This window comes from Microchirus variegatus (genome assembly GCF_963457635.1).
Source record: "Microchirus variegatus genome assembly, chromosome: 14".
Classification (NCBI taxonomy): Eukaryota; Metazoa; Chordata; class Actinopteri; order Pleuronectiformes; family Soleidae; genus Microchirus; species Microchirus variegatus.
The window spans coordinates 23388783-23449730 of record NC_139815.1 but is presented as its reverse complement, the minus strand read 5'-3'; the positions used below and the strand labels follow the sequence as shown (position 1 = coordinate 23449730).

The 60948-nt window shown below is 41.9% G+C and overlaps 2 protein-coding genes across 7 annotated transcripts in view; both read left to right on the top strand.

Moving 5' to 3' along the window:
- Positions 1-3684: 3684 nt before the first annotated feature.
- On the top strand, positions 3685-28736 carry syt9a (synaptotagmin IXa; the record flags this gene model as incomplete). Its single annotated transcript, XM_083900650.1, has 7 exons — positions 3685-3841; positions 12066-12561; positions 14444-14999; positions 23879-23999; positions 24110-24281; positions 25500-25629; positions 28668-28736. The coding sequence occupies exons 1-7, from the start codon at positions 3694-3696 to the stop codon at positions 28734-28736; spliced, it is 1692 nt and encodes a 563-aa protein (XP_083756776.1). The 5' UTR covers positions 3685-3693.
- An 11494-nt stretch (positions 28737-40230) lies between these two features.
- The window catches only part of ppfibp2a (PPFIA binding protein 2a), a 21467-nt gene continuing 749 nt past the window's right edge, over positions 40231-60948 (top strand). The window contains exons 1-21 of one of the 6 annotated variants that reach the window (XM_083900719.1): positions 40231-40337; positions 43245-43331; positions 45172-45285; positions 47047-47178; positions 49131-49406; positions 50590-50682; positions 52645-52756; positions 54096-54157; positions 54842-54920; positions 55079-55203; positions 55284-55351; positions 55438-55498; positions 55897-56071; positions 57695-57836; positions 58139-58267; positions 58529-58679; positions 58875-58986; positions 59170-59258; positions 60027-60149; positions 60508-60630; positions 60710-60898. In XM_083900719.1, the coding sequence (XP_083756845.1) occupies positions 40290-40337; positions 43245-43331; positions 45172-45285; positions 47047-47178; positions 49131-49406; positions 50590-50682; positions 52645-52756; positions 54096-54157; positions 54842-54920; positions 55079-55203; positions 55284-55351; positions 55438-55498; positions 55897-56071; positions 57695-57836; positions 58139-58267; positions 58529-58679; positions 58875-58986; positions 59170-59258; positions 60027-60149; positions 60508-60630; positions 60710-60898 (2490 nt within the window). In that variant the 5' untranslated portion in view covers positions 40231-40289. Of the gene's footprint in view, positions 40338-43244; positions 43332-45171; positions 45286-45810; positions 46125-46794; positions 46951-47046; positions 47179-49130; positions 49407-50589; positions 50683-52644; positions 52757-54095; positions 54158-54841; positions 54921-55078; positions 55204-55283; positions 55352-55437; positions 55499-55896; positions 56072-57694; positions 57837-58138; positions 58268-58528; positions 58680-58874; positions 58987-59169; positions 59259-60026; positions 60150-60504; positions 60631-60709; positions 60899-60948 lie in introns of those variants that run through there. The other 5 variants (XM_083900718.1, XM_083900721.1, XM_083900722.1 and 2 more) reach the window with 5 other exon arrangements.

Sequence of the window (60948 nt, the reverse complement as noted above, 5' to 3'; positions counted from 1 at the left end):
CAAATGTTTACTGTAAGTTTCACCTCTTCAATCTCTCTTCGTTTTCTCTCTGTGCATGCAGTAAATAAAAAACTTGCCAGACTCAAGGGTCTAATCAACAAATCATATTTTTTCAGACAGCATCTCACAGATATGACCAGCCCCGCAGTCCCCTGGCTGCTTCTCTCTCCAAGAACAGTTGGCTGTTGGCCACTGTTCTCCATTTCAGTCAGCCTTTGACACACTTCTTCTGTCTGTGCTGGCAGAACCCGGTCCTACCACGGCAAAGACCTCAATCCTCCATAATTTATTTTGGCTCATTTCAAGTAAAGTGAAAAGACACAAAGAAAAGACACAGGGCAACCTCTTCAGTGGTGTCCCACAGGGCTTCGTGCTGGGCTCCTTCCTTTTTTTTGCTTGCTTGTGTTCCAGGTCACTTGGAGATGTAATCCTGCAACATGGAACTCGGGAGACTGGCTCAGTGATTACTGGATGATTGCAACTCCAAACCAAGCAATAAGATGAATCTCGTGCCAAGACCGAGGCCGTTCTTTCATTAATCACTTCAGTCTTGTATCAGTCAGACTTTGTTCTCTAAAGCCGCTTTAGAGGGAACTGACAGATTAACTGTGACTTGTTCTCACAGTAAGAGGAAGCTCTTTCAACTCTCTGCAAATGAGTGTTTGATGGCATTTCGCGAGACACAACTTCCGATTTATCTTCACCTCATTTAGATCATCATCTCAATGGCTTAAAGTGAGTTAAGAGTATTAGGGCATTCAGCACATTGGCCTTTTAAGAGAGGTGGCGACACAGAGCAGCTGACACACTGAGAAAATAACTGTGAAAAATGTTTTCTTAAAAGGGAATGAAGAACATTGCTCAGGCATTTACAGCACAAAAAAGTGGCTGAAAGAATGAGAGCTGAAGAGAAGAAATGGGTGATGAAGAGTCTTTGTAGTTGCCATGGACACCAAGAAAGCTGAGTGACTATGTGAACATTTTTTTTTTTTTTTTGAATGGGTAACACACGCACGCACGCACACACACACACACACCTGATGGGCTCTTCTTATTACAAGGTGGGGAAGTAGCTTCGACGCAGCATTTGTCGGACAGTGGTGCAACAAGATAAATGCACACGCGACACAGCTCATTAGACACTTTGTTCATCCGTACGGAGCGGGGACTACAGGTTTCTTTGTTCTTCGTGCAATAACACTGCAAAACCCATTTATCTGCCATTTTTTCCATCACATTACTGTCTTTCGCTTGGTACCCATTGTTCAGTTTGTCCCCTTTAAAAAAATTGCCAGTGAATTACCTTGAAGCTGTTGTATATTCTTAAAAAAAGTATTTCCCAGAGGACATTCTGGAAACCTGTTTCCTCCTTTGACACCCACTTTGGACTAATTAGCCTCGTAAATGCTATGTAGGCCTACGTACCCCCCATTACATCGCTGGTATTTAGTTTTCAGATTTAGTTTGTCTGCAGTGTCACAAAATAGCTGGTTTCAAATGTGGTTGTGATACATACATAATTACTTTTCCCAGGCAGCAAGGGATGCTCAGCTTCCTCTAAAATGTTGTCAAATATGTATTGTGTCGTATTTACATTTGGATACCGAACAGGCGCTAGAAGGCGATTAGACCGCGTCACTAGTTTGTTCAGAATCAGCCGTTTATCCCAGATGACGGATCGTCTTGTGCGATTTTCATATTCCTGTAGCAGCCTCTGCATCAAAACCACTTGAAGCTTAGCTTCAACTATAGAATATATATTTTTTTTTTTTTGCGTCGAGCTCAATGGTGATTGGACAAATGCCGCTAAAACATCACTTCCACAGAAGCTCAGCTTCTCAGGGAGTCAATGGAGCAGTGGGCGGGTGCAGACGCAGGGCTTCTGCGTGATGATTGGAGGAACCGTCTGAAAGGCGGAACCAGTTTTTGATTGTGTGCATTTCGCGAGGGATGTCGGTAGACAAATAGCTGCTCATTGTATGTTATTTGCTCAGCGATATAGCCCGGTTTAGCTCGTTTGTACACATACATTGTTAATATCATAGCATTTCAGTGTATTATCTTGTTCTAGCTGTTCATTTCCAGAATTTATGTATAAATAACTGATAACCTGAATTGCGATTCTTCTGTTAAACAAAGACCAGCCGCCGCCACTGAATTACAAAGCTTGTCAATCACGGAAATGAATGGTAATCTCGGGTGAAATTGACTGCTCCTTTCTGAAAGACTTAATGAAGAGAATGACAGCAAAACAACCCGCACTCTTAGATCTATTAACACTGATCGTCCCGGGAGAAATTTGTGGGGCTGTTCATTATAATGATGTGTTCTCATGAGTTCTCAAGAAAAGAGTATAGATGCTAAATAAAATAGAAAAATAGAACAGGATGATACATATACATGCTTTGCTGTCCTGGCAGGACCACAGAGATCACAAACAGATAGATAAATAAATAAATGTTAAAAATTCAGCTGCAGGGTGACACTGGCCTCCTTTTTTTTATTCGCACTGCTCCCACGAGTTAAAACTACACATGAATGTGGAGTGAGTGATATCTTACGGAAGCATATTGCATTCACTTGAAAAAAAACATGTTTTTCTCAGTAATTAATTTTCAGTTTGATTTTTTGAATAATTTTTTTTCTGTTTTTCTGTCTAATTTTTGTTCTGTTTTTTGGAGTAATTTTTTTTCTGTTTTTCTGAGTTTTTCTGAGTAAAAAAATTTACTCAGAAAAACAGGGGAAACAAATATTTGCACGAAAAACTGAAAAAAATGACTCTGAAAAACAAAAGAAAAATTACTCAGAAAAACAGAAAAAAAAATTAGACAGAAAAACAGAAAAAAATGTATTCAAAAAATCAAACCGAAAATTAATTACTGAGAAAAACATGAGTTTTTTTGTTTTTTTTAAGTGAATGCAATACGCTTCCGTAATATCTAGCCTGTTCTATGTTATCAACTAATTCCACACAGCAGGGTAGGGAAAAAAAGGGAAAAAGAAAAAGCATGCCATGCTTTGCTCTGATTGGTCACGTGTGGGCACGTAAAAATCCGCACTATACAGTCTTACAGCATGGAGGAGTGATCGGTGTTCGCTACAGGTTGTGTTCATGTCCGTCCTGTCCTTTATTCTTATACAAAAAAATAAAAATATACACGTAAGTATATCAAATGTTGGTTCAACTTCTTGTCTCACGTGGAGATTTAACGTTCACTGGAAGACAACGGAGCGCCAGCTGGATGATCTGACGCGCGGGCACATTTCAGCACATTGGACAGCGCACGGACGCACGCACGCACGGCGCCGCAGTGGCGAAGCGTGGATTCAACCGGTGGCTTTTAACGGCGGCAGCAGCAGCAGCAGCAGCAGCAGCTGCGAGTGGACCCTCTTTTTTCCCCACAAGCGAGGAAGACTGCGTGATTTGTGGAGAACTTGAGCGAGTATTGCTTCTTTTTTTTTTTAGATGTTCCTTCTCTCCACCTCCGTTTTTCCCAACACTGAGAGGAGCGTCTCCAGCGTGAGTGTAGGCGTGTCCGTGGATGTGGATGAGTGGTTAACTCTGAAGATCGTGTGCTGAGCCGCGTGGAGTATATACAGTATATGCATATATATATATATATAGGTGAGAATCGAGCGGGTGCGGTGGTGCCTCTATAAGAGACCCTCCATTTCCAAGGATGCTGGTGGGAAATGCCTGGAGACAGAGATGACGAGATTTGTCAAAAGGCACTTGAACTGCTGTCAGATCTGTGCACGAGGGGGGAAGTGCAGAACGAGAACTGCGAGGATTTTAGCTACTATTTCCGAGACCTCGCCCGGCCACGCTACACGGACTCAGGTGAGGCAATCGTTTTTTCATCATCTGCGTGTTTGATTTGGTCTGAGGTGACTTGAGACACATGTGACACTTTCCACATACTGACAACTTGATGATTATTCTGGTATTTGGAATGCACTAACTGTAGGGGGGCTGTTCATTCTATACGATCCAATTTTTACGCGTGTAAGTGGATAAATGTGTGATATTAGTGGAAATCATTCTTTAAAAAACTTGAGCACAGTCTGTTCACAGTCACACAGTGAAAAATTATTGAAGAAGAAGAAAAAAACTGATTGCACATGGACTGACACACTTACATTATCCTACTTCTTTTCATGTTGACCCCAAATTCAATTCCCCACGTTACTATTAACTCTGTCCTTCATACTTAAAACATGACATCACTGTTCTAGACTTTTTTTTTTTTTTTAGATCTGTCTACAGGCAAAAAAAAAAAAAAATCCAGTGTGTGAACAGAGGGAGATCATGTGATGGATCGACATTTCTCAATTCACTCCACTTCCATTCGTTAGTTTCATTATTAATAATCAGTATTCACCACATGAAAGAGCATTTTTTTGACTTCCCACTCTTCTCATCCTCACCCCCTTCTATGCTTAATCTGGCAGCTCTCGTGTTCCTCCCTCATTCATCATACACACTGTTCCTGTCTTTGTCTTTTTCATTACACTTTGTCAATATCAGCAGTGGAATTGCAGGTAGTGAGGTTAAGGTGTTATTATTATTATTACTTTTTACTTTTGTAGGCTCCTGCTCATACAGGCTATATAATGGGTAATGACAAAGGAATAGTATAAAACTGAGCGAGTGGGTCCAACACTATGTAACCAATGATTCCAGATGCGCCCAGTGGGATTCAGTGTCTCTCTGTAATGTGTTAGGACTTTCTTAAAAAGGAAATTTGCGTCTGGTTGTTATTTGTTGAAGTCTCTTTCCACATTGGAATAGTCAGAGATAAATAAAGTTTTCTGTGGGAAAAATAAATGGTGTATGAAAAAGGTTGCAATAGCAGAACACACTCAAAACACACAGAACACACACTGCTTGAAGCTGAGAGGAGTTGAGAGTGCTTTTTCTTCTTATTTTTTTTTTTAGTGATTACTATATGGGCGCATAGCTGTCAGGATTAAGTATCTACAGATTTATTTTTAGACATTCCTCCTAGACACATGACATTAAGTTGACTAACACTGTTAGTCCATAAATAAACTAGTATTGTAACCATTTGTTATCACATCTTACCAAATATCATATCATCACACAAAAGATAATTGCTCCGTTTATGTTACGTAATAGGAACGCAGTGTAATTATGATGAACCCTAAGAATGCAGTGTATCCTTCAAAAAAGGAACAGACGGATATTGTGGGAACTATGTATTAGTGCTATTAATAAGCACTGGATGAGCGAAAGATCGATACTATTCCCATGTCACGTCTGTGCATTAGGTATAAATGTACAGCCACGCAGCAGCCACTTAGTTTAGCTTAATCTCGGTCAGACTTTTCTTGACTCTGCACTTGACCTGGAAACCACACAAAGACAAACAAGACCCCAGGAAGTCGCTGTTCCTCGTCTGGTGCCGATGTCTTTACGACACATTGGCACCAATTTCCGAGTTCTAAAACTTGACTGGAGTGGCAGTCAAGTCATATTTTTCAGTAAAACTCCAGTCATCTCAACCTGATGTTTGATGATAGTCATGGATGAATGGAACAATGGGTTACAAAACCCCTCCAACATACCAAATAAATGTTATTTTGTGGCAATTTAAAGGGACAATATGTAGTATTTATGGGTTTATATTACCCAAAATCCACTTTTTTAATACATATTATGTGCTCCTGCATTGTCTAGTCGCTGTATAATATTCTTTGTGTCATTTTCGTAGTGTTTCAAAAAGTAATTTGAAATAACATGGTCGCGGACCGCGGTTGCATAGCCACCGTTAGCAGCGAGACGCCATGTTTCTACCGGAGCCTGTAAGGACAAACGCGAGAGAACAAAACAAGCGTCTCTTTACTTGTAGCGGAAGTCCCGCCTCCTCTCTCTCCGCTTCGTCTGCTACGGCCGCGGTAGCTCCGCCCTCTCCCTCGCCTCACGAACCTCATCTGCTGACACGGAGAAAGACGACGAGGACGACATTTGACCAGCTGCGGATACCGTAGCGCTCAGGGAAGGGAGGGGGTGAGCAGAGCAGCAGGTCTTTGTTGTAAATTTCAGCCTCTCCTCTAGATGGCACTATAAACTACTTATTTCCCCTTTAAATCAACTGCGATCATACATGCATAATGGGCTTTAGAGATCTTGGTATGCAAACTGTCGTTATTCAAGAAAAGCTGGTCGTCTGTTGGAAGTCCCTGTCCCTGCGGTGTAGTGTATATCTCTCGACACTTTTTAATTAGATAACTTTATTTATTGAGGGTCATGATGGTAATAACTGATGTCTTATTTAAGATGTGAATATTATGCATTTCCAATCTAACGTGCACATGGATTTAATCACGTTTCTGAAAATTGCATAAAAAAACATTCTGTGAAGATAGAGATGAACAGGGGAAAAAGCTCTCAGGGAAAAAAAAAATGCAAATGCTGTGTTGATTTAAGGGTATAGTAAGTCTATATTAAAAAAAAAAAAAAAAAAAAAAGTCCAATTGTTGCATAAATTCAGTTTCCACTCACTGGGTTAGGACGAATAACAACATCCCAGTAGGTAGATGTTCCATATTATTGCCTGCTCAGCATTTCCATGCCTCCTACACTATAGCACCTCAGAAGGTCCTGCGCTCTAAATTTGCTCCAGCCTCCCTGCAGTGACGGCACTCTCAGAATCCTTCCAGATGTCTATAGATTCCTCTCCTCCAGGCTGCACTCGGGCCTCCTGCCAAGTTCGGTGTGAGCTTAGTGTCCTCAGATGGCGAGTCCCTCAATTTCTCCACATAATTTTCTCCCGAAATCACACATACTGTGGTATTCGCAAAGAATCTCAGAGCACAGAAAGGACAGTTTGTCTGAGTTACTGGGCACACGCTCTCATGGCAGCACCCACGCACAACGCACCAGCTTAGTATCAGGCAGAACTGTCGGATTTTTGGAGGATAGGTTACCTTACCTCGAAAAAAAATGTTTAAATTATTTGCTGTTAATTTAAATGTGCTTGAGTATTCATTTGCGGAAGGTGTGCTATGATAAAGTGACGAGTGGAGTTTGTCAGACGTGATTCAGTTCTTGGTGATTCATGGTTTCATAAGATACTCTGTCATGTTTGAATTCATTTTTTTCTTCTTCTCTTGGTGAGTAATCTTTGTAAGTCTGTCACATCGACTGAATGAAGATTCACAACAAAACACAACTCGTATCCCTACGGCCCTGGAGCATTTAAACTTCAATTGTATCATTGAAAACAAGAAACAACCACAAAATCCAGGATCAAATTCTACGATTTTCTATTAATACTGTAACAGGATGACATACTTAATACTGAGTGGCAATAACCGATGAAACCAACAACTACAGCATTGATACTATTAAAATATAATTCATATATTAAAGGTCACATAGAGTGGTCCTGTTGCACATATATGTTAGTTATGGAGGTCTACTTACATATATTAACTTGTTTTTATGGTCAAAAACCTCCTAGTTGCTGTAAACTAGCTGATAGAAATCCTCTTTTCTGACGGTGTTATTCAGCCGCAATGTTTCAGAGTGAACTTTCACCCTCAGAAGACAGAGTCTTGTGATTGGCCAGTACTATCCGGCACATCCGTTCTCAGAAGCGCAGCGCCCCCCTCTGGAACGGCGGATGCACTGCTCCTCATTATCAAAACATTGTTTTAACAGTGTTTAAAAATAGCTTCTTCATGACTCCCCGCCGCAGTCCCTTTTATGACTTTGAATCGCAGTTAGACCCAGAGTCAGAAGACACTGTTGCTCGTGAAACACCTCCACAACGGACGTTATACTTCTTCTGCGGTTCAATGTACGTAACCGGATGTGCCCGGACTACCGCCCGGAGCAGGACGATCAGTTGTTCAGGAGAACCGCTGTTTACGTAACTATTACGGGATTTTCAGTGATCTCGTTCAGCCCCGAGATTACAATAAAACACAACGTTCTCAGCAATGGCTGAACTGTTTGTTTCGAACCGTCAGGTTTCATAAACAAGGTAATGACGCAGATACACACCAAAAAAAACAGCGATAATAGGAACTTCCGGTCTAGTTCCGCTTTAAGCCCACCAGGCTACAAAATTGACTGTAATAATGAAACATATATGAAAGAAAAGGATTGAATGTAATTATGGGGAATTAATTGTCATCAATTCAGCACTTAATGCAAAAATATTCTTCATAAACTGTTCAATACTTAAATACATACAAATACTGCATAAGACATTTCACATAATACGTTTGAAGTAAACAACAATGTATTATTGCTCACAATTACTTTCCAGTTACAAAAATAATGGCTACTGCTACTGAACCTGGTCAAAGCACTGGTCGTGTCACTGTGCCTTGCAGTCATCTTAGTCACTGAGAAGATCGATGATAAAGCTATTATCCATGATGGTGATTATGATAAATTGTGGTGAATCGCGACTGTATTTCTTATGAAATCCTAAAATTGAGTGGCTCACAAAACAACATGCAAAACGACGACAGTAAAGCCAGGAAAATCAACCAGTCGCTATAACCATTAAATTGTACAATTTTGCCAATTATTATGATCAAAGTCATGTTGCTCATTTATTTTTTTCTTGATCTGACTTTATTTAATTTCACAGGCAGCTAACAGCCTGATGCATTGTTGAGGGTAAAAGCCTTGCACACAAAGAGGCAAAGCCACAAATCTTGTCACTTTATTTTTCAATCATCAGCTCTAAACTCAACAGCACAGCAGCTGGGGGGGAAGTTAATTAGCTTGTAGTGCAACAAACATGAATTAGTTTCAGTCACTGCTGGTCATGTTTTCCTACAAATAAAAGGGGATAATCTTCACCTCCAATGTTCTACACCTGGCCAAACCATATGCAAATGCCTAAAACTAGTTTTTTATTTGGCACCGTAAAAAATAATTCCAATTTCTCAAGTACTCGAGAACATTTTCATCAAAAGAACAATAACGTGATCACAGCTCTGCTGCTTTCTTTCTCCATAAAGACGGCAATGTGCTCTTTAGACGAGGCTAATGTGATTCGCCGATGATTTTGCAAATCATGGGGCTGTGTAACAAAAACTGCAGTTTAAGTGGAGTGAAATTATCCGTGTTTCCAGATTTGATTTGACTATAATCATCTGCAATGCAAATGCAAGGGTTGTCAACATTTCACAGCAACTTAAAGGTACAATGTGTAGTATTTATGGGTTTATATTACCCAAAATCCACTTTTTTATACATATTATGTGCTCCTGCATTGTCTAGTCGCTGTATAATAGTTTTTGTTTCATTTTCGTAGTGTTTCAAAAAGTCATTTAAAATAACATGACCGCCGACCGCGGTTGCATAGCCACTGTTAGCAGCGAGACTCCATGTTTCTACCGGAGCCTGTAAGGACAAACGCGAGAGAACAAATCAAGCGTCTCTTTATTTGTAGCGGAAGTCCCGCCTCCTCTCTCTCCGCTTCGTCTGCTACGGCCGCGGTAGCTCGCCCTCTCCCTCACCTCACGAACCTCATCTGCTGACACGGAGAAAGACGACGAGGACGACATTTGACCAGCTGAGGATACCGTAGCGCTCAGGGAAGGGAGGGGGTGAGCAGAGCAGCAGGTCTTTGTTGTAAATTTCAGCCTCTCCTCTAGATGGCACTATAAACTACTTATTTCCCCTTTAAGACAGGACCAGTTATTCTCACTATATATGTCATCCTTTATCCATTATTATAATAGGCTAATTATTATTATTATAGTTTGAGGTAGGGCTGGGCGATATTATAAAATGTATCGCTATCGAAATTTACGATGATAATCGACATCGTTTTGCCGTTATCGATACATTCGATAATAAAAAAAAAGAAAGAAAACAAAACAAAACAAAATAAAATAAAAGTGGCTGTGTGTGTAGGTAGGCAGGCTACCTGTATGTTCATGTCCCTTTAAGGCACACGTACACTTATATCAGGCAAATTGTCAATTATGCAAATTAGGCGACGCATCATTTAGCAACTTCAAACTTATCGTTCATTTATCGTTATCGAGGTGAGCTGCTCAATATATCGTGATATTGATTTTAGGCTATATCACCCAGCCCCTAGTTTGAGGTGTACAGCAAGAAACCTGGACCTGACCTTGTAAAAGTTTACAAAGCTAATATCGCATTTGAGTCATAGATCGAACCTCGGCATGTTTCTCTGATTTATCTTTGGAAAAACACCCGCCTACTGAGGTGATTCACAGAGCTCCTGACGACTGTTGCACCACACCCCTCCTCGTTCTCTCCATGGAGACGCCGTTGTAAACAAAAGTGCACCGCGGGCGTAATATTCAGCGCTGTGTTTTGAAACCATAAACTCCGTCCTCGAACAGTCTCAGGTCCCGTGCTGCTCTTGTAAAACTTTTATACTCCCGGTGCCGCTGCTTCTAGCTCTTTCCCCAGGAGTGCGATAACATAAATTCAAGTTATGCATTAAAGTCATATTGCAATGTCTGGTTGGAAGGGTTTAACCGTGCGGAAGGTTGTGAAGTTAGAATTAAATTATGACACCTTCTGGTATATGAGTTGTATCACGACTAGTTAAACAGAAGACATGGAGCAAAAGGTGTAGAAATAGAGTTTAAATCACCGAAAAATACACAGTTTCCCATCAAAGCTGACGACTTTAAAAGGTCACGTTATTTCTGTCCCTTGTCTGATGTGTGCTTATGGCTACGATAGCATTGTCTGCTGGTTTCTGACTTTCATTGTGGATGCTTATTATAGCTTATAATTTACATTATGCTTATTAAAGCACCACCATGCAATTTGTGCTGGATGTGTGGTTGTTGTTGTGAAAAACACAACAACTTGCACAACCTGCCCATATTTCATGACCACAGAGAGACAAACACCACGGAACCAGAGACCTCAGCCAAGAGTTAGAGACGGAGTCATGCAAAAAAAATGGCAGAGAAAGTGCTGTTAAAACTCCCCAGGTCCACCACAAACGACTTTGACTCTTGTACAGATTTACCAAAAACCAGCATTAAAGGTGCATTATGTAATAAATCTAAAGCAACTGGCCATAAAATCCTCCTAATATGTCACAGAGACTCAGGAATAATGTTCATATAACAAACTGAACTCACCAACAACAACAACAGTGCAGCCAAAATATTTGCATTAAAAAAAAAATATTTTGCAGACTGCAAATCATGTTTTGGCATGTGGCGCCACCTACCGCCGTCTACCAATCATTGCAGTCAGTAAGAGTCTCAGCTGCCGAGCGACCACGGGTTGCCAGTTAAGTCAGAAAACGAAACCTAAAAGACCTCGGTATTTTTGAATTTGAATGTAGTAACCGTTTTTTGGCCACAGTCTTACATATGGCACCTTTAAGTTAGACACTCATTGCAGTCTTTCTGCTCACTTATCATATTAAAAGTCCACAGTGCCAGAAGTGAGATTCAGACGCAGAGTGGGAATAATATTGGCACTGTCAAAATATAGTATATAGTATAAAAAAGTGCATAGTTTTTGGATTTAATACAGTTACAATCACTGTGTATTTACACTTACTCTGTCCAAAATCATTTGAAATGATCCCGTGTCATACGTTGCACTGCGTATGTGAACCAGAATGTAATGCTGCATGTCTTTAAACAAACTGTGCTGCTGCTGTTCACAGCAAAGCCAAAATGTGCAGCATGTGGCACACTCCACTTGGGGGATGATTATAAAGGCACCACAGGATAACTGAACGAATGTAGTTAATATTAATTAAACTTGCCGGGGACTCTTTGAACAACAGAAGAAGAGAAGATCACACGGAAAGCTAGATTATGTTTATTATATCGACGTGACGCACTGATGCATTGTTTGTCTGGACACATTTTGTGATGATTAAAAAACATTAAAGCACATCACATACTCCTGTGTGAATAATTATATATAGAGGTTTCTTTTTAAATGTCCTAATGATGGTACGGTTCAATCATAAAATAATATAAGCTTACAAATTGTATGTTGCTGAACGCTGATTTCACTCACACACTCATTTGCTATCTCTGCTTTATCGCCTCCGCAGATATATCTGTGAGTCTGCTGTCACTGGTCGTGACCGCCTGTGGCTTAGCCTTGTTTGGCGTCTCCCTCTTTGTCTCCTGGAAGCTGTGCTGGATTCCATGGAGGGAACGTGGGCTCTCACCGACCACCAAGGAGGCCCACGCACACCTCAACCCCACCATGAGCCCCCTATCTGCACAGTCCATACCCAGAAAGCCAGTGTACACGGCTTTGGACCCCCCGACGCACGACCGCCGTGAATCCTTACAATGCTCCATCGCCAGAGAGCCCACTCCTGTGGCGTCGGTCGTGTCGGTGGAGGCTCCCGTGACTCCTGTGTCGCCGCCGCCCGTGGTCATGGCCACACCCGAGGCAGCTATGAAGATCAGTCACACGTCTCCAGACATCCCACTGGACGCCCAGTGTAAAAGTCAGGAGAACGGGGTTCACACTAACCCTCGTATGCAGCGCCAGACCACAGAACCCCCGCCATCTGGTTGCTCGATGTCTGAAATTAGGTCAGTCACAGATTTTCTTTAGGCTGAAATATTGCAAACTCATAACATGCCTTTCCTAACTTGCTCCAACCAAAGTGCAATATTAGTAACTGTGTGAAATTAGTACTCGTTTGCTGCGAGACCAAAATAACTAGTGATGCACCGATCCACCTTTTTTCACTTCCGATCCGATCCCGATATCTGATTTTAGATAGCTGCCGATACTCCGATACTATTCCGATATGGATGCTCTGTTTGCTTTAATATTATTATCATTGTTTTTGTCATCATTTTGATTATAAGGCTTTAACACACACACACAGTGAGCGCATAGCAGCGCACACACGAACAGAGTCACAGACACACACACACATAAACGGAGTCACAGACGAGCCGTTAATGTTCAATCTCCAAACACAACACGATGCCGGCGTTTTACATAAATAAATAGCGTCTCCGTGTTAATCATTGATTTCACCGGACATTTTGGCCGGCGATATTTTTTTTCGCCAGCTAAATTCACGTGACAACAGCCAAAAACCGGCATATATACCGGCTAACGTGAACCCTGGCTTGGAGGAGTGTGATTTTCATTGTTTTTATGCCGCTGTCAGAACTGTTCTCCTCAGCGAGCAGGCGTTTGAAACGGTGACGGCTGGGATTACGTCGGCTCGGCTGCAGGTTGCGGAGCTGAACTTCCTGGTTCAATCATGCTCGCCTGCTAGCTGGCTGTAAACTGTGGAATGGATTTCCTGAACGGAGTCGTGCATCATTACTCCGCGTCTCATCGAGACACGCCTCAATTCAGGAAACCCATTCCACTTTTCACAGCCAGCTAACAGAGCAGTCAGGGAATCACTTGTGGAGACATTTCAGCAGACACACACAGACGGATCGGAAATTTCCGATCCAACTGTACAGATTTCCGATCCGTCAATTACGTCTGTATCGGAACCCGATACTGATACTGGATCGGATCGGCCCCATCCCTAAAAATAACAATATGGTTTTTTATCAACTTACTATGCAAAAATGATTAAAATTTACTTTTTTTCCCTCCATACTCGACAACATGTTTGCAGTTTTAGGGAAAGTTGTATAGTACGGGTCATAGCATGTTTAGACGTAGACGTACAGTACATTCTTTTGGTCCGGAGATTGAAGCCAACATAGAAGTTTCCGGAACACTGTTCAAAAAGAAATCTGCTGGTTTGCATATCTAGCAGAAAATGAGCCTACTTTTCACTTGATGTACACTCACTCACTCACCTATCTACTGCTGTATCCTCCACATGAGGCCTGCGGATTGGCCCTGGTGCCAAACTCAGCTGACATAGAGTGAAAGACGGGGGACACCCTGGACAGGTCAACGGTCCATCACAGGGCCACATATATACAAACAACCATTAACTCCATAGTTTTAGGTCTTCTTAGAGTAAAATAGATGTTAAAACACAACATGGATGCTGTGTGATTGACAGCTTGTGCCTGATGGCAGGTGTAGATGGACATAGAGTGGATGAGCTCTCAGTCAAGCCCATCCTCTCTTTTGCAAATATGGATTCTTCTTCAAGATGGCACTGGCCAAAATAATAAACCTGAGCCTTCAAAGTGGGAGTTCTCAAACTAATTGGTGATGTCCTGTGGGTTAAAGCAAACAAATGTGTTTGCATATCTGTGAATGAACTTTACTTTCCTGCAGAGCCAAACATTATACCAACCCAATTAATCATCCAACCTCCAAACTTAACTTTTCCTGTCTCCATACATAAAAATAGCACACAACTCCCTGCAGTGGCATGAAATCTTGGGGGAACAATGTTTGTCCAATGCGAACAAAAATGTCTTCATACCCTGTTGATGTTTCATGACGATGTGTCTTGATGATTTCTTCTGCCCGCAGACGAGGGTCGATCCGTAGACACATGAACCTGTCCAACCCGGACTTCAATGTGGCCCAGTTCCAAAGGCAGGACTCCCTCACCGGAATGGGCCTGGGCCTCGGCCGTCTCAAGCCTGAGCTCTACAAACAGCGCTCCCTCGAGGGAGACGAAGTAAACCGCAGGGGTGGAGGCTGTGGACGCCTCTGCCTCATCCTCAAATATGACTGCGATCTGGAGCAGCTAATAGTTAAGATCCACAAAGCGGAGGACCTTCCAGCTAAGGACTTCTCAGGTTCCTCTGACCCTTATGTCAAGATCTATCTGCTGCCGGATCGAATGACCAAGCACCAGACCAAGGTGCACCGCAAGACACTGAACCCCGTGTTCGATGAGGTCTTCCTGTTTCCCGTGTCGTATTCTGAGCTTCCGACGCGCAAGCTGCACTTCAGCGTCTATGACTTTGACCGTTTTTCACGCCATGACATTATCGGCCAAGTAGTTGTGGACAACTTCTTCGATCTGGCAGATTTCCCCAGGGAGACAAAACTCTGCAGGGAAATCCAGTATGTCTCCTCGGTGAGTTATCGCTTCTGTTCAAATTTGTAAATGCACATGTACAAGCTGGGCTCATGCCTTTGTTTGAGACAAAAAAAAATCAGATAATGAGCCGACATATTAATGTAGATAAGGGTTGATAGTTTAAATGCATAACAAGACTTGAAACCATGTTTTTTGGAAGCTATGGTCTATGGCACTCATGACATGTCAGTCCAGAAAATCTTCTACAAAGTCAAACTGCTTGTAGTGCTATAATTTTCAACCTACAAAGCACAGAGCAATGTGACCTCTTTCATACAGATTTGCTCCCATTTGTCAGATGACTCAATTTTTTTGTAAATCATGTCGAAGGACAGAGAGTTCTGATGGAAACTCCCGTTAACTGCCACGTGAAAGTCGGCTTTTACCGTCAATATCTGGTCAAAAATAGAGATGATGGCAGTTTTAAATGAGACAGATCCGTCACTGTAAAGCATATACACCTATAATAAATCGCTGTCTTTACTGAAGCCTTGTGAAGAAGAAAATTTGTCAACAGGCCTTGTAAATTTAAACTCTAATGGGCTTTACTTTATAAGACGTGGTCTATCTGGGGATTAGAAAGCGTTGTGGGTGTATTTGCCCCTTCTCCTGGGGGTTGGTTTCCATGGCAACAAATTACTCAGCAGGTGGGAGTGATACTGCACAATAATTATTCAATTGCACCAAATTTGACTCAAGAACAGAGTTGCTGTTGATCCCAAATAGAATCTTCTTCGACAATCGTTAGTTTAGCGGTAAATACAATCTGACAGATGACATTTCTAGACATTTTCTAGCTTTGGGTTATAATGACAGAGGTATTTTATTACATCTGACAGATTTGCTGCAGCCGATGCCAGATCTACATTTGCGTTCCTTCATTTCAGCAAAAAAAAAAAGCACAAAAGTATATTTAACGGTTAAACACACCGAGCCGCCAGCGCTGAGCAAACACCAGAAATGTAAGTTGGGTGGATAAGGTTAACAGTTCTCTTGATGATTTGTGATCTTTTTGATCTCTTTCTGCTTTGAGATTGTGAGTGTAGCAGCAGCAGCAGCAGCGTGTGGAATATTCTCTCATTACCGTCCTACAAACCCATACTTATCGTGCATCTGTACTACTTAAAATATGATTTAATACATTTGTTGGATTGTGCCGTGTAGCCGGTACATGGTGTAAGAAAACAACAACAACAAAAAAGCATGTTTTAGACCTTGGGATGACTGTTTTTGTGGCAAACATAGTTGCTCTACACATTTCAGTTCACTTGCCTTAGTTCAAGGACAGGGTGACATTTTTCGCTAAAGTTTCTAAAGTCAACCTTTGTTCATTTACATATGTAAATGAAATCTGTCACTCTCAGATCCTATATGTCAACAGAATGTAAAGCCCAGGATGCCTTATTATTGACTCTTTCTATGTGTGTGTGTGTGCGTGCGTGTGTGTGTGTGTGTGAGAGAGAATGTGTGACTTGAATATGAAGGTGATACTTAAGCATGAACTCATCATTGCCAACCCATCTTCTCTTATGCCAACCCAGCTTCTTATTTTGTGTCCAAATGGGTTAGCACTCATCGGGGTCGTACCTATGTTCCCCGGGTCCTATGTTCCGCGTTTTTCCAAAAAAGGTCCTATGTTCCCCACTTTGTATGTGACAGGGGAACATAGGACCCTTTTTTGAAAATGGGTAGGGTTAGGTTTAGGTTTAGAGAAAGGGTCCTATGTTCCCCGGTCACATACAAATCGGGGAACATAGGACCCGGGGAACATAGGTACGGTCCCCACTCATCTTACTTAAGTTTTGTTTTGCTTTGTTAGCTGAAAGGCTAATCTGGCAAATATGCATGCGGGAAAACGCTCATCATTTATTTGCACATGCGTGCAGTGAAGTGTTTTCTTTGACAGCAGCATGTCTCACAGAGATGCGAGAGCTTGACCGGGTGTAACGTGCAGCTGATCCGGGTCCTCGTGGCAAAGCTTAAGTGGTATTAATAAGACTCCTTTTGCTATTGATTACTGACAATTTATCTCATCACGGCGAGGTCAGTGAAGCTAGAGCAATGAGGCAAAGACACTTAAAGCAAAATATGCTTTCTTAAACAACATGGGTGCATGTCTATTGCTCTTGTAATATGATAACATTTTACTCACCAGAGTCCTGGTGCAGAAACGCTACAGCTAAAAATTCATGGTGGAGCATCAAAACTCTCATTTGTAAATTTGCAAATGCAAATGACTTGTCTGTACTGTAGCCATTTCAGTGCGATGATCTTTGTAAGTAAGTGATCTGACATCGTTTGCTTTGCTGATCCACCCGTCAATCCAGGATATAAACAAAACCACCACAGTAATGCGATGCACCTGTTCCAGCTTGAAATTGAAACCTTGAAAATCGCACAACACAGCTGCGTAATTCAATCTCCATATTCATTGTCGAGCTTTCATCGACGATAACTGCTCATTTGTGCATTACATTGATGCATAAAGCTTGTTCTACCGCCAGTCTTGCTTTATGAGAGCACATAAGGCATCTCCTGAACAATACAATATTTATTATTTGTGAGGGTGGATAGTTCGCCTGAGGTCAAACTCAAGCGTCTCTGCGTAATTCTGAGGGGAACGCTCCTAATGAATGTGGAAAAAAAATATATATTTGTGGAAGCCAAGCAGAAAGGAGGCAGCTGCAGCCACAGGTAACAAACAGTGGTAGATGCATGACAAGAATCAAAGGGATAAATGAGTGGTTTGTCAGGCCTCCAGTAATATAGAAGCAGGAAGCCAAAACAAAAGAATCAGTCTATCATTTGGGACACTTAGCAATGCCAGAAATCTATCAGGAAGAGCAGCGTCTGCCAGCATTGGTATTGTTGTTTTTGAGATGATTCAGTGCACGTTAATGAATTCCATGTCTTTTCCTTTAACTCTAACAATTAGCATAATCTGACTTAAACCACCTGGTTGGTGTACTGGTTAGCACTCTTGCCATTGCAGCAAGGATATCTGGATTTGTGACCTGGTAAAAAGAAACTATTTTTTTAATTAATTAAAGGACCTTTCTGCATGGAGTTTGCATGTTCTCCCCGGGCGTGCGTGGGTTTTCTTACACAGTCCAAAAACTGGGGATATTTGTGACGGCCTGGTGACCTGTCCAGTGTGGATCCTGCCTTTCGCCCTATCTCAGCTGCGATTGGCGAAGTGACCCTCAAGTAGGAGATAAAGCGGTAAAATGAATGAATAATCTGACTAACGTAACCCCGGAATTCCACTGGACTCGGAACGGCCACGGAACGGCAGCGGCGCGGTTCTGCTTCGTCCTCTGCCCGGCGGCAATCCCCACCGGGCGTGTTACGGCAGCGGCGCGGAGCCTTGGGAGCCGGCGGTATTCACGGAAGATCGCGCGATAATCTTGAACGGACACGAGTTCGCGAGATCCAGCGATAGACTGTGTGTATAAAGTAAACAACAACAACACAGCTTCTTTTCATTCTCTGACGTGGAAGAACTGTTGATCTGGTGTCATAAACTATTTTATGTTTCTCCACTTCAACAATCAGTCTCTCGTCGTACATTATGACTCTCCGAGACGCTCTGATTAATTGACTGTTGACCTGGCAGCAGCGGTCACGACGTAATGTTGATGTGAAGTTGTGACAGGCTATATGACCTGCGTATTGTGTTTTATTTTGAAAGGGGGGCGGAAATGTTTTACTTTGATTCTGTGTCGGACTTCCTGTCTTGTGCGATCTGCTTCGTTGAAATTTACGAGGTTCTGGGACGCTGCTGAGACGCGCCACATCGCGTCCGGTGGAAATGCTCTCATTGATTAGAATGGAAGCGATTTGCAACGGCGACCACGCCGCTGCCACTCCGCGGCCGTTCCGCGGCCGTTCCGCGTCCAGTGGAAATCCAGGGTTAGTTAGGACTGTGGATTTTTGTGTGGCAGAAAAGCTTACAGTGCTCAGTGACGATTGTATTGTCGTGTAAAAGCTGAAGGATGTTCGTCCATCCATCCATATATCTGTTACTGTATACTGCTGATTTTTTGAGGGGTGTGGGGGCCATGAGCCAATCCCTGCTGACAGTAGATAACGACACCTGTGCCACCAGTCTGACAAAAAATAACCATTCACACTCACATTTTACTCATTTTGGCAATTAAGAGTTGTCCATTACTCTAACCTGAATCTGTGTGGACCATCAGAAATCCATTAACACACAGGGAGAAGGTGCAAAATCCACACACCGTCGTTGGGTGTGAACACGGCCTTGTTGCTGTGAGGCAATTTTACCTCTGCCACAGCTGTGCATCTCACCCTTGTTTGTTGAGGAATATAGAAACTGAACGTTGCAGGTATCAGCCTGCCAGCGCCTTATTTACTCCATAAGGCCACACACACACATTCTGGAGACCATTAAACAGCTTTTCTCCTCATGTCCTCTAAAAATAACCTTCTGCCTCCGTGTCTGTCTGCCTCGGTCTTTCTCTTGATCTTTTTTTTTTTCACACATACACAATGTATGGACTTGCTTTAAACAGCTATATTTGCAACCTGTCAGTGGTGAAAGCAACGGAAAGTTGGACTTAATTTAAAAGATATTTATATTATATAACAATATTTATAAGGTAGAACATTATTAAGTACATATTTGTGTATTCCTATATAGTTATCCCATACAGTATTTTCTATAGTAGTCAATTTACACAGACGATAAACAGATGCAGGCTGTGCAAAAATGATTAGGTATTAAATATATTCATTTGAATTACTGTGTGAATGTTTTGTTGATAGACTCTGCTGCCTTATGATACAGTGTGGAACTGAGGGAACTGGCAGAGGCATCCACATTCAGACTTGAAGCTCAGCTCAGCTCAGCTCAGCTCAAATGTAATTATAATTCAAATATGGCTGCGAAAGGGCAAGGATTCCATCCATAAATTGTCTACCACTTCATCCTCCACATGAGGGTCGTGGGTCACAGCAGCCAATCCCAGCTAAGTCTGACGTAGAACAAAAGGCGGGGTTCACACCGGTCCGGTCACCGGTCCCAATCCCAGTGTGCTCTCCCGGTCCTTGAGCTGGGGATGGATTGCCTCTCAGAGGCTTCAGTCTCTAATGAGTGCTCAGGAGTAAATCATATCAACTGCACACCAAGCCAATAAATTAAAAGACACATAAATGATCATGGGTCGGTGCTGAAATAACGTTCGATTGACCTGTTACACAGCAAAGCCCTGCAATCCAGCCCTGAATGTCCTAGCTGTGCTGTGGTCATCCTGACATGTGTGTTTCAATGTACATGTCTTTTTTTAAGAATGGTCATAACAAAGGACTTTGTGAGTGGGAAGCATTGTTTTAATGCTGGACAGCATGGTCAAGTGAATCCTGAGTCGTTCTGTGCAGTTTGCATGTTTTCCTCCCGTCTCCACGTGTTTTCTCAGATAACTCCAGTTTCTTCTCAGTCCAAAGACGTGTTAAATAAGATTAGGTTAATTAGGGAGTCTGAATTGACTGTAGGTGTGAATGTGAATCTGTCTTGAGTCATCCAATCACACGTGGATAGTGCTAAAGGCCACATTATACTTCTCCGACTGCGTAATGCGTTATCTGTCTGCGTCACCACGTAGACCACTCGAGCCTTTATACTTCTAGGCGCTGCAATTTCCCGCCTGATCAGTAGAGGTCGCTGCGCAAGGTTGTTGTGCTTTTGGCTACAGTGAGCAATGGCGTCCGAGGGAGAAAGACTGTTGTTGTTGAAACAGCGGCCGTTTGTCACTTTTCTGTGTCCCGGAACGCAGTTTTAAGATAATTTGAGGCAAGAAATTGGCCATTTAGAGTCTAAACATGTGCTGTGTGTGTTAAGATATGACGTATTTATAGTTCGGCAGCGACGAAGTCGGCGGTGTTCAGCTCCGCCCTCTGTGGACGCTCGCAGCTCACTGTGAGCCGGCACAGAGCAGCTTCGCTCGGCCTGTCCTGAGGACCAATCGCAGCTCTTGCCGTCTCCGTTGTCCCTTGACGGAGTGACGGACACTTAAAAAATATTCCGTGCAGCCGGAGACGACGCAGAGACTCTTCGACAGGTTCTGCGTCGACGCAGAGGACTCTGCGTAGCCTACGCAGAGCACTTTACGCAGGAGTATAAATTGGGCGTAAGTGTAATTCGAATGCACCCAGTTGGTCCTGAATGCATTTTCACATTTAGGGTTGGTTTTGGGGAAGCATGGCCACGTTCTTTAGCCATGTATGACTCTTCAGGACAGATCAGAGACCTCCTCCTTATGTGACGTCCCCTGATATGATGCAGTTTGCACCTGCGTGTTTGCCCTGTAATAGGCTGGAAACTTGTCTAGGTCGTACCTTGCCTCTTGCTCAATATTGGCTGGGATTGGCTCCAGCTCCTCCTGTGGGTCACAGGACTTAACCGCTGCTTAAAAGGTGATGCAGTAGACCACAAGATAATGGATGGATGGATATTAAGTGCTCACAATAGTAACCAAAATCATTGGTAATTTAAAGATCTGTCATAAACATTCCAATAGTCATCGTTTCATTCTGTACATATTTCAATTTCAATTCATTCTAAATAGGATTTGTCTGTTTACGATAACACAATAGTTGACTCTTGGTCTACATTTGCAGAGAATGAAATAAACGGGGATGTGGTGAGGCCAATAAACTGACAGAAAGTTGAAGGGAAACATAGATATTGACAAAAAAGTATTGATATTTTTGTATAAAGACCGTCCACATTATTGACTGTAAATCCATGTTGCCCAGTTAGAATAGAATAGAGTGCGACAGACGGCTATTGGGATCAGAGATTCCCAGGCTTGAGAGTGCTCCATTCTCACTGTTGCTTCAGACTATTTGGCTCACACACACACAGGTTTGTGCAGCATTCATAGTTAGGCACTTAATGCATTCCCTAGCCCCTTAGAGTAACCCTAACCCACAACTAAATGCCTAACTCTAATCCTTACCCTAAACCTAACGTAAACCCAATTATAACCCTAACCCTAAAACCAAGCCTTAACCCCCCCAAAAGCCATTTTAAGGGGTGACAGATTGTGAGCACCATGCAAAATGTCCCCAACACTCCCTGTGGTTTATAGGTGTTTTGGTCCTCACAAAGATACCCAGACAAGAGCACACACACTTGAACAAATGCTTGCTCTCAGACGTTTGCACGAGTACATAAATGAGCGAGCGTTTTGTAACAAATACAGCAGACAGAGTCCCTTCGTCCCGATGACTGCACATATTAATTTACTTAACGATAATCAAATCATTTGTGAGCATTAAGTCATGATTGCTTGCGGGACTGGCCATATGTTGTTTCATTGCCGGATTTGGCCCGTTTTCCTCTTGCAGTCAGAAGCAGATTGTCGAGTGATGAAAGGGAGTGGATCGTTTTTATGGTTTGTGAATGCCAATGGCAATACAGACACAAGCCAATGAACTACTATTATATGGCTTGCTTTTTAATGCACTTTTAATGCTCTGGAGAGGACACACAAGTAAATTGTGTGTCAATGGTGACCTATCGGATATCGGACCTGACAGATAATAAACGCCATTTGTTTCGCCCTAAAGGAATTCTGCAGCATTATGACACACAGCACCAATCTCTTTTTTATCCACTTCTGTATCTCCATTGTGCACAAAGACCGTGAAGCACGTAAAGCACCCAGGTTCCCTCTGTGATGTGAGATGCATTTTATAGTGTTGTCTAGTAGTTCATTTTTCATGCAAATTGAAACACGGTGGCTTTGTTGAATACTTGACTTTGAGTGTCTTGAAGTATCTTTTCTTCCTCTCGATATCTTCACATCTACCTCTCGTGTGCGTTCTCCCGCACGCACAAAGGCAGACGTGTAGCTCACAGATTAAAAGACGTGTCAAGTCACAGAAGAGGACACGTTCATGCCGACAAATGGTAGAAAAAAACAACAAAAAGACTCTTAAATGAGGGCGGGACAGTAATTAAAAATTCCGATACCCTGACATATCATTAGATCAGCACGAGATTCTACTGTAGGAGTTGTTGATACCACCAGCAGACACCATTGTGTGTTTATGCGGTTCTCACGTTTTTTTATGTGCGGCTATTTTAGGAGCAAGTGATAAGTGAGCTTCTGCCTCTCTGCAGCAGCCGAACAGAAGTTTCCACGTTGGGTGAAATGTGAAAGGCTTTTATTAGAGCACATGTGACAGAGAGGAGTGAGACATTTCAATCCTCCAAGCAAATGTCAGAGGGTCGTGACACTTGGCGCCAGAGCTACGAATAATGGTATTATTATGATCTGCTAAAGTTTTTAACGCTGTGTTTTTGTTGTGGATTATGGGCCAAAAATAGAACCTATTAAATTTTGGAGTAGATCTTTTTGAGGGGTTGGACAGATTCACTTTTATTTTAAATTCCTAACAAAAGAAATCAGGCGTATAGGCCTACAGTGGTCATATCTATGGACAGATAGAATTTCACACGTTCAACTCTCTCATAGATGCCGTCAGTGGAAAGCCTTTGTTGAAACATGTGGTAAATAACCATATCTTGAGAGCAATCACTGATGCTGCGTGTTAGTCTGTGACCTCGGTCTTTTAGTCTCAGGATTCTGACAATAAATCCAGGTGGAAACTTTTCAATTATCCAAAACCAGGTGAGTTTGTTTTTAGGCGGTAATAAATGCCTCCTTCACCACATTGAGGTGATTGATCAGGACATGTAGAGCAAAGTTCCGGGATGCTTATTTATTTCTTATTGCCTATAGTTCATGAGTCACGAGTGACTCTGAAGTAGCAATCTCTATCCAGTCATATACCGTGAATATAAAGTTAATGGTAGATTAAATGTGTTTTCTGGTGTCTTTCAGGATAACGTGGACCTGGGGGATCTGATGTTTTCACTCTGTTACTTGCCGACCGCCGGCAGATTAACCATTACCATGATAAAGGCTCGTAATCTCAAGGCCATGGATATCACTGGTGCATCTGGTAATTAGAACGTGATAATGACTACAACTAACTGCAGGGTCTTGGTGTTTTATTCCGGGAATGATAAAAAAAGAAATGTCTACCCACCCTGTTTTCTCTCACTTTTATAGACCCGTACGTGAAGGTTTCATTAATGTGCGATGGACGCAGACTGAAGAAGAGGAAGACGTCGACGAAGAGAAACACTTTGAATCCAGTCTATAATGAGGCGATTGTCTTTGATGTCCCTACAGAAAATATTGAGCAGATCAGCCTTTTGATTGCAGTGATGGACTATGACCGGTGAGAAACATCACTTTTCTCTAACTCGTACACCAACTTAGATCGGATTTTTTTTTTTGCGTGGATGCATTTTGATTTTCAAAGCAAAAGTGTGTCACTGGGCTACACAACAGCGTTGTAGCAGCTATTACGTACCTTATCTCTCGCTTTAACATTTTCTGCAGTTGCTGATGATGCATGCAAAAAGGTATACATGTGCCGTTTGATAGGGCAGTTGTGAGCTGATGCGAGACACTTATAGTTATGAACGATCCCAATCTGATCTGTAATGAACCAGATTTAAATCGTGAAACAATGTAACTGGCCAAACATAGCCATAACTAGTAAGTATTAACATAGTAAATGTACATTGTAATGATTCTACAAATACTGAATTCTCTCTGCTTCGGCTTATGATATTTAATTATAAATAAGGGTGTCACGATTCTCCAAATCCTTGATTTGATTTGAGTTTCGTTTTTAAGGTCATGATTCCATTCTCTTTTAGCACGGATGGGTCTCGTCCAGTTTAGTCTAAGATAATTGGTTTTATGTCATTATAACTCATATAATGTCCATCTTTTGTTTGTAATGTACCACACCAGGGCATGATCGTCAAATTTAAATAATTAATTAACAATATGACTGTAACAATAACCAGTAAATGCTTAAATCCAGGGTTTTCCACCACTGAATACAGTCCAATGTCTGACGCTACAAACACGACTATAAGTGTAGTATTATTGTTTTAGTGTCAGTTAAGTTTTTAACTTAAAAGTTGTTTTCGTAGATACGTCTACGTCCTTATGACGCACGCGGAGATATCCTGCGATAGCTTACGCGACGTGGTTCTCTTGTCGACAACATGAACTCGCAGGGAAACGCAAAATATTTCCACGCCGGTGATTTCTGAGAATCGGGAAAGGGGTTCGAGTTCGGTCGATGTGTCGCACCAAATCAGCAGTTGCCATGGCGGCTACTATTAGTTGGCAGCAGCTACAGGTTTAGCAGGAGGAGGTAAACGTGTAGTCGTGCTATGATGGCTACAACCAACAACGCTGTTCGCTTCCTCTCTGGCACGCCTGCAGCACTGGGGGGCGCGTCAAAGTAAAGTTAGATTACAATTGAGATTGTGACACCCGAGTCATAAAGCATTATTGCAATTGGTATGTTGGTTGTTGGTGATCTCCCTCTCTGTCTCTGTCTGTCTCTCTCTCTCTCTCTCCTCTGCACCTACAGCGTAGGCCACAATGAGGTAATTGGAGTGTGTCGAGTCGGTAACGATGCCGACAACCTCGGTCGAGACCACTGGGGTGAAATGCTCACGTATCCCCGAAAACCTGTCGCCCACTGGCATCCTCTTGTCGAGGTGAGGTCGCAGTGACGGTGTGTGTGTGACATGTGCCAATTTGCCACAATTTTTAAAACCACCTGCCTGAAGACTGTGTATGTCGAAAATCCTGACACCAGAATGTGGTGTTTTGACGTTTTTGTGTGTTCCCCTCCCCCCCTGGTTGAGACACACAAAAAAAAGACTGACGAAGTATTTGAATTAACATCTGTAAGTGTAGAATGTATTTGCACGCAAGGTCGTGAATGTGTACATAATTGCCCCTCTCTATTTTTGCTGCGAGGTGGAGGCGTCAGGGTTCATTTCTCGATGTATCAGCTTAGATCTAGGGAATTTGAAGGCAAAGTCGTCACCTTGAGCTCTTTGTTGTGTTTCTCAATTCCCTTACAGGGTGCACGATCTTGCTGAAAGCATCCGTTACCCTGAGGGTATAGCAGTATGAGGCCTAGATAAACTATAGAAGTGATATGAAGAGAGGGAGTCATGCCAGAGAGTTAAAGGAGGGTTTGATCTGGGAACCTGATAATGTCTTCATTGTGTGTATTTGTGTGAAAAATCTATAGAGTCAGTGAAAAGGAGAGCTTTGTTCTGCTTTTTGAGGGGTATTTAAGCATGAAGTGCTATGAAATCTTCATTGCCGTCTCAAGATACCACTTAAATTATTTATTTTCACTTAAAAGTTATTGCTCTCTCTGCGAGCCCTTCATCCTCTCACTGCTTCCCCAAACTGTGAAGTGTTTAAAATGTAGATCTGTTTACATCTTTTTTTTTTTTCCAACTAAGCCACTTTATCTGCAAACGCTTTTATCCTTTTGTGTGCAGTCGGCAAACAGTCCACGGCGATGCATTTTGATTCCAATAAGAATTGAGAGAATACATAAATAAACGAAACTCAAAAGTGAAGCGGCAGACGTTCGCTTGTTTGCTTTGCTGCCCAATTCATAACTCTGTAGGTGGTTGGAAGTTCCAAGATAAAAGCTGTGATTAAATTGAAAGTAGCTCCGGTTTTGCATTTGTACTCATGTCAAAGGGACACCACCAAACCCCCACACCCACCCGAAAACACACGATAACAAGCCACACATTGAAAGAAGCCTTTTTCTACTGACAAACTGGATGTTGTTTCTATTGTATTGACAACCGAAACATTTTCTGCTGCTGCTAATTAAAATAACGAGTGTAGTGTCCGTAAGGAAGTATGTGTTCCTATAGCGTTTTTTCAGTTCAAAGGCTAACATAATACAAACACTGTGCAACCTCATTAGTCACAACGCAAATGTTTTTATTTGCGATTGGCATAAGCGTAGCTAGCTGTTGTGACTGTCAACCAACCCAATGAAAACATTTGCGTTGCGCCTAATTAGGTTGCACAGTGTTTGTATTATGTTAGCCCTACGGTAATGCTAATCGTAGCCTCGCTAGCTTACCTTTTGGAAACAGGTTCACCAAGTCGGCCGCACAGTAGTAGCACGCCAATGCCAAATAGATATGTGCTCAGGTATTGGTGGATGGACACCTCGTCGTTTCAGTATAACACCATGTTCTGCGGTGAACCGTGTGAAAACGTCTCAGCCACCGTGAGGACGGCCTCTTCACTCCCACCTCCCTGCTACAGACAGCGCAGCTGCTGCTGATGAGCCGCCGCCTGCCTGGTGTAGTGGGATAAATCAGCGAAAATTGAAATTCCACCAAAAAAGGATGCATTCCATAGGGCCATGCTCAACCCATATCCAAAGTCTTAAGCCCAATTTATACTCCTGCGTAAAGTGCTCTGCGTAGGCTACGCAGAGTCCACTGCGTCGACGCAGAACCTGTTGTAGGGTCTCTGCGTCGTCTCCGGCTATTTTTTAAGTGTCCGTCACTCCGTCAAGGGACAACGGAGACGGCAAGAGCTGCGATTGGTCCTCACGATAGGCCGAGCGAAGCTGCTCTGTGCCGGCTCACAGTGAGCAGCGAGCGTCCACAGAGGGCGGAGCTGATCCCCGCCGACTTCGTCGCTGCCGAACTATAAATACGTCATATCTTAACACACACAGCACATGTTTAGACTCTAAATGGCCAATTTCTCGCCTCAAATTATCTTAAAACTGCGTTCCAGGACACAGAAAAGTGACAAACGGCCACTGTTTCAACAACAACAGTCTTTCTCCCTCGGACGCCATTGCTCACTGTAGCCAAAAGCACAACAACCTTGCGCAGCGACCCCTACTGATCGGGCGGGAAATTGCAGCGCGTATCCGTCACCACGACGCAGAAGTATAAAGGCTCGAGTGGTCTACGTGGTGACGCAGATGGATGACGCATTACGCAGTCGGAGAAGTATAATGTGGCCTTAATGAGGTTGCACAGTGTTTGTATTATGTTAGCAATACGGTAATGCTAATCGTAGCCTCGCTAGCTTACCTTTGGAAAAAGGTTCACCAAGTCAGCCGCACAGTAGTAGCACGCCAATGCCAAATAAATATGTGCTCGCCTATTGGTGGATGGACACCTCGTCGTTTCAGTATAACACCATGTTCTGAGGGGGTGAACCGTGTGAAAATGTCTCAGCCACCGTGAGGACGGCCTCTTCACTCCCACCTCCCTTCTACAGACAGCGCAGCTGCTGCTGATGAGCCGCCGCCTGCCTGGTGTAGCGGGATAAATCAGCGAAAATTAAAATTCCACCAAAAAAGGATGCATACCAGCCGGCCGGCGAGATATGGCCGTCACAGACAGACAGACAGACACAACTTACTTTATAGATAGATATAGTCAATGTAACAGAATGTCACTGACGATTGCCCCATTTTGTTTCCCCCTGCTTTTCTTGGCTTCACTTTTTTTAAATTAATTAATTTATTAATGTATTATTTTGGCAGCAGGTTAATGGCATGGGTCCTTGTCATGGGGGGGGGGGGCATGACCATGATGTCGACCATTGCAGTAGAATTTACAACCATTCTTGGGGCCTAGACAATTACCTGCTTTGGTTATGGCCCTGCATTAAGATTTATCATGCATGTAGAACTTTAACTGCATTGTAAATGTTGTGTGTTTTTTTCCCCCCCCTGCAGTACCAAGGGACCACAGGAAGTAGCCAGGGAGGATCCTGTAATTCTCTGAAGACACCTCCCTCTCCATAGCCTTGATTAACAATTCACTTAAAGAGCCTGAATCGAGCTGAAGCCGCGGCTGCTCCTTTTGGACAGCGGTGGTGCCGAGTGCTGCACACATACAGTCCTTTAAGAGGAAACGCCGCGTCCATAAACTACTGTTTATGTGGAGAGAGAGAGAGAGAGAGAGAGAGAGAGAGAGAGAGAGAGAGAGAGAGAGAGAGAGAGAGAGAGAGAGAGAGAGAGAGAGAGAGAGAGAGACAGAACTGTCTTGAGCTCCAGTCGAGTGGATCATTTTGCATGTTGATTTGAATGACCGAATAGATGGATGTTTTCATTTCTATGTTCAATAAGAGAAAAACTACAGGCACATGCAGGCATTTTAAGGTCTGGGCAACTCCTGGGTTTATACAGTAGTGACTGTCTTTTTTTAAAACATAAGTCTTGTTACTTGTTTCAATAAGGTGAGTCTGTATTTGCACAATGTACTTAACAACCAGTTTGAACTGCCACACTGTTTTTGTTTTAACCTTAAATTCGGTAGGTGAATCGGTGCATGAGGTCATGGTTTTCGATGGGATGTTTTCTCCTGAGTTGTTCGTGTCTGCTTCGGGGAAACAAACGTGTTGTTCTGTCAGTTGATGTGCAGTGACGGTCGGTTTTTGAGACAAAGTATCTGTAAGTTACGATATGTTCAATGTTTTCAAATAAAGATTATTCATTAAGAAAAAAATTATAATAATATCCATTGTTGATATTGGACTGTTTTTTTTTGTTTTTTGGTTTTTTTTTGTTAAAGGGACAATATCATTTATTGTGCAATTTTCTCTGTCTTGGTAGCTTGGTAACAATATCTATGAAACAATAAGCTGAAAATCGAAAAGAACGGACTATATATAACACTTGTTCTGCAGTACATTATTTATATTATGTTTAAAAAATATCCAGTGGACTCCTGAATCTGCCTAATTGTGTAAGCAGATAATGAATTTTACAATTTGGCAAAGTATATAAACTACTTTTTAAGCTGCAAAAAACAACCACACACACTTGCAGTGGTTCCCCTTGACATGAGAAACCAATTTATTTAGACTATGCACTGGATTCATTGTCATTTTATGCAAATGTAATTTGGCGAGTCCTTATCCCTTCAAAGATCCTTGGATGAAGACTGTGTGCCGGATCTTGTTTTTGCACATTTGACGCACATTAAATTTGATGTTCTATATTTTTGCATCCATTCGTCTGACTGTATCGCTGGATGATGAGGAAACTATTCACGTGGAACATCATCATTGTGTTTTAATATTCTGCCTCCAACTGCAATAAAATGCCTTTCATCGATTAATACATGTACCTACAATGCAGTGTATTCATTTTGTAATAGCATATTTAAACACGTGCAATAAGTGTTAAATACTATACTATTATTATAATATTGTCAATGTTACCAAATAAATTGACCAAAAAAGAGAACATTTACCAGATAATAACTTCAACAAAATATTTTATACTCTGTGATCACATTTGAAAAATAACAGGTTGAGATGTTGAGAAATATGTTTTCAAAAGTTTGATGTCCTTCACATAAAGAGGTCAGACTTGGGAAAATGAGAAGTCATAGGAAACTAAAGCAGTGGTTACGTCGATGTGAGGTTATAAACACACGATGGAGCCACAACACTGATTTGTGTACAAAGGGCTACAGAAAAAATCAGCCTGGAGGCCAAATATTTGGCTTGAGCAAGTGATGTCAGAGGAGACAGAAACCTAATACTGAGAAATCAAGGCATGGATGGAGCGAGAAGAGAACATAAATGCCTGATTAGTTCACACATACGGAAGCGTATTGCATTCACTTGAAAAAAAAAAAAAATCCAGTTTTTCTCAGTAATTAATTTTCGGTTTGATTTTTTAAATAATCTTTTTTCTGTTTTTCTGAGTAATATTTTTTTTCCCCTGTTTTTCTGTCTAATTATTTTCCTGATTTTCGGAGTAATTTCTTTTCTGTTTTTCGGAGTAATTTTTTTTTCTGTTTTTCGTGCAAATTTTTTTCTAGCTTACCTGACAACTGAAATCATGCCCATAAACACGTTCGTCATAAACACCTTACCTGCTACATTGAGTGATAGGCTTAAGATAGAAGGATACAGTCCAAAACATAACTAACTAGAGTATCATAGCCTGTGTGTAACTAATTACACGCCTTACCCTTAATTGACCCGCTACGGTAGATCATTTATGAGGCATGTATGTGCGGGAAGGAGTCACCATATGTGTATGCATGGATGTATATCCATGGGTGTATGGGAGTCACTTGCAGGTTGGAGGTTCTCGCGAGAGTTCTCGATAATTCAGAAAAAAAATTACTCTGAAAAACAGGGAAAAAAGATTTGCACGAAAAACAGAAAAAAAAATGACTCAGAAAAACAGAAAAAAATTAGACAGAAAAACAGGGAAAAAAAATATTAGTCAGAAAAACAGAAAAAAAAAATATTAAAAAAATCAAACCGAAAATTAATTAGTGAGAAAAACAGGATTTTTTTTTTTTTTCAAGTGAATGCAATACGCTTCCGTACACACATGCCTGCATTACATGTTTTTTTTCTAGCTATTACACAAGACAAAAAAAAACAAAAAACAATTGGCCGTGATTTGAAAAATCAGTTTGACCTCTGAACGGCTCCATCTGTCACTCACAGATCAGTTAACTCATCCTGGATTCCATTAGGACTCTTTTTTTATGGCTGGTTTGACGCTGTGGGGCCAGTCATGAATAATGCAGGCCGCCTTCACGTTAGGTGTGGATGAAGAGCCTTTAAAAACACAGCCTTTAGTTACTGCCACTGGTTAATATCTATGACCTCGTCCACTTACTCTATAACCCTGATTAGAACTCGCGCTGTGTGCAGATTATGCTGGAATATCGTCTAAAAGAGAGAAGAAATAGGCCCGTGGGTGTGGGGTTGTCATTGCACAGACAGAGGTGTGTGGGCAGCTTGTTAAAGCCCCGTTAGTGGGTGCTGTATGACACATTTCTGGTAGGCTATACTTCTGTGATCCAGCCAGATTTGGTGGTAACAAGGAACGGGTAGGGGGGGGCAGCCTTTTTCACAAACCCTCTAACTCGCTGATACAATTATCTGTGTGGCATTTAGTCAAAGTGTATGATAATTGAAAGGTCAATGCAGCTCACGACGTGCAACAAAATTCTGAATTAAATTTACGTGGACCTCTATTCTGGCTGTCGGTGTTTAAAACTGCCTTGTAAACCTTGTGCTGCTGTTTGAATTCACTGAAATGTAGAATGTAGGAGATGATTGAACAGGCAGCTGTAGAACAAGGTACGTTGTTTTTTTAATTACGTGATTAACTATTAACTGCAAATAATAAGGGATATGTGCTCGGGTGGTCTAATTACCTCCTTCTTTTACATATTTATGGTTTTGACTGTCTCATTATCCACACATGGTTTAGCTTTTAATTTCTGTGTTGCTGTATGCATGTCTAATTATGCAAGCGTCTATACTTCCTTTGTGAACTGAAGACTGTGAACAGATAGGATAATTAAAGTAACTTTGGTCGACATCAGGCCTACTTTGTGAGAGACAATGTCTCTGGTGTAATTTTTTTTTTTCTGTCAGCGTGCAGCTGGCTACAGATGCACAATTGTCCAAAATTGAAACGTTTATGCAAAACATAAAATCGGGCCTATATTGTTCAATATGGTCGGCCCCCTCAGGCTGCACATTTCGGGATCCTGCGTGCATGCACTGGAGAATTTACTGCAGAGAACATGTGCTAAATGTGCTGCCGTACGCCACAGTGACCAAAGATGGTAGATGGAGGCTCCACTTCAGCCAAAATGTTAAAAAATGCAAAAATGCAGCCAGGATTTCCCAGAGAGGAGCGCGCCGCTATCGTTTGGAGCCAGAATGTGTGCAGTAGTGGCTACAGTGTGTGGACCAGCAGTGTCACGGTCCTGCCAAACACGCAAGCTCCACCAACAGTGAGTCAATCCCTGATGTCAGCCATTCATTTTTTTCACACTGTTTTTATAGCATCAAGTAAAGGCCACTTTTATTTATTTTTTTGCTAAAAAAAACCTCGCAAACAGAGAAAACTGCCTGAGCTCTGGCTCCTTGTTTGATGAACGTAAGGCTTTTGTGACCGAGGAAATCTTGTCACTGTCCAAACATTGTGTAGATCAGAGAAAGCTAGAGGTTTTTAAAGGTTTTAAAGTAATGTTTTTGACAGCAGTTTTGAAGGTCTAGTGCGTTAGAATTAGTGGGATTTCATGGTGACACTGCTGCAGAGCTGACTCTAGGTGTGGGCCATATATAGGCAGTCGCCTAGTGCGCCATCTACTGGAGGGCCAGACAACCACAAAGGGAGAATATACTATAAAATAGTAAATTCATATTATGAATATATATGTATATATATACATGTATATGTATATGTATATATGTGTGTATGTATAAACCTAACATATCTAACCAAACATACCTAATAGTATAATAAGAAATAGAGTTGGAAAAAGAGTGGAAGTTCCGACGTGTCAAATTTTACTTGCAGTGTCCACACTTCTTTTTTTACACTTCACTGTTAACTACAATACAATACAGTGTTTTATGACCTGTTTATTAATGTGTTAGTTTCATTATACACGTATTTCACTTTTCTCGTAGAAAACAGCTTTGTTTGTCTGAGGAGTGACTGTGTTAATACTGTGTTTCTAGAAACCTTCTCCTTACCCAAATGCTCAGATAACTACGATTGCCTTTGAATACCAGAGAGGATGTTGTGTGTCTTCATTTTCTTTTCCTTCAGCCGCTGTAAAATAAGACCCTTGCCTAAAGTAAATATAATAGGCTCAATCTAAGGCTACAAAAAACACACTAATTTTAATTTTATACATTTATACGAACACAGTAATGGGTATTATGCTCGGCATCTGCCCGTAAACCCTGCTGAATGCTTAATGTGATGTGCCGCTCTTGGTAAGTTCCATGTGCTAAATCTTGAGATCTGATTCTTCTGTCCTGATAACACTCGTCATCTCACTCAACCATCTTAAAGGTCACATAGAGTGGTCCTGTTGCACATAAATGTTAGTTATGGAGGTCTACTTACATATATTAACTTGTTTTTATGGTCAAAAACCTCCTAGTTGCTGTAAACTAGCCGATAGAAATCCTCTTTTCTGACGGTGTTTTTCTGCTGCGAGATTTCAGAGTGAACTTTCACCCCCAGAAGACAGAGTCTTGTGATTGGCCAGTACTATCCAGCACATCCGTTCTCAGAAGCGCAGCGCCCCCCTCTGGAACGGCGGATGCACTGCTCCTCATTATCAAAACATTGTTTAAAAATAGCTTCTTCACGACTCCCCGCCGCAGTCCCTTTTATGACTTTAAACCGGAGTCAGACCCAGAGTCAGAAGACACTGTTGCTCGTGAAACACCTCCACAACGGACGTTATTCTTCTTCTGCAGTTCAATGTACGTAACCGGATGTGCCCGGACTACCGCCCGGAGCAGGACGATCGGTTGTTCAGGAGAACCGCTGCTTACGTAACTATTACGGGATTTTCAGTGATCTCGTTGAGCCCCGAGATTACAATAAAACACAACGTTCTCAGCAATGGCTGAACTGTTTGTTTGTTTCGAACCGTCAGGGCTTCATAAACAAGGTAATGACGCAGATACACACCAAAAAAACAGCGATAATAGGAACTTCCGCTCTAGTTCCGCTTTAACAGTAAGAGAGGATTCATTTTGGAACGGATTCATATGTGAAGAGGGGTTGAAAAACATCTTTTGCACAGTCAAGTATAAGACAGAAGATCTTTCATAGGTTGTTTTTGTGTGTGCCGGTATTTTGTTGATAAGAAAATAGACAGTGGACTGGACATCACATTAAAATGACTGATTATTATTATTATCAATGGCATCGATTCAAGAAAACCCCCCAATTAACAACAAAAGGTCACCGCTGGTTTATCAGACTGTATCTGACTTTAACCCTTTGACTTAATTACAGCTGCCGAGTAATTCACTTTGAGATAAAGAAAGAACAAGGGAACAACACGCAGATAGAAGGGAGAGGTTTGAGGTGGCGAAGAGAGCGAGTGTCACGATCTCATCCTTTGAAAGAGCTGTTGTTCCATTTGCTCGTGATCGTGGTCTGCTGCTGCTGCTGCTGCTGCTGCTGCTGCTGCTGCTGCTGCTGCTGCTGCTGCTGCTGCTGCAGCCCCTGTGAACTTCATCCCTCTTTTCTATTACATCTGCCCTCCCCACTGTTTCTTCAGTCTTTATCTCCTGAGGGTTTGCACTTGATGTTTGTGTTTATTTCGAGTCTTTCTTCTTCTCTCCTTCCCCCCCTCCCCCCCTCATTGGCGGAAATTCAATAAGCTCTGCGGCAAAAGGCCTGAAACAAATCATATTTCCAAAAAAAAACAAACAAACAAACAAACAAACACACGTGACCACGTTGCCTCGGGCGTGTGTCTTTTTCTTTTCTGGCATGAACTAACACACTGGCACACAACTGAACGTTAGTTTTTCTTCATTGGCACGCGATAAATACACTTTATTTGCCAAGTACAGAAAGAGAGACTAATAGGTTAAGGAAGATATGCATTTAAAAATAAAAATTATACTGAAGCAAATCAATATGCAACATGGGAGGCCGTAGTACCTGGATAGAACCAAGACACTCCAGTCAAATGGGATTGGAACCGTGACTTTCTCGCTGTGGAGCAAAATTGCACAGAGCAGCCGTATATACTGTATATAAGGTGTCATTTCGGTGTGTGTACACATTTCTGAACACATGCTATAGTCATGGCTAAAACGAAAAAAGCTGCAGAAATGAAAGAAAATGATGAAGAAATGAAAAAGGGTCAAATCAACAATCAAATTCTCACTTGTTTTATCCTGCATTGGACAATAACAGTCTTATTTCAATGCTTGCCAGTTCGTAATCTTATCTCTTTTAATACCAATGTGTTTTCATTGTTTGACAAAGTCGTATCTATCTGCATTCAAAACAGGCACATTAGGAACATCTGTCTCATAATCCTGTAACGGGGGAACAAATATGTTCCATTGTGCTTCCCCCCCCCCCCCCCTCAGTGTTTATTGCTCTCATTATGGTTTCCCTCTCTTCAGATTTGGATGGTGATGACCAGGGTTTGTAAAACCATAAAACAGAGCTCTGACCTCCTCGCATTTAACATCTGTACAGTATGTGCATCTGAAAATATGCCAGGACAGGCTGGTGTTGTAGAGACCAATAGATTTAAATAATCGAAGAAAGTTTGAAAAATATATACTTCCTTCTATATGTAATTATTCTACACAAACACACATGATCATTGCTCATAAGATGTTTTGTGAATCGAACTGTGTTAAATGACATTCATTTGAAAAGGCCAGCATTTATGGTTTTGGTCGTGTCTTTCTGCAGAGGTTGCAAATATTATTAATATTTTCCAATTTGAAATATGCACCCTGTGCAACAGATGTTCAACTCAGTAAGTTACTAAAGTTACTGGAAACTGAACCATATTTTGAACCCATTTAGACCCATTTAAAGTGGTCAGATAAATGCGTGACACTAAATATGTGGATCGGTTTGCAACAGACAGTAAATATAATAAGAATGAAACAACTCATGTACATGTGGAGACAGGCATAAGTAGGTTTAAAATTTAAAATTACAATTAGGTAATATTATATAAACTGCCTTCTCTTCATCATATCGCATGCTACACTCTTATAAATAACAGTGCTAAGTAGAACCATATAAGGTTCTTCGGCTCCTCATAGGAGAACCCCTTTTGGCTCCAGGTAGAACCTTTTTTATAAAGGTTCCACCTGGATCCCTTAGTGTTACCAAGAACCCTTTTAAAACCCTTTATTCAGGAAATAGGTTTTAAAGGGTTCTCTGGATCAAAATGGTTCTTACTGGAACCATTAGTGTTACCAAGAACCCTTTGCTTGAAGCAAATGGTTCCAGGTAGAACCTCAGCCCTTGTAGAAGGACCCTGTTGGAACCCTTATTTCAAAGAGTGTAGTGAATGTGAATAAAAGTATTTGTCTTCATTTCATATTTTTGTATTCTGAGTAGCAATAAAACATGGGTGTCAACTAAATGTGAATAAACAGTATATATATATTCTGTAAGCCACCACTGAATGTTAGTAGTCACTAATACAAAAACTTGTTATGTTGATCAAATCAATACTGAAGAAAATATAACCTCTAGAGGGTGCAATTGCTCAGTCAGCTGCTGTTCTCTCCAGCTTCATGTGGATTGGCGCCGCACAGTTTGAATGAAACATGAACAGATTTCAATAAATAAAGAGTAAAGCAACACAAAATGATTACTGAACATAACTAACACAAAGCCAACTAAAAAAAACAACAACACAGAGCTGGAGAGTGTGACGACCTGATTTTAAACACAGCAGAGGAGACTGTTCAGGTGCTCACAGCTGTGTTCATTAACTGCGTCCAAAAGACAAACAGAAAAACAGAGACAAAAACCTGGGAAAACTCAAAAATACAGCAGGTTAGAGCAGCAGCACCCTCACACTTATCATTATAGTTAGCTCACTGTCATCAACATCAATCACAATCTTGTCACTGCAGCCCTGTGTGCTGATGTGACCTCTGTGGTGACAATAAAACTTTTTATTTCTTTTACACTAACTGTGCCAAAAATAGTAGCTGTTTTTTTTTTTATATATGTATATATATATCATCCGCTCAAATATAGCAGGTTGGAGGAGGGGAATATATATAACAAAGCAACACACAATTCTAAATGAGAGTTGGCCTCATGTGGAGAAACACCGCCGACAATGGCTACAGCTCTGGCCACAAAATGAGAAGAGAGTTAAAACCCTAAAGCCACATTCAGGAGGTTATTTACTCCTGAATGTGAAGCCACTCGGCCGTCAGAGCGAACTGCCGCCGCTTTATAGTGCATGTGGCACAAGGAAGGGGAGTAGCCCTCGGGATGTTCGGCTCGAGCATCTCTCTCTTCTCATCTAACGCTCTGTCTTCTTCAACACCAGCGAAATTGGGGATCTACTCGTGTTGCTTCTGCGAGGGAAAAGCGTGTTGCCATGGCGTCAAATGCCAGCCACATGTTGGAGACTGCCCTACAGCAAATGGACGACATCATCGCCGGTAAGAGCTTCTGTCTCATTATCAGGACTTCTATAGCCTGCCCAGTTTGTAATTGCAGGGCCCCCATAAAACCAGGACAGCCCACATGACTTCACCCCCCCCCCCCCACAACACACACACACACACTACTATTCTTGTTAGGACTCTGCACTGCACTGTGAATTGATTTAATTTCATTCGGGCAGCCGAACACGCCTGAAACTTTCTTAAACCTAACCATAAAAGTTAATGTCCAACCACAATTCACTCCCACACACATATGGATAATGCAATATGCTCTGCACGGTAACTTACTTTATTTTGTTTTTAAGTTTTTAAGCTCATTATCAAGAATTCTCTCTATAAAAAGAGGATTATTATACTAACGGTGGTTCGTAAAAAAAAGCCGTTGGAGCACAGTGTGCGTGACGTCGTGCACAGGTATTTTATATGCTTTTCCTTTCTTCCTACCGTATACTAAGTGTGCAACTGTAACGTTACCTTCATTTGCCACGTCTTCTGTGTTTTCTCGCAGAGGTGATACATTTCAGTCAGTCACAAGCTCAACTGTGTTTTTTGCACATGGGTCAGAGGGAGACGTTCTATTAATAGAGGTGAGAGTTCAACCATCAGCGTATACTCGACCCACAAAAGTGACCGTCCACCACACACACAGCTAATTCTCATCCAAAATGTAGTGAAAATACTAACCAGTATATGTGATAGAACACAGTTGAATGAATGTGAGTGACCACACCGAGTGAATACCTTTTTTTTCTTCTTCAGATATTATATATAGATGAAGATGATTACTTTCTGCAACTTAGACACGATGATTACAGTGACCTCAGGCCTTTCATTTGTGGATTTCAAGAGACGACAGTTTACAAGAACCAGGACATTTGATGCTATTTCCATCCAGAGTAAGCCACAGTGCGGCACAACAGCACCCTCAAGAGGCCATTTAAGGAAGTTTTATTATTCTGCTGGTCACTGCATAATGAGTTCAATCTGACACCACAAAAACGAAGGATTCTTCATTAAACAAGTGTTCTCCTCTGTTGTGCAACACTTTTGATTCACTGTTATGCGTCGCTGTTGTTTCCTTTCCCTTTTTTTAGGCAAAATCGGTGAAGTGCTGTTCAGTGATCTTCTGCACTCAGGAGGCCAAGACCGCCAGTCCACACAGTGTGCCCAACATCATCAGTCCCTGCTCCCACCCGCGGCGGACCCTGCCCTCAGGACTCTTCAGCTGGCCGAGGCCCTCGGGGAAACGCTGAAGGGGAAGTGGAGCGAGGAAGAGCGGCTCAATCTCGGGAAACACGTCTCCGCCGACACGGCGAGCGTGATACTAAAGTGGCTGCAGAAATGCCAGGTGAGTCAACAAAGGTTAACAACACTGACAACAACTGACTGACTGGAAAATATCCCAAACCGTGCACATTAGAAAGTGCTCTGCTAGTAACAACAACAGTCTTGTGTGCGGTCGAGAGTCTGTGGGTTTCGTTAGTAAGCGTGATGCGTTCGTCTTTGATCCTTGGTCATCAACATCTGGAGGGCTTTTTCCTGTCTGCTCAGACAGAGTGAACTGGGAGCTGGATCCACTGGTAATGAGATCCAGGACTCCTGTTTAAATTACAAACAGTTGCACCGGCATTTATTGTCCCCACCCCTTCGTCATTTCCTTCATTCAAATACCTTTTTGCATTACTACTGTTTTCTCTACTGATACTTCACAATCACCCCCCTCCCCAAATATATACGTCTTCCATTGCCTCCTCCTCTCATTCTGTGCCGTCTTTACTGAATTATTGCACTTCACCACATCTGACAAGCATGTGCTGCAGCAAGTTTCCTCTCTCCCCCCCCCCCCCACCCCGTGCCCCTTTAGGAAGCCCCACAAAATCAGCTTGACGGAGACGTACTTCAGACAGAGCCAGAGAGCGGGTCGAGACAGACAGAGAAAGGTTACAGGAGACAGAGCAGAAAGAGACGATCACGAGGCGCAGCAGTGTAAACATGAAGGGATGAGGTGGATATTGAAGACATTTGAGACAGAAAGTAGGCGAAAAGAAAAGAGGGGGGAGTTTAAAAAGAGGTAGAAAAAAAAGTTGGAGAGAAGAAAGAAAGGGAGTACAGCCAACTGGCATAATTTTGAGTTATTCGGCTCAGCTCTAAAAAGTCTCAGTCAGTCGGCCCAGACTCCAAACCACACGGACCAACGTCCTCTCTGCTGCAACATGCAGGCTCTGTAAAAATGACGGGGGTTGAATTCAAGGAGATTCTGACACAAAATAGTTTGGTCCTATTGTGGAATTTGTTCTTCCTCTGAGGAGGCTTTGTAGCAGCACAGTGTTAGTATTTGACATTAAGAGTCACACCTACGGTACAATGGGCCTGCACTATGGAATATGATATTGATTTCTACAAACATTTCACCTGGCTCAGAAAGGTAAGACGTTGCGTGCAAAAACTCTCCACTCTGAACTGTAATTGTATTGAGGATCTTGGTGTGTTTTTGTGTGTGTGCTCCTGCATTTTTTACAACATAATTACAGTTGCCGTCGTAAGACAATGTTGAGGGTGGAAGAAGTGTTTTGCTTGTGAGTTGAAGAGTCGTGCTGCAGAATATGACAACACACGCACGCATGCACTCATCGCACGCACACACACACACACACATACACATTCTTGTACTTGCTGCATACTGAGGACCGGGTTGCTGACAAAGTGAGGACCAGCATTTCCACTTTATAAATCAACATTTACAAATATCTACTTCATGGATGACATATACAAAGAACTATTGGTTACAGTACCATAAAATGTCTGCAGGTGGAGCCCCAGAGCAAAAAGGGGTTGAAAACTTTTTCAATGTTTTTTTTTTTTTTTGTAATTTTTGGTCCAAAATTTGTCAAATCGTCATATTATACTATGTCGACCAAAATTTAAAAAAAAAATTGGACCAAAAATGTCATACTATACTATGTCGTCCAAAATTTTAAAAAACTTTTTACATAAATTTGTTGGTCCAAAATTTTACAAAAACGTCATACTATACTATGTCGTCCAAATTAAAAAAAAAAATAATTGACCCAAAATGTTTGATTCAAAATTTGACAAAAACGTCATACTATACTTTGTCGTCTGATTTTTTTTTTTTTTTACAAATTGAGTATAGCATGTTATAGCAACCTAAGGAAGTGATTTCAGTGAAAACAAAGTGAGGACCGGCCAAAATGTCCTCACTCTGTAAAAATGACCTCACTTTGTTGGTTAAAAATCCTCACTGGTCCTCAGTATGCCGCAAGTACAAGAACACACACACATGCACACACACTGTTGTGAATGGAAAATTTACCGTGAGAAAACGAGCAGCTAATTAAATGTTTAAATTTTGTTTAAAGTGAGTGTGTGATGTGATTTGTGCCCCGATCCAAAAACAAGCGTACAGTACAAGGCAATGGTAACAAACGAACCATGGTAAACAAATAAACTACGCTGACAGCAGGATTTAGAAACAGCAGTAGCCAACTCGTATTAGAAATTAAACAGACATTTGATTTTCCTAAATCATCACAGTAGGGGCACAGAGGAGGAAATTTAATTCATTCTTAACCTCGCTTAATTCACACAGTTCACACAACCTGCTATTTTCAGTGACATCTTGGCTCTATACCAAGGCCAGAGGACACATTAGCTGTGCCACAAGAAACCTTTGTCTCCATAATTTGATAGATTTAATGTGTTGTAACATAATGATTCACTTCCACGAGTGGCCTTGTTTTGATTACATGTTTGTAACTGGGGTTTTTAACAAGATGTCTTACCACCAATTTTCTTTAAATCTCGCAAGTCGCTGTCTTCTAATTGTATTTTCAGGCTGCAAAATAAATTATTTCTATACACATTATTGTAATCCAGCTTCCTCCCCCATCAACAGAGTAAAACTAAAATATAGAGAAACCTTCTAATTTGACACCGTTTTCAGACAAAACAGCCCTGGTCTATATGGAGTCTATTGTTTTACACTCTTTAATCTACACATCCTTAAAAGATGATTTAATATGGGAGAGACACAAGTGAAATGCCCATTATCTCCACTTTTTAAAAAGATATTTTGGACACATCAAGTAAAGTCACCAGTAGGGGTGGGGGAAAAAAAATCGATTCACGTAGGAATAGCGATTCGAATCATCCACAATTCTGAATGGATTCATAAACTTCAAAAATCGATTTTTGAAAAAATAATATATATATTTTTTTAAGTTTCTATTTTGAAAAACCACAGAAACACCAGTTTGTGTTGTAACTTCTGGGAGAAAAAGTTTTTTTTTGTACAGTAAGTAAGTTTTTATTTGTTTTGAATGAATAAATGTTAACTTTTGTCTCAAGTTTGCCTTTGTGTGATCACATTATCACATCATCTTATACAAACTGTATTGTTTTGATGCCATAATTTGCCTTAACACGCTATGCATTGTATCAATTTTTGAATCGAGAATCGTATGAATCGAATCGGTTGAATCGAGAATCGATTTTGAATCGAATCGTGACCCTAAGAATCGGAATCGAATCGAATCGCGAGCCACCCAAAGATTCACATCCCTAGTCACCAGTATAGAAACCAGATGTAAGCAGTGCATCAAGTTGGATTGTTTCCATGGTAACACATGGGGGAAAGATAAATTGATGCACATTTCAGCTGAGATCACTTCCTGCCATTTTTTAAAGCACACGTTCGTCAGTCATTGTTATGACAGTGGTTTGAAATGTGTGACAGAGAAGTTGGAAAATCATCAGAGGAAGTGAAAGAATCTTGAGATTTACTAAAGAAGAAGAAGAAGAATATCCGTGGGAACAAATATGAAATACCACTTACATTTTTGCAACTACGATATAAAAAAATGATTTATTATAATTATAAGATTGTCTTTTTTTATATATACTGTGCAAACACGTGGCCTTGAGGTTTTAAAAGTCACATGCGAAGCGTCTATTAAAGGCTTAACGGTATTTTTTTAAAATTATTACAAACCGCTTGAGCGGGCTGGCTCACGACGATGAATGCTGAGCTACATAATGTTTCCATGATTGTGGCTGAAAAGCCTGGATTACTGAGAAATTTGAGTTCTTTGGTGGCACTTTACCTTCCTTTGCACACTGATTGCCAACGACTGCACAGGCAATCCTGGGCTCAGACTTCACTCTTTTTTTTCCCAACAATCAGCTGGTCAGAAAAAAGGCTCTACACAGCTTTTAGTGCTGGATTAGGATTTGTGACCTCCTTACAGATTAACCGAGCACCAACAAGTATGAATGGTGTACTGAACTCAATAGATGATCTTTTATTCTGAAGGTGAACGTGAATCCCAACAGTAACGGTGACTCATACCAGGAACGGTTATCACGACTGGAGGGAGACAAAGAGTCACTCGTTCTGCAGGTAAGAAGCTCACGCCTCTGTATATTATGTGATTCATTTGTATTGGAATAAATTAAAACAGTTGTGGACTAAACCACACCTCAAACGTTCATTTGCAAGTGTCAGTTAAGTGAGTAAACAAGGAACATGTGACACTATGTGCTTGCCTGTGGGAACGGATTCTAAACATTGCACATATCACGTGACACAAAAAAAAGGAAAGAGACGAGGAAGTTGGAGGTGAAAGGGCAAAGGTAGATCAGAGTATCACGTCGTAAAAAGTGTTGCGTAATTGCCACGAAGCCGTTATAAACTGGGTTTGGTGCCGTTTCAACACTAGATTTCTTTCGCGTGACGTGTTCAGCCGCATATGCACATACGTGTGTAGGTGTGTGTGCGTCGCCCTCAGGACTGTTGAACAAGTGCTTGTCTCGGAACAGGTTGAGGCTAGCACCGCCACGCGCTGCAGCATGTACTGTAGGTGTGTGTGTGTGTGTGTGTGTGTGTGTGGAAGTGAGAGCAGGTGCCCTGTTTATTTATTCCAGCTCTCGGATAAAACATTCCTTTCGGGAAGATCGGCGCCAGTTGGCGCGCCGGACCTGACATTTAACAAGTGATATATTGTTATGCGGCTGTAATAGTTTCTGTGCGGATTTTAACGTGAATCATACTTTTTTCCTGACATTGCTGAAATCCACTTCAAAAAAAACACAAAGGATCATTCACACTCATTCATGTTTGCACAGTTTGATCTGACGGAAAATGAAAATAGCTGATATTAAAGCTACGGTAGGCAACATGTTTGTCATTATGGAGCACTTAGAAAATAATGACCTTTTTTGTTGTATAATGTAAATTTAAGGGATCTCGTTTATGCTCGGTGAGAGGCTGCTCTTACCCTGGATTTCCACTGGCCACGTCTCAGCGGCGTCCCAGAAGCGGCTCGCCGCGCCGCAGCGCTATCGATAGGTAGCAGTTCTATTTTTGCCGTTGCCGTTGCCGCTGCTGAACGGCGTAAATTTCAACAGTGCAGATCGCACCAGACAGGAAGTGCGACACAGACTCAAAGCAAAACATTTCCGCCGCCCTTTCAAAATAAAACACAATACGCAGGTCATACAGCCTCAACATTACGTCGTGACCGGTGCTGCCAGGTCAACAGTTAATTACAATTAATCAGAGCATCTCGGAGAGAATATAATGTATGGCGAGAGACTGATTGTTGAAACATAAAATCATTTTTGACACCAGGTCAACAGTTCTTCCACGTCGGAGAATGAAAGAAGCTTGTGTTGTTGTCGTTTACTTTATACACAGTCTATCGCGGGATCTCACGAACTCGCGTCCGTTCGAGATTATCGCGCGATCGCCCGTGAATACCGCCGGCTCCCAAGGCACCGCGCCGCTGCCGTAACGCACCCGGTGGGGGATTGACGCTGGGCAGAGGAACGAAGCAGAACCGCGCCGCCGACGTGCCACGGCTGTAGCGCGTCCAGCGGAAATCCAGGGGTTATTGGATGTTCTACTAAGACGCAGCATGTATACATCCCTTTCCATAGAAAAGTCATTATTCTAACTTAGTTTAGCTGCAAAGCGACCTTAAAAAAAACAAAACACGTGTCAGTATCAGTGGAGTGATTGTCTATGGACATCTGTTGCGCATTTATCCATCTATTTGGAGAGTGTCAGGACAAAGAGCCGAGAAACCAACACAAATGAGACTCAACGATCTATTTTTCTTTTGTGCCCTGGACTAAAAGTTGAGTAACAAGTTTTATTTTCCAGTATGACGTAGTGAAAGGATCATCCTCATTACTTTTGTTCTCTTTTCCCAAACACACACACACACACACACACACAGGTGAGTGTGCTGACAGACCAAGTGGAAGCTCAGGGCTCGAAGATCAGCGATCTCGAGAATTCTCTGGTGGAACATCAGCACAAGCTCAACTCCACGGAGGAGATGCTACAGCAGGTACACAGCTTTATATTGACCTTCCCGACTCGAGTCATTTCGACTTCGTCTTTTTATTGGAATCGCTCTGAAGCGAATGTTTGATGTATTACTGGAACAGACTCAGGAAACTCTGACTTTCTCTGACATCCAGGGGCTTTTTTATGTCATTGTTGTTCTTTGAGTAAATGAGATGTGAAAGGCCATTTATCTTACCACGCTCTGGGTTCCACTCTTTTCTCATTAGTTTTTAGTCTGAAACTGTGGAGCTGTGCTTCCCGAGACAAACAAAAATTCCTCACTGAGATTCCAGAACATCAGGCTGCATAAAACCTTGGCAACTAAAATATTTAAGGATGCTCGGACTTATCCTGGCACGGCGTCTCAAAGCGTGCTCATGCAGGGTTTAGACTGGTCCGTCTGGGCAGGTGATTACAGCGCAGTTAAACACACACCCCCACCAACCTGTAACCGCAATGAGAGAGTCCCTGCGTGCTCGCATACACACACACACGCATTCACAAAGGGAAAGGGAGAGAGTGAGAACGAGAGGGCAAACAACAGAGGGAAAGAGAGAGGAAGAAGGGAAGAAAAAGGTGGAGAGATGGGAGGGAGAAAGAATAGGGGTGGTGCTCCTGTCGTGAGAACTTTGAAGTGAATGTCGACAACTTCCAGTTGTTTGCTTTTGACTTCGAATCCACGACGCAGATTTAGCCGAGCACCACATTGAGGACACTCAACCGAATGGATATGAGAAATTCTAATCAACTGGAACTAGCAGACATTTGACACCGTTGCAACTCACTGCAGGGAAATACACGTCCTTTATTTGGAGCAGACACTGTGGTAAGAGGAACCAGGTATTACGCGGAATATATTAATCTACTTTTTTATTTTTATATATATAATGCCAGTCCTCTGAATTCTCTGAATCAAGTCACAAGTGTTTTAAATGTGTGTACTGCTCCACTGTATGTGTGCACTGTATCAAAGGCCAGGCAGGGCCAGTTTCTTGGAGACATGGTCATTATGAGGTTTTGGACCTGAGCCGTAAATCTCTTCCTGGTGACAAAGCTCTAATATTTTCCATGTGCATGCTAGGAAAAGCCCAGATACTTTTTCCGAAAAGCCAGGGTTTTTAAACGGACGCATCCATACGTACTGTTTCGCCTTCCTCGGATGCTCATTTGCTGGACTTTAAGTGATCGAGCACCTGTTTTGGCACGAACCAAATTAGTAATACGTCTGCCTGCTTAGCCAGGGTTATGAAACCCAAAGGCTGACAGCCACTGAAAAGCAACAGGAGCAGAAGTGAACTGCAGATCCATCATCTCACCCCCCCCCCCCCCTGCATCAGGTTTGATTGGAAAAAAGGTTCACGCCGACACAGGAGAATGCACCTGTCTCAGTTATTTTAATGCTCTTTCTATGAATGTTTTGAATGATTCCGGTAGTGCTCTCACTGTCCCCCGACCCCCACTGCTGTGGACTGTGAGTGAGCTGTGAAATAGACATTATAAATAGTGGTCATGGGCTGTGTATATTTAGCCGCTCAAACGGCGTCCGAATCCAGTAGGTTTGTCTGAGGGGACTGTCGTTACAGTACTGCTGGCTTGCTGTGATTCAGACTTTAATGTCGCATTTGTTCAGTAAGTAGTGAGCAGTGGGTACCTTTAAATGGACAAGGTATCGTATGTGTGTGTGTGTGTGTGTGTGTTTGCGTTTGCCCTGTGTGTCTGTTTGTGTTTGCTCAATGCTGTCGCCGTATGTTGTTGATGACAGGAGCTCCTACATAGGACGTCATTGGAGAGCCAGAAGCTGAGTCTCATGGGGGAGGTGTCCTACCTGAAACTAAAGCTGGCAGACATGGAGGGGAAACAGAGTCACGGGGCTGAAAGGCAGCAAAAAGCAGAGGTAGGGTATTTTTTTTTGTTGTGGTTAAAAAATGTGTTTATGATATGTGTTATTTGTCGAGGACACATCCATATGTGAGTCAATCTTAAACAAAGTCATAGCTTTCCTGATGTTGAACCCCTGTTCAACTCCCAGAATAATTCCTGCAATTAAACTCCATGTCCTTGTCCAACAGCTTTATTCGTGTGGAAGTGACATAATCACGACCACACGACCTTAAAGTTTGTTTAACTGACGACGGCTTTCAAAGAGGAGTTAGTTTTAGGTCAAATCAACAGGACCTTTTCAGTTTTTTTGCGACCGTCCTTGGAAATTTGAGCCCAACTGTGCAGGAATTATGAGGGAAAACACAAAAATCTGCCTTGTGTCTTGATGGATCCAACCTTGCAGTCAAGCTGCTGATTTTATGGAAGACCATAAACACTTCTCTGGATGGATGTAGGGGAACATTACCCCCCCCCAAAAAAATCCTGGCTCTGTTGTTCCTGGGCAAAGTCTGCAGGAAAAAAAAACATCTCCAAGGGTTTCATTTTTTTCTCTTCTTTTTGTCAGTTTAAACTGAATCATGTATTTGCTTAAGACGTGATGTGTCCAGTTACCAGTGGACATCCTGGGTATTAAGTGAATTGGAAATCCGGGAAAACTGCACTATATCGAGACGGGATATTGTAACGTATGTAGTTACTGTCAAAACACTGCCAGTCAAAGAGCCTTTGTGTCCCCAGGTTATGGGAGTTCAGGCACAGTAGAGCTGGCATGATGGATGGCGAGCCAAATAATATGAGCGTGTGCAGGATATAGCCCTGAGAATTTTGTTGTTGTTGTTGGTGGTGGTGGTGGCGGGAATAGGTTGACTCCCATTCAGAAAAAAGGTAACCCTTCCAAAGTAAAGGCATATTCCCATTCATCCAGAAAAGACAAATTTGGATGATGGGTTTAAAAAAAAAAAAAAAAAAAAAAAGATTTAATTTGGGGTTCTCAGCATATGGAAGTGTTGAAATCTTGTTTCTGCCTTCACTGTGTGTACAAACCAAACTATCCCTACAACAGCTGCTTGGGCTTAAAGAGAAAAGGGGAAAGAAAAAAAAAAAAAAATCAGCTTTCACCACTTAAATGGCCTCCCACGTGCTGCTTCTACTACATAAACATGTCCACACATATGCACACACACACACACACATGCACACACACACACACGCAAGCCTTTCGTGCTGTGGAGCCACAGTAAGCTCAGAGTTAAATTTAGCCATTGAGGCACTTCATATCATCTGTCACATCCGCTGTACCCAGACCCCGAGTGAGACTTCCTCTGTCCGCAGTCCGAGCATAACTTGGCCGCTGGTTTACCCTCGTCCTGAAGGAACACGCGGTTACGGATCACCTCTAAAACGATGGCAAACCTTTTCGCCCTCTTTTGCACGTCATCCATGCAGACGACGCGCATTTGATAACATTACAAATGCATGGTCTTATCGCAGCAAAACAAACGTGTTTGGCGCGTTCACAAAAAGAGTCCGACTTCACTGACTTTCATCACAATATGACAATACTTGTCAATAAACCTCATCCAAAATCTTCCATAATAAGTGTTGTATAAGTGTCCATTGACTTTTGTATCAACACTGTATATTGATGCTCATTTAATCGATAAATTGATACAGATTCTTTAATTATTTCACCCCAGATTAACAAATATAACAGTATGTGTTAAGGTGAAACTAACTGGGCCTAGGATCTGTGTTTGTAATACATTATTGATGTATTCAGGACTAAACCTGAATATCAGACCATCTACATGAATTTGAAGCACACATCTTCATGGAAAGGTCACTTCTGTAATTATGTATTTCCACAAAAACACTGACACACACACACACACACCTAACTCTACAGCGTAACCTTTTTCCTTAAACATTTCTCTCAATTATGTTCTCCCCTGCTCTATCTGTCAGACCGTAGTTAATTTCATTAGCGAGCTGCAGGAGCAGATGTGTCGCTTTCAGGAGGAGATCAATAGCAAGATCCAGGAGAAAAAAGCCTCAGAGATCCCAGCTGAAAGCAGCTCTTCTGCGGCCGGCCGCACCGAAAAAACCACCGAAGGACCCAACCCTGGGGGGAATCTGAATCCGACTCTAGACGAGGTTCAAGATGGCTCTGATGCGAGCGCACACGGCCTGGAAGAGGGTAGCTCAGACGCAGAGCAACAGTGCCTCTATGGAGGAGAAAGTGTACGCACAGCGAATGGATTTGACTGTTGTGTGCAGCATGGGTTGTTCTCTTTTGTGATTTGTGCACGTACAATTTACGTGCAAGTACAGTACGTCAACTCTGTTATGCACCTGTGTGACGCCACTTATACCTGCACAGGTGCTTTTCGTGTGATTTGTTATTGTGTGCTTGGACAGAACAACGTGCTTAATCTAACACCAATTAATCCTGCTACTTGAGTGGAAATGTGTTTTTATTAGGGACCTCGTACACAACAGTGAACGAGGAACCTATTGAAATTGTAAAGATTATTATTATTATTCTCCGTCAAAGAACTTGAATTTGACCCCCTAAACGTGCTTCAAAACGAACGAAAATTTGCACGCACATCAGAACTCGGAAAAGATTTGATAAAAAAATAGACTTGTGACAAACCAATGCAAAATGGCTCAGTAGCGCCCCCACAGGTTAGGTCCCTATGGAGCTGGAAAAAGTTTAGTTGTGCCGAAGTACTTGAAAATCGGTGGGTATATTGCCCGGCCCGAGACAAACAAAAATTCCTCTTGTTATTATTATTATTATTATTTTTGAAATGGTTGTAAATGGAGCACCTTTACTGTGTATGGTACATATAGATGAATGCTCGCCGCCAGCAGCCTGTGTCAAGGAACAGCCGGCCTGATCTGGGACATCAGAAAAACAAAACATAACAAAAAGCACAACAACAACACCAAGCCACTAGACGAGCCATTTCCAGATTCCATTGACATAAACATCAATTTTACCCCCCCCCCCCCCAGGCCTTTGGAGTACTTCGTCTAATGCTGGATTGATTAGTAGGTTTGTGTTAAATAAATAAATAAATAAATAAATAAATCATCTGACAAAAGGCTTTCAAACACCATAGTCACAAAAACACACAATTTCACGTATTGGTGACTACTGTGAACTCTTTTAATCAAAGGACTCTGGAACAGGAATTGAGCAGTTTTGCAAAAGCAACACAAACTTAAGATAACACGAGGACACATTAGGGTGAGCCTTTCATGAAGTGGGTAAAATCTGTTTCCCTGTTTCACTAAGCTTCCTTGTAGACACCTGCATGTAAAACTCTGACTAAGTAAACACTGTTATACAAAGCTCACTTATTTCCATGAAGGTGTCTGGTGCTGAATTAACAGATGAATGTTTTTCTTATGTCAGGGTTTACTGAAGGAGCTCCGGATTCTGAAGGACAAGGTGGAGCACCTGGAGGATCAGAAGTTCCAATATGAGAGGAAACTCAAAGCGACTAAGGTAAAAAAAAATAAAGCTGTGATTTTCATGGTGTCTAGACTTTGAAATACTCCACCCGTGCCCAAATTCCTCTGCTAACTGTCCACTCAACTTTCCTAAATGCTGTCCAATCTGATGTTCCAGCCAGTTAAGTGAGTCATTTTCTTTTTCGCACACACACTTTCTCATTCACGGACACCTACCGTATGTTTTTCTCAAGACGTCTGAGAGCTATTTCACCCTCTGTTTTTTAAGAACGGTAGAAATAAGGTTAATAACGTTTCAGTCCTTTTAATATCCAACGTGTGTACTTTGGCCTAATCCCGTTCACTTCTCAGGCTTTTCCTGAGCCGTTTATTTCCTTTTAGGACAAATTTAATTTGCTCCCCCGTTTTATTTCCTTTTGTTGCTTGTTCACTCTCAGTACAACAGCTGCCTGTTGCCTCTGTATTAGATTCTATTAGATAACATTGTACTATATTTCACGATGTAGTTCCAGGTTTCCATAAAATACACTTCCTTTCTTAATACTGGAATTAGAAACATATGAGTCATTTTGGTCGTCCTCCAAGGAGCTCCAATCGGTATGTTTTGCAGTGTGTGTCGTTAATACATAAAAAACATAACAAATATTGGACTGAGTACCAGTTTGAATCCAGAATACAGTTTGACTGAGAGGTTCCTGTGTGGACTTTGTTCCCCTCGTGTCTGCCGGGACTTTCTCCGTTTCTTATCACAGTCCAAAGACATGCAGATTGGGGTTAGTAAGTTAAATATAGACTCTAAGCTGCATGTAGGTTGTTTCTCTCTGTATATTTGCCCTGTGACGGACTCATACCTTGTCCAGTGTCAGCTTGGATCAAGCACATAATGGAGAGATGGATCTTTCAAGAAAATTAAAGATGCACAGATGTTGGCATACCAGAATCTTTCTTTTTGATAAACCATTGAAGAGATCTAATCTCATTTCTCTCCACTCTCTTAGACACAAAACAGCTCAGCATTACAACCATCTGGTTTTTTTTTCCAGTGTAACTCACCACAAAACAAACTATAAACTCTACAAAGCGGGCCCTAATTTGCTGGCCCCCTAAAAATGAAATGCTGGCATGCTTTTTTTGTGGTGTTTCACATGCACATAATAGTGGATGGTGCTGGCCTCTTTACATTAAAGCGGAACTAGACCGGAAGTTCCTATTATCGCTGTTTTTTTGGTGTGTATCTGCGTCATTACCTTGTTTATGAAGCCCTGACGGTTCGAAACAAACAGTTCAGCCATTGCTGAGAACGTTGTGTTTTATTGTAATCTCGGGGCTCAACGAGATCACTGAAAATCCCGTAATAGTTACGTAAGCAGCGGTTCTCCTGAACAACCGATCGTCCTGCTCCGGGCACTAGTCCGGGCACATCCGGTTACGTACATTGAACCGCAGAAGAAGAATAACGTCCGTTGTGGAGTAGTTTCACGATCAACAGTGTCTTCTGACTCTGGGTCTGACTCCGGTTTAAAGTCATAAAAGGGACTGTGGCGGGGAGTTGTGACGAAACTATTTTTAAACACTGTTAAAACAATGTTTTGATAATGAGGAGCAGTGCATCCGCCGTTCCAGAGGGGGGCGCTGCGCTTCTGAGAACAGATGTGCTGGATAGTACTGGCCAATCACAAGACTCTGTCTTCTGGGGGTGAAAGTTCACTCTGAAATCTCGCAGCAGAAAAACACCGTCAGAAAAGAGGCTTTCCATCGGCTAGTTTACAGCAACTAGGAGGTTTTTGACCATAAAAACAAGTTAATATATGTAAGTAGACCTCCATAACTAACATATATGTGCAACAGGACCACTCTATGTCACCTTTAAGATGCGTGTTGTTTGTGAACGTGAAAGTGCTTCGCTTTTGGCCGCGCGTTGGCAGACGGGGATTGTGCACGACTGTTTGTCCATTTTCCCCTGACGACGCTTCCTCGCTGTGTTGACACCTTTCAGGCAGAGCTCGGCAGCCTTCAGCAGCTCCTGCTCAGTAAGAACGCGGAGATCGAGAGCTTGCACACGCAGCTGCTGGCCAGACCCTCTCTATCAACCGAGAGCCCAGAGAGAGGTAAGCGCAGCAATCGAGCTCCCTGCCAACAACACAACAGCCTGTCACTGTAAGAGTTACCCAGCCTGATAGGTGACACAGTTAATGACTCCCATTTGAACCCATTAAACTTAAAAGTTACAGCTGTGGGAAAACTCTCCTTAATAAACTGTCTCATCTCTGTCTCTGTCTCTCTCTCAGACGAGATTTACAGGAGGAGGCTAAATGCCAAATGTAAGCCTGAACAGTATTTAATGAAATTCATTTTAAACCCATGGTTAATTTGATTTTTCATGTGTTTCCTTTTCTCCGGACATTTCTTTATTCTGTTATCTTTTGTTTCCTTCTGCTCTCGGGGGGGGAACATTTTTACAATCACTACCTGGTTTTAAAAATGACTCGAGGTGCTATCTCTCTTTCTTGTCTTTATTCAGAACTGAAAGCATAATCTCTTTCACTGTCAAACTGATGTCGCTAAAGCTATGACTGGACGTTTGTGGGAAATCGAAGAATACATGATTTAGATCAAGGGTTCCTGACATTTTCAGCCGCCGATCACCAACATAACAGGGCTGAAGGACATCACACAGGACATCAGTATTTCCTGTGTTGCTGTAAATTGATCTGTCTTCAATCAGTCTGTTATAAGCTGTGTCTCAATTCAGGATAATCCACTCCTTCTTTTACAAACACCAGCAGAGGCTGAATCGAAATGTATGGTCTATGGCTACAAGTTTCAAGGATGTTTGTTTTCCTTTAAATGTCCACAATTGAAGCTTGGTACATACTGTATATTTAAGTGTACTACATTTTGTCATCATTGTCTGTTACTGTTGTCTCCTTTCAAAACATTCATCTCCAAAACACAGTAAATTCTGAGATAAGGGTTGGGGAGGATTTGCCCTTTAGATCCCTCTACGCTTGGAGATGTTAGGAAGTTGGCTGCATCTGCAGAAGCCTTTTTGCAGCGTTGTGACGCAATCAGCCTTTAAGTTTAGCCTTTGAAGGAGGCGGCAGATCTTGAACTGAGACAAAGTTAAAATAACCTCGGGGGTTGTGTGAAGAAAGAGAATCAACAACATATTCAAAACTTCAAATTGAAGCACTTTTATCTGCACACCAAAAACCCTATTTGTTTCTAACTTAGTATTTGATCATGTACATGGTGTAATCATCTCAGGACCCCCCAAGGCCTGAATCTAGTTTTGAGAACCACTGGTTTAGATGGTACAAATGTATTTTTGTCTTTCCTTCTTTTCTGAATAACATAGTACTGTGGGGTTTTTTTGGTTTCTGAACAAAATAATAATTTATATGACATGCTGCCTCTTAGTAAACAGTGTTGGGTTTCTCTTCATAGATCTGGAACTGCAGAGGCTTAAGATTGGAATGAAGTCCCTGGCCGCTGCCAACGAGGAAAAGGTAAGTCACTAGAAATGTGGAAAAACACATCCTTTCTCTTCGTGGTCAGCGCAGCTGCGTGCGATTAAGCAGCACAGAGCAGCGTGTGTCTGCTACAATGTACGTGTCGGACTGCATAGAAGTGCTATCGTCTGTTTGGATGCTTGGTAGCTATCTGTTTTTAGATGTTGTCATTTCTTAGGCGCCACCCTCCGTCCATTTATAGCACAGAGGGGGCTTTTGTACTCTCCCTCCCAGAGAATCTCGGACTTTAAAGACTTACAGACACTAGTCCTACATGTGGCGCACTACTCAAGACACACACACACACACACACACACACCAAAGCGAGCCATTTCAGGCGAAGCCACACTGAAGTAGGCCTCGATCTGCCAAGCCTAATTTTGGACTGAGCTACATTAAGAGAACCATGGTAAAACCAAGCACGGGCACCACTTCAAAACACACACACACTACACACAGCTGCTTACCACAACTAAGGTTTCCAGGGAGGCATGTCACTCCCCTCCCTTTCCCACTGCTTTGATGTAAAGGCCATATGGTGAAAGCGATTTATTTTTTAGGGGCCTATCGGTCAGTCACAGGGAGGAGCAGCACAGTGTCCACATGTGCCTTCTCACCTTAGACAAACATCTTAATTGAGTTTCGTTGACCTTGAACCTCCTCCACTCTGTTTTTCTGAAGGACCGGCGTATCGAAGAGCTCACTCTGCTGCTGAATCAGTGCAGGCAATATAGAGAGGTCACACACACCACAAAGCAAGGTAATCAGCTTATTTACTCCCTCGTCCTTCCCTTCAAATACTCACATCATCCGAGCAACAAAAATGTGACTGAATGAAATCTACTGCACTTCCTTATGAAATAAAATGTGTCCACAGCTGTGTCTGACATACAAATGTTCGCCTCTCTCTTACTGTAGCTCCCCCTGCTGTCCATTTACTATCAAACGGCAGGACTCCTTCAAGCAGCAGTGAGGAAGAGGAGCAGGCCTCGCTGAAAAACACAGACTCTGCCAGTGCAAAATCAGAAGATGTCAAGTCTGAAGTGGGTAGACTTTTGTTTTGATCATTTCAGATTGTTGTTTTTGCGTGACTGTGATTAACTTTTTTTTTTACCTTTGACAGGTTTCCACAAACAGCTCTTCCTCCCGTCAAGCCTCACTCACATCTGGCCAGAAGGACAGTGATTACAGGTATAGTCAAACTGCTTTTCATCCACACATTCCATATTTTTTTTTGCTAACTTTGACTGAATATTTTTGTGCTTTTATCTTCCCAGAACAGAATCACAGACACTATCAAACAGTATGAACAGCCTAACAAATGGACCTTCACCAAAGGTTTGTTTAAATCATAATAAAAAAATATTTTGAGGGGATGTCAGTTGTGTTTTTTTGCCCTCTCTGTTTATGCTTTATGTGTCTACAGGAAAAAAAATAAATCAAGAATAACTCAGTTATAGGCTGAGATCGATGTGACTTTAGGGCAACGCCGTCCTACTCAAACAGAACAGAGATATAGACAAACAGGCCCTGATTTTCTTTTTCCCAGTAATAGAGATTTTGAATTGTTATAGTCATGAAACGGTTGTCTAATGTTAAAATTGGAACACTTCATCAGATTTTTGCTACTTGAAAGCTACCATATTACGTCCTTACATGATGAATACCTGACCGAATTTGCAATTTAGTCATTTGTATTTAATTTGATTATTTTTCTATGTGCATGGCTTATGCAGAGTGGTCTCAGTGGCTCCAGATGTCAGACGATGCCTGTGAAGTCGTCGTTGTCAGAGCAAAACGGGTTCGGAGGCAGCGGCAGCAGCAGCAGCAGCAGCAGCAGCAGCAGCACAGGCAGTGAAGTCCCGAGCCAAAGGTCTCCAGATGGCAGCGAAGACGGAGACTCCAGTCAAAGTATAGTAAATCCACACAAATGAACTCAGGCTGTCTTGGTCACGATATGATTGATAGTGCAGGATAATGATATACAGGATTAGACTTCCCTTTGGAATAGTGAGGGTAGTGTTTCCCATGAGCAAAGGCGGAATTCATATTTGCATCAAACCGCTCTCATTTGACCGGGCGACCATTACACCTTTGATCACAACTAATTGTAGAGTCTCCTAATGCAGCAGCTGGATTATGGGATAGGCGCTTTCTCACCAAACACACCCTCTCTTTCTCCGACTGACCACATTCACCTCAGCTCCACCCTTCCCCTGGCTTTACCGGCCAGTTTTAACTTGAGCCCCACCCTGATTTTTCTCGGCCAAGTTATGTTGTGGAGTGAAATCCGAGCACAACCTATATCAAATTCATCGCACCTTGCACATTTTGAGCTCAAGCCCCTTCTTTTTTTTTTTTTATGGAACATTAACTGATGAATTATTTGCTGAACTCAATGGTCTGTATCCCGTGCTCCCTCTCCCTGTGAATAGAGGGCATTGTGAAAGGGCAGACCACCAAACATGCACCATTTGGCTCCAAGTCTGGAAAAGTTAGCAGTAGCACGCACGCAACAGATACAAACCCCACCCCCACCTCCCATCGGCCGGTTTTAGCAAAGCTGCAAAACAGCTGAAAATGTTCACTTGCTAAATGAATTCTTCAGAGGTGTTTACTGTATCTGTCCAGCTTGTTGCTAAAATGTGTGACCATGTGGTGTGAGAGCACAGTGTGCACATGCATGGTTTGTTAACGACTTATTCCAGCGGTGTCAAACTCATTTTAGTTCAGGGGCCACATACAGTGCAATTTGATCTCAAGTCAGAGCCGGACCAGTAAAATAATAGCATGATAAACTATAAACAAGGACTCTAAATCCCCCCCCCCCCTATCTTTTTAGAAAACATGAGAAGTCTAAGTTTACCAGGTAACCTAGACTTCCATGTGGTCTGAACGAATTGATTGGTTGTTGATCTGGATTTAATAAACGTGGATTTTAACAAATTACATAGCCTTACTTTAATGTTCCGTGCAGGTTTATTTTTTATTTTCTCATTCGTCGCAAATATACGGAGCCCCCGAAAGTGACATGAGAAAAAAAAAAAAAAATTTAAATCTCGAGTTTCAAAGTCGAGATCTCAAGTTTCCCCCAAAAAAAGGAAAAAAAAATTCAAATTTTTTTTTTTTCAGATTTTTTTGGGAAACTTCAGATCTCAACTCGAGATCTCGAGTTTCCCAAAAAAAAGAAAAAAACATTTTTTTCATTTTTTTTTTTTTCAGATTTTTTTGGGACACTTGAGAGCTCGACTTTGAAACTCGAGATCTCGACTTTGAAACTCGAGATCTCGACTTTGAAACTCGAGATCTCGACTTTGAAACTCGAGATCTCGACTTTGAAACTCGAGATCTCATGTCACTTCGGGGGCTCCATACAAATACGTATTTCATGGAATGTTTATTTGGCAATATTATAGAATTATTAGGGATAAACTGTCATTTCAATTCATCGAATGTTTCTTGTAAGTCCGTCCACAGTGCACTCGGTATTGCATTATCCAATTAGTGATGTCGTCCTTTTGTAACCTCTCACAGGAAAGTCGGAGAAAGCCGATGACAGCACTTCGAGTAATAATTCCCCCGTTCATTCTGAAGCGAATGCACAGCCTGGCCAACGAACTGTGGGCTCACCAGAATACATGAAGAACAACAGGAGCTTCAAGAGACTCTGGGGAAAGTGAGTGTTGCTGAAACACGTTTATACTGTGTATCAACATCATGTCAACTCAAATGGATCTGTACTGAGAAGGATATGATGATGAGAGTCACTGACTTATATTACCAGCATACAGTATACAAGTACAAGTAAATAAATGATTTTATTAAATTGTTCAATTGCTATGAAGGTTTATTAAAAAGCATTAGTTTAGGGTTTATGTTTATATATCTTCTGTGTGAGTAACAAATATAACATTTACAAAAACAATGCACATTTTTTTTATGAAAGCAGTACCAGAATGTTTATTATTGTCCACGCAGACTTCGAAGAACTCAGTCTGGAGGGCTCCAGTCAGCAGATCCAGATGCAGGTCAGTTTAGGAGAGGGGGACTCCGTGCCACAGCCGGACCCAGACTGACCAGGACTCCTGAATCTTATGACTCTTCACGGTAAAGCTCTTATATCTTATCCAGTAAACCTTCAATGTTTTTATTTTGATGGTTCTGCATCAGAGAAGTCAGCCTTATAATTTGGCATTTTATATATAATCTAGTTAAGCTCTCTCATCTCACCACTCCCTTCACCAGAGGTTCAGGCTAGAGTTTTTCTTTTAGCTTAACCAATGTTGAGATGTGTGCTTTATAAAGGGTATAATGACTTTTCTACATTATTGCCATTTTCAAACGTTGTCCCCTTTGTCTTTGTCTCAGTGATATGAATATTCCATTCAGCCAGTGGACCAAGGAGCAGGTGTGTGGCTGGCTCGAGGATTATGGGCTGGGTCAGTACATCAGTCTCTCCAGACAGTGGGTCGACAGTGGACAAACACTTCTGTCTGCTACACCTCAGGAGATTGAAAAGGTCAGACTATAAAATAAGACCATAAATGCCTCTTTCAACTAAACATTAGCAATGATATTTAGATGAATTTATTGCTTCCTCGCAACAAAGGTTGGACGCACTTCGTTGTTATTATTAATAAAATAGCTCGTTGTGTAGGCAAACCACTGATTATTTACACGAATTAATACCAATTTGTCTCCCATCTGTCTCCAGGAGATGGGTTTGAGGAATCCTCTGCACAGGAAGAAGCTCCAGCTGGCTCTGAGGGCGTTCACCACCAAAGTGATAGAGAAATCATCAGAGGTGGACCACATCTGGGTCACCCGTAAGACTCTCTTTACATGGGATAGTTAAAACCCATAGATGCTTTTACATCAGGATTTAAATCGGGCCTGGAAATAAAGAACCAAAAAAAGAAGCTGTAGATTTAAAAAAGTTTAACTGTAAATGAAATGGGCCATTGCAGCAACTGTGTTAACTGTATTAACAAGTATTTTCATCCATGCAGGCTGGTTGGATGACATTGGTTTGCCTCAGTATAAAGACCAGTTCCATGAGGCACGAGTGGATGGTCGAATGATTCAATACCTCACAGTGGTAAGACTTCAATCCTGCATGTGCTGTAAGATTTTTACCTTAATAACCAGCCTGATTTGAGGACTAACTCTATATTAGTCAGAATGGAGCCACTTTTATTTCTCCTGAGTTTCTGTCTTTGTGAAAAAAAGTGAACATAGTCTTCCAGTTGCTAAATTAACTTTCTTTTTGAAGCTCTGAGATTTTTCATTTGATTGGCGCCATAACATCTTTTGCAACTGACAATTCACCACACACCTACTGGACTATTTGATCTGCCATAATTAATAATAATTGTAATATATAATAATATATTATATATTATTATGTAATGTATAATATAATAATGTATAATGTATTTTACTCTAAATGGGAAAAATAATGAACAAAATTGACATCACATGCTGTTGGAGAAAACTAGAAACTAGCAACTGAGACATCAAGTGAAAAGTAGGCGAGGATTTTTCCATAGACTTCCACTCAAATGTAGTTATTTTTGTAACCAGTGGAGTCGCCCCCTGGTGGCTAACTGCTACTTCCTACTTCTTGAACCCTATGTCCATTTTTATATTATGGTTGGAGACTCAAATTGGCACACATAAGATCCAGCAAAGTAATGCTGAAAAAAAAGTGTTCTCGTCTCGGGCAGTTTGCTACAGCAAATCCAGCAACATTTACAAAGAGGTTTTCATGATTAAAAAAATAAAATAAAATAAAATAAAATAAAAAAAACACAATATAATACCATGAATTTGTAGGTTGAGTGATCTTCTCTTGCTGTTTATCCAGAACGACCTCTTGACTCTAAAAGTTACCAGCCAGCTTCATCATCTCAGCATCAAATGTGCCATTCACGTCCTTCATGCCAACAAGTTCAACCCCCACTGTCTTCGACGTAGGCCGGGTGATGAGGTAAGCACAGATGGAGCGGAGACGGTGGCGTCTGACACTGTGGACTGTTTGTGGTTGTACCGTGTGTCGCTAAGATTCTGTCATTTTGTCAAAATGTTAACACTAAATGTTGAGAGAATACTCATGAAAGACAATTCATAAAAAGCCTTTTTTGTATGGTGTTTTACTGAGACACTGCTCATAGATGGTGAACAGATGAAATCACATCAATGGCCCACAAGATGGTGCCAGATGCATGTTAAATGTTAAAAGAAGGAGCCATTTCTCTTCCCTCATTGTTTAAATCAATTATCCACTTATAGTTTAAAGTGCCTAAAAGGGTGCGTTGCCTTGTTTTTACGCCATCTTTCTGAAGAAGCAGCCCAGTCCCTCAGAGGTGGTGCAGTGGTCTAACCATCGCGTGATGGAGTGGCTTCGAGCAGTGGATCTCGCCGAGTTCGCTCCTAATCTACGGGGCAGTGGTGTCCATGGTGGCCTGATTGTAAGTATTGTATGCATATATTTTTTTAGCACATTTGTATTGCCTATCTGGAGAGATGAATTATTTCCTTCTTCTGTAGATCCTTGAGCCTCGCTTCACCTCAGAAACTTTGGCCCTGCTGCTAAATATCCCTCCTCAGAAGACTTTGCTCCGTCGCCACCTTGCCACTGCCTTCTCTACCCTGGTGGGGCTTCAGGCCACACAGGAGAAGCGGGAGTATGGCAACGCCACCGGCCACGTTCCACTCACGACCACAGCCAAAGTGAAGGTACGAAACAAATCAAAGAGTTCTGGTGTTTGTTTACAGCACAAAAAGGA